Source organism: Ranitomeya imitator, chromosome 1 (genome assembly GCF_032444005.1).
Source record: "Ranitomeya imitator isolate aRanImi1 chromosome 1, aRanImi1.pri, whole genome shotgun sequence".
NCBI lineage: Eukaryota > Metazoa > Chordata > Amphibia > Anura > Dendrobatidae > Ranitomeya > Ranitomeya imitator.
Genome location: NC_091282.1, coordinates 1,174,742,287 through 1,174,814,375, shown reverse-complemented (window position 1 = coordinate 1,174,814,375; position 72,089 = coordinate 1,174,742,287). Strand labels below are relative to the sequence as shown.

Sequence of the window (72,089 nt, the reverse complement as noted above, 5' to 3'; positions counted from 1 at the left end):
AACAGTTGAAGTTGGCCACATGCGGGACCAATTTGCTGCCTATTTTGATTCTGATATTGGACATGTGGCATTGCAAGACAATATTGTGTAAAATTTCCTGTTGGGTTTTGGCCTGTACCAGTTATGTTTTAAATGCTAATAATATTTTTTGTTAATAAAATTCGTGTTTTGCTATCTTGACCGAGTCTCCTATGTATTTCCTCTAAAAACCACTTATGTTGATAGTGGAAAGGTAGTTGACGCCATTACGTCCAGATTCTGTTCTGCAGTATCTATTGGACACAGACTGAAGAGAAGATGAAGGTATAATAAAAAGCAGATCTACACTCAAGTCAGGTGTCAGAAATAATGAATTCATGAGGCAAAAATAACAGCCTCATGAATTCACTATTTCTGACACCTGTCCAGGTGAGTATAGATATGCCTTGTATGACCTACATCGTCTCTTCGGTTTCTGTGAAATAGATTACGTACACTGAAGAAAAAATGGAGGTTATACAAGGCAGCTCTCTACTCACCAGGTCAGGTGTCATATATAATGAATTCATGATGCAGAGTTTTGTGCATCATGAACTCACTATTTATGACACATGACCTGTTGAGTATAGTTCTGCTTTGTATTACCGCAATTTTCTCTTCAGTCTGCGACAAAGATTTATCAGACTAAAGAGATTATGGAGAAAATACAAGTTACCGTATATACTCGAGTATAAGCCGAGGTTTTCAGCCCAAATTTTTGGGCTGAAAGTGCCCCTCTCAGCTTATACTCGAGTCAAGGTGGGTGGCAGGGTCGGCGGGTGAGGGGGTGAGGGCGCTGAGGCATACTTACCTGCTTCCAGCGATCCTGGCGCTCCCCGCCTGTCCCAAGGTCTTCGGTGCTGCAGTTCTTCCACTGTTCAGCGGTCACATGGGACCGCTCATTAGAGAAATGAATAAGTGGCTCCACCTCCCATAGGGGTGGAGCCGCCTATTCATTTCTCTAATCAGCGGTGCCGGTGACCGCTGATAGAGGAAGAAGCTGCGGCACCGAAGACAGCTGTACGGGGGAAGGTGCCGGACGCCGGGACCAGGTAAGTATCGCATAGTTACCTGTCCACGTTCCAGCCGCCGGGCGCCGCTCCATCTTCCCGGCGTCTATCTGCACTGACTGTTCAGGTCAGAGGGCGCGATGATGAATATAGTGTGCGCGGCGGCCTCTGCCTGATCAGTCAGTGCGGAGAGACGCCGGGACCGGACGCTGGGAGCTGCAAGCAAGAAAGGTGAGTATGGCATTTTTTTTTTTATTGCAGCAGCAGCAGCAATGGCACAGATATATGTGGAGCATCTATGGGGAAATATGAATGGTGCAGAGCACTATATGGGGCACAGCTATGGGGAAATATGAACGGTGCAGAGCACTATATGGCACAGCTATGGGGCAATATGAACGGTGCAGAGCACTATGTGGCACAGCTATGGGGAAATATGAACGGTGCAGAGCACTATATGGCAGAGCTATGGGGCAATATGAACGGTGCAGAGCACTATATGGCACAGCTATGGGGAAATATGAACGGTGCAGAGCACTATATGGCAAAGCTATGGGGCAATATGAACGGTGCAGAGCACTATGTGGCACAGCTATGGGGAAATATGAACGGTGCAGAGCACTATATGGCACAGCTATGGGGCAATATGAACGGTGCAGAGCACTATATGGCAGAGCTATGGGGAAATATGAACGGTGCAGAGCACTATATGGCACAGCTATGGGGCAATATGAACGGTGCAGAGCACTATATGGCACAGCTATGGGGAAATATGAACGGTGCAGAGCACTATATGGCACAGCTATGGGGCAATAATGAAGGGTGCAGAGCACTATATGGCACAGCTATGGGGCAATAATGAACGGTGCACAGCACTATATGGCACAGCTATGGGGCAATAATGAACGATGCAGAGCACTATATGGCACAGCTATGGGGCAATAATGAATGGTGCAGAGCACTATATGGGGCACAGCTATGGGGCAAGAATGATCTATTTTTATTTTTGAAATTCACTGGTAAATGCTGCATTTCCACCCTAGGCTTATACTCGAGTCAATAAGTTTTCCCAGTTTTTTGTGGCAAAATTAGGGGGGTCGGCTTGTACTCGGGTCGGCTTATACTCGAGTATATACGGTATATTTTTTTTGCCACCTCATAGCTCTATACCAAACACACACACAAAGCTGCAGTGTTGTACTCAGGGCTGCCACTAGAAATTTCGGGGCCCCATACTGGCAAAATTTTCGGGGCCCCCTTGAGACTCCGCCCAGGCTCCACCCCAGCCCCGCCTCTAGGCTCCACCCCTCGAACTGTCCACAGTCCCACCGCTCTCTCTTGGAAAAACTCCACTTCTCACCTATCACACATTGACAGTTCCCATCACCAGATCACACATATAGCCGGCAGCTTTTGTTTTGGCCAAAAGACTTTTTAAGCCGCCACCATAACACGGTAGACACTTTTGGCCGGGCCTTACTCTACTGTAACCTATTAAATATTTGTTAAAATATGCAATACAATTTAGGTATATTTTTATTTATTTTTCAATTTTTAAAATGACCAATAATATCACAAACAAGGAACAAATACTGCTACACCATGAGCAGATGACATATTACCACCACAGTGATCGAATAATATCACATACAAAGAACAAATACCGCTACACCATGACCAGACCGCATATTACCACCACAGTGATCGAATAATATCACATACAAGGAACAAATACCGCAACACCATGTCCAGACCGCATATTACCACCACAGTGATCGAATAATATCACATACATACAAGGAACAAATACCGCAACACCATGTCCAGACCACATATTACCACCACATAGTGACTGAATACTACAATTCTGATCAGTAATTTAAAAAAAAGCACCATACTATCACCATAAGTGCCATTATACACAGGAAATCTGTACTTAGTATGCAGATAATACAGTGATCCCTAGTGAAATTATACACAGGAGCTCTGTATACAGTGTATAGTGTCAGTGTATAGGTAACACACTGACTCACCAGTGACGTCTCTAGGTGAAGTCCTTCATCTTTCATCCAGCCCAGACCGCCATCACTTCATCCAGCCAGGACTCGTCTCTGCAGGAAATAACACAGTTATCTCGAGCTCTGCTTGTAGAATACATTACTTAATTTTTCCCAACTTCTACATTACACCACATGAAGAAAAAGGCGACATAGTGTCACTCTACAAGGTAACAGGACCACCCCCCCCATTTAAAACCGTGTCTTTAAAAAATAAAATAAATACATCACTGCAGTAATAATATCCCTAAATTAGCCCCTATGGTAATAATATTCCCCATCCTGGCCACCGTGTGTCTCATTCCTGGCGTCAGCCATATGTTCTCCCATCCTGCCCTCATGAGTATCCATTCTGTCCCATATGATCTCCCCATCCTGCCCCATATGATCGCCCCATGTGATCTCTCCATCCTGCCCCATCTGTCTCCATCGTATCCATCCTGCCCCATGATCCTGCACGATCTGTCTCCAATTCTGCCCCCAGTGTCTCCAATCATGCCCCATGTCTCCATTCTGCCCCCTATGTCTCCAACCATGCCCCCATGTCTGAAATCCTGCCACTTGTCTCCAATTATGCCCCATGTCTCCATTCTGCCCCCTATGTCTCCAACCATGCCCCCATGTCCAGCATTCTGCCCCCGGGTCTCACAGTCTGCCCCTGTGTCCAGCATTCTGCCCCCACTGTGTCCAGCTTTCTGCCCCCACTGTGGCCAGCTTTCTGCCCCCACTGTGGCCAGCTTTCTGCCCCCACTGTGGCCAGCTTTCTGCCCCCACTCTGTCCAGCTTTCTGCCCCCCACTCTGTCCAGCTTTCTGCCCCCACTCTGTCCAGCATTCTGCCCCCACTGTGTCTAGCTTTCTGCCCCCACTGTGTCCAGCTTTCTGCCCCCACTGTGTCCAGCTTTCTGCCCCCACTGTGTCCAGCTTTCTGCCCCCACTGTGTCCAGCTTTCTGCCCCCACTGTGTCCAGCTTTCTGCCCCCACTGTGTCCAGCTTTCTGCCCCCACTGTGTCCAGCTTTCTGCCCCCACTGTGTCCAGCATTCTGTCCCCACTGTGTCCAGCATTCTTCCCCCACTGTGTCCAGCTTTCTGCCCCCACTGTGTCCAGCTTTACTGCCCTCCCTGTGTCCAGCTTTCTGCCCCCACTGTGTCCAACATTCTGCCCCCACTGTGTCCAACATTCTGCCCCCACTGTGTCCAACATTCTGCCCCCACTGTGTCCAACATTCTGCCCCCACTGTGTCAAACATTCTGCCCCCACTGTGTCCAGCTTTCTGCCCCCACTCTGTCCAGCTTTCTGCCCCCTCTCTGTCCAGCTTTCTGCCCCCACTCTATCCAGCTTTCTGCCCCCACTCTGTCCAGCTTTCTGCCCCCACTCTGTCCAGCTTTCTGCCCCCACTCTGTCCAGCTTTCTGCCCCCACTCTGTCCAGCATTCTGCCCCCACTGTGTCCAGCTTTCTGCCCCCACTGTGTCCAGCTTTCTGCCCCCACTGTGTCCAGCTTTCTGCCCCCACTGTGTCCAGCTTTCTGCCCCCACTGTGTCCAGCTTTCTGCCCCCACTGTGTCCAGCTTTCTGCCCCCACTGTGTCCAGCTTTCTGCCCCCACTGTGTCCAGCTTTCTGTCCCCACTGTGTCTAGCATTCTGTCCCCACTGTGTCCAGCATTCTGCCCCCACTGTGTCCAACATTCTGCCCCCACTGTGTCCAGCTTTCTGCCCCTACTGTGTCCAGCTTTACTGCCCTCCCTGTGTCCAGCTTTCTGCCCCCACTGTGTCCAACATTCTGCCCCCACTGTGTCCAACATTCTGCTCCCACTGTGTCCAACATTCTGCCCCCACTGTGTCCAACATTCTGCCCCCACTGTGTCCAACATTCTGCCCCCACTGTGTCCAACATTCTGCCCCCACTGTGTCCAACATTCTGCCCCCACTGTGTCCAGCTTTCTGCCCCCACTGTGTCCAGCTTTACTGCCCTCCCTGTGTCCAGCTTTCTGCCCCCACTGTGTCCAACATTCTGCCCCCACTGTGTCCAGCTTTCTGCCCCCACTGTGTCCAGCTTTCTGCCCCCACTGTGTCCAGCTTTCTGCCCCCACTGTGTCCAGCATTCTGCCCCCACTGTGTCCAGCATTCTGCCCCCACTGTGTCCAACATTCTGCCCCCACTGTGTCTAGCTTTCTGCCCCTACTGTGTCCAGCTTTACTGCCCTCCCTTTGTCCAGCTTTCTGCCCCCACTGTGTCCAACATTCTGCCCCCACTGTGTCCAACATTCTGCCCCCACTGTGTCCAGCTTTCTGCCCCCACTGTGTCCAGCTTTACTGCCCTCCCTGTGTCCAGCTTTCTGCCCCCACTGTGTCCAGCTTTCTGCCCCCACTGTGTCCATCTTTCTGCCCCCCTGTGTCCAGCTTTCTGCCCCCACTGTGTCTAGCATTCTGCCCCCACTGTGTCCAGCATTCTGCCACCACTGTGTCCAGCATTCTGCCCCCACTGTGTCCAGCTTTCTGCCCCTACTGTGTCCAGCTTTACTGCCCTCCCTGTGTCCAGCTTTCTGCCCCCACTGTGTCCAACATTCTGCCCCCACTGTGTCCAACATTCTGCCCCCACTGTGTCCAACATTCTGCCCCCACTGTGTCCAACATTCTGCCCCCACTGTGTCCAGCTTTCTGCCCCCACTGTGTCCAGCTTTACTGCCCTCCCTGTGTCCAGCTTTCTGCCCCCACTGTGTCCAACATTCTGCCCCCACTGTGTCCAGCTTTCTGCCCCCACTGTGTCCAGCTTTCTGCCCCCGTGTCCAGCTTTCAGCCCCCACTGTGTCCAGCTTTCTGCCCCCACTGTGTCCAGCTTTCTGCCCCCACTGTGTCCAGCATTCTGCCCCCACTGTGTCCAGCATTCTGCCCCCACTGTGTCCAACATTCTGCCCCCACTGTGTCCAGCTTTCTGCCCCTACTGTGTCCAGCTTTACTGCCCTCCCTGTGTCCAGCTTTCTGCCCCCACTGTGTCCAACATTCTTCCACCACTGTGTCCAACATTCTGCCCCCACTGTGTCCAACATTCTGCCCCCACTGTGTCCAACATTCTGCCCCCACTGTGTCCAGCTTTCTGCCCCCACTGTGTCCAGCTTTACTGCCCTCTCTGTGTCCAGCTTTCTGCCCCCACTGTGTCCAACATTCTGCCCCCACTGTGTCCAGCTTTCTGCCCCCACTGTGTCCAGCATTCTGCCCCCACTGTGTCCAGCATTCTGCCCCCACTCTGTCCAGCTTTCTGCCCCCACTCTGTCCAGCTTTCTGCCCCCACTCTGTCCAGCTTTCTGCCCCCACTGTGTCCAGCTTTCTGCCCCCACTGTGTCCAGCTTTCTGCCCCCACTGTGTCCATCTTTCTGCCCCCCTGTGTCCAGCTTTCTGCCCCCACTGTGTCCAGCTTTCTGCCCCCCTGTGTCCAGCTTTCTGCCCCCACTGTGTCCAGCTTTCTGCCCCCACTGTGTCCAGCTTTCTGCCCCTACTGTGTCCAGCTTTCTGCCCCCACTGTGTCCAGCTTTCTGCCCCCACTGTGTCCAGCTTTCTGCCCCCACTGAGTCCAACAGGACTGGAGTGACAGTTCTCCGTGACTAAGAGCACAGAGCTGCACAACTGCCAGACAGGGGGGAGGAGGAGAGACCTGAATTAGCGCCAGCAGATGCAGCCACCCGAAGCCTCTTCTCACTGGATGTGCAGTCTCCTCACTTCTCCTGCCCTCTGCCTGTGCCTCAGCCCGCCCGACGACAACACACGCCACACTCCTCCAGAATGAGGAAGTGCTCAGTGTGTAACGTGACGTCGGGACCATGATGCACCAGGGCCCGCAAATTAAAGGTATAGTGCCCATTTCTCTCTGCTGGATACATTAACAACGCTGTAGGTGTAACTTTAAATCACCACAGCGTTATGTATCTGGTCTGCGGCAGCTTTAAACAAAATATCCCAGGGGCCCGATGAGCATTAGCAAAGAGAGGGGGGCCCGCCCAGACCGGGCTGCCAGCGTGTGCGGGCCCCCCTTTTTGCTTCAGCTCATCGGGCCCCATACTGTAGTGATAGCTGTAATGCCCTGATGGCGGCCCTGGTTGTACTTAATAACTACTGGACCTATGAGTTGGCAAAAAAATATAGTGTGCGGCGCAGTGTTTTATTAGGCGCACAGTGTGTGTTGCCGGCTGCGAAATACACAAATAACCAAACATTATTGAGGGCAAAAAACATTATTTATTTTTTAACAACAAAAAAAAATTAACTGCGCCAGCTTGGGGTAGAGTGACGGAACTGGGGGGGTGTGTAGCTGTGAGGCCTGGCTAAGTGTGGACGACGCAGGGGTGGCAGGAGAAGGGGCAATTAAAGTAGTGGGGTCTGGGAGTTCGGGGATTGGGCTTGACACATGAGAGACCTGAGACACACTGGAAGGGTGAGACAAACCTGATATTCATGAACAGAAAAAATAGACAAACCTGACATTACAGACACATTGGGAGGTGATGGGGGAGGAATACAGATAGTACGCAGTTTTTTATTTTTTTCCCCTTTTTTGGATCTACATGGTCTGGGGAGCCTCGGTAGGCTCATTTGTTGTGGCCTGGTCGTGGTGGGCGACCTGTCAGGGTCCGGCTGCTGCATTGTTCTTGTAGAGCGTACAGCCATGCCAGAGTCCATTGTGCTCGTAGAACGTACAGCCATGCCAGAGTCCATTGTGCTCGTAGAGTGGAAGGCCATGCCAGAGTCCATTGTGCTCGTAGAGCGAAAGGCCATGCCAGGGTCCTGCTGCCTCGAGGTGGTGGTGGAGCAGAAGGCCATGCCAGGGTCCTGCTGCTGCATGGTGGTGGCAGTGGAGGAGATCCAAGCTGTAGCAGCAGTTGTCATGGTGGTGGTAGTGGGCTGTCCAATAGCACTTGGCATGGTGGTGGTGCTGTAGTGGTGTCCGGCAGTGCTTGGAATGGAGGTGGCCGTGCAGTGGTATGTGTTGTGAATTCTGTTGTTAAGCTCCCTCCTGTGGTCATGAATGGTACTTCGGCTGGTTCTGTCCATGGGCTTCCTCTGGTAGTTGTGAGTGGGGCTGCGGCTTCTGAGGTTCCTTCCACAGCTGACGAGGTTAATTCGTTAGCTGGCTGCTCTATTTAACTCCACCTAGATCTTTGCTCCATGCCACCTGTCAATGTTCCAGTATTGGTCTAGTTCGCTCCTAGATCGTTCTTGTGACCTGTCTTCCCAGCAGAAGCTAAGTTCCTGCTTGTTTTTCTCTGTTTGCTATTTTTTCTGTCCAGCTTGCTATTTTGATTTTTGTCTTGCTTGCTGGAAGCTCTGGGACGCAGAGGGAGCGCCTCCGCACCGTGAGTCGGTGCGGAGGGTCTTTTTGCGCCCTCTGCGTGGTCTTTTTGTAGGTTTTTGTGCTGACCGCAAAGTTACCTTTCCTATACTCTGTCTGTTCAGTAAGTCGGGCCTCACTTTGCTAAATCTATTTCATCTCTGTGTTTGTAATTTTCATCTTTACTCACAGTCATTATATGTGGGGGGCTGACTGTTCCTTTGGGGAATTTCTCTGAGGCAAGGTAGGCTTTATTTTTCTATCTTTAGGGCTAGCTAGTTCCTTAGGCTGTGACGAGGCGCCTAGGGAGCGTCAGGAGCGCTCCACGGCTATTTCTAGTGTGTGTGATAGGATTAGGGATTGCGGTCAGCAGAGTTCCCACGTCTCAGAGCTTGTCCTGTATTATTAGTAACTATCAGGTCATTCCGTGTGCTCTTAACCACCAGGTGCATTGTTGTCCTCACCACCAGGTCATAACAGGTATGCAGCAGAGCTCGGCATTGAGGTCAAGTGTGACAGTGTTGGCACAGGTGGATATGCTGCCACTGTCTGCTGAAAATACCGAATCTGCTGCATAGCCTGCATGTAAGCAGCATTGCAAGCCTGCATGACACTAAGCTGGAAATCAGGAGTAAGGTGTTCCGACGTGCCCTGTTCAATTTGATTAAAAAAATGATGTGCTGACCTCTGGATGTCAGCTTTCACTTGGTCAAGGCTTTTCGTGACCTCCTGGATACATGTATTCATATGGCTACTGGCAGTATCCAGTTGGTCACCCATCGCCTTGAGTCCATCATGAAAGACCGAGCTCAAGTGCAAAAACTTGGGCATGAGTGCAGGGCCGGCTCCAGGTTTTTGAGGGCCCCGGGCGAACGAGTCTCAGGGGGCCCCCCCCAACCCCTCCTTTAACACATTCAAAAAATGGCGAAATTCGGGGGGGGGTGTCACCATTTCATCGCACTTTGGAATTTTTTTTTCCCGTTTTCACAGTATTATATGGGAATATAACGCAGTCAGTCACATCTACAGATCGTACTGCAAAAAGTAAAATAACAAAATGCTAAATCTGGATAGGACCACAGGGGACGGGAAGAAAACGCACCATAAGAAGATGGAAAGGAGACGAGCAATAATAATAATAATATTAATCAAGTCGCCGGGTCTGCAAAGGGTTAAGAAAGGGGGGTGCCCCGGAATCCCCCTGTGATCACGTCACAGCGGCCCCGGAGCCCCCAAAACCATGTCCAGCACATTACACCCGGCCTGGGGGCAGTGCAGCACCCACATAATCACTGGCACTGCACGGAGCTTTCTGACCATCTTGCTCCTGAATGAGCTTTATTAATTTGAGGGCGTCAGGCAGCAGACCCAGCGAGGCTCAGCAGCAGCCAGCCTGCATCCCATATTCCACTCTCCCCTCCCCCCCGCAAAGTGCAGCGTTGGGACGGGACGCGGCCTCACCCACCCCCCTCACCGAAGACGAGTCACTGACTCACTCACTGCTTTGCCGGCCCCCTCGTTGTGGACACAGCAGGAGAGGGTGCACCGACCGTGCACCGTCCTCACTGCAGGCTGCAGCTGCTGCTAGTCTTTTCCTCCTGCTTGGCGCTGCCGGACCTGTCCTCTCCTCATGTCCTGGATGGTGGACGCTGGACGGATAGATTCTGGACTGGAGTGGAAGGCTTCAGCGGCGCCAGGCCAGCGAACGGTCCGACTACGAACGGCTCTCTCTGTCATCTCCTTCTTGCTCTAGGATGACGAGCCCGCCGACCGGATGTAACAGGAGAGGAGATGACCCAGCGACCCGGAAGTGTCTTCTGTATCCATGGTGAGGGCCGGCGGAGGTGAGTATTGCTGGCTGCTATTGTAGCTGCGCAGCGCCAGCGAAACGGCCTCAGAGCTGACTGTGCCCCCTGCAGCAAAGGCGCCGCCAGGCGATGTGGATGTAGTGAGTGACGCTGATGTGTACTACCATAAATGGGCCCCCCCTTCTCGCCAGGGCCCCGGCATTTGCCCGGGTGCGCCGGGTGCTGACGCCGGCCCTGCATGAGTGACCTGTCCGAGGCCCTCTGCCGCTGCCGGGAAGAGCCCAAAAAAAGGGGCAGAGGCAGAGGACTGGCAAAGGGGAACACCTGATGGACCAGCTTCCTGGTCTCCAGTTTGTGTGGCAGGCCCACTCGCTGCAGCGCTGCTGGATGGCTGGCACGGGTCCGTGGCTGTCTTATGAAGGACCGCTCCAGAACCAGGGTCAAGAGTGCTTCTCCATGTGCTGTGAAAAAAGAAGAAAAAAAATTAATACCAAACATTTACAAAACTCCAACTCCTGTGGAATAGAAACATACGGAATATGGCAATACAACACAACCTAATACCCAAAAAAAATACTTACGTTCTCTGGGCAAGGACCGGTCTCAAAAATGCCAGAATGCAGTGGTATTTATATTTTCGGATCCTTGCTCCGGAGCCACTAGGAAGCCGGCTCTCTTGACGAAGGTCCGTGTTGAAGCAATCCTTCATCAAACGCCAACGTGTTTTGACTTTGAACACTGTTGAAAAAAACAAAAAAGAATGTTTAGACAATAAACTTTTGGCCATGATCACACAACTGTGTGTGATGAGAGAAACTCCTGAGAGTTTCTCTCATCACACACAATTGTGTGATCCCGACCAAGGTCACTGCTGCAGCACACCGCATTGCAATACTTACAAAATGCATTTCAAACCCGAGTCGGGGCGTTGTCCCAGTCATCCCACATCGCATTGGCCACCTCATTCCTTAGCCACCGGATCGTCACATTGTCTGAGTGCTGCGGAACCCGGGTGTCCCACAACGGGACTCGCTCAAGGACCAGGGAGATTGAGAGGTTATTTGCAATTAGGTCCTCATCCTGTTCTGGAACCTAAAAAATAAAAAAATACATTAATGTTGAAGAGATTAACATAAGGAAAAGAAAGAAAACAGACAGAAAACTGGCATGAATATTGAAAGTCAAGAAGAAAAAGGTAAAGAAAGAGGAAAGTAAAGAAATGAACATTCAAGAATAGTAAAGTGAGGATTCAATAGTCAGCCAGGTATACTTACACGCTGCCGCCTTGCCACCCGACCGTGAACCCGCTGCTCCTGCTCAGCCTCTGCCATAGTGGAATAATAATAATAAATAATAATAATTTTTATTTATATAGCGCCAACAAATTCCAAAGTGCTCAAAAAAAAGGAAAAAAAAATTGTCACGTGTAGATGTGACAGTGAATACTTACCAATCTGAGGAAGTGAGTACTCACTTCACTGACATGTTCGGCTTGTGTAGGTCCAGGACATTGCTCCTCCTCCTCAGTAGATCATATTCTGATGCATGCAGAAAGAAAAAAATGGCAGAAATTAGGACATATAGAGACAGAACATAGAAAATAAAGGCATTGGCTTTGATATACTCACATTGTTCAGTCTTGTTTCCTCCAAGGTGCTTTCCTCTGTGTGGTCTGCTTCCCAGTCTGCTGTATAGTGACCTGCAAATGCCCACTCCCTCCTTTTATCAGTTTGTATGTGGGGGTGGCTAATCGGTGTCTAGACATGTTTTCCTGTGATACAACGCATGTGTTCACAAACGCAAGCAAACGCATGTGCTTACGAACGCATGCGTTCACATAGACCGCAATGTGTTTTTTTGTCGCATTCCTTCCGCTAACAACCGCATAAGCTTCTAGTCGGCAAATTGACGCCTCTAAAATTACTACATGTAGCGTTTACCGCGCCAAATGCGGCAAAACGCAACCGATCGCAGACACATACGTCCCTAATGTTAAATATAGGAATACACGACGCATGCGAATAATTGCGGAAAAAAACGCTGGCTACACAGCCGCAAATGTGAAACCAGCCTATATGTCAGGTCCCTGACTTCGATGCGGGCTGGAAAGCTGAGCCTGCATCCTTCCAGACTGATGATGGCCGAAATATCCAGCCATCATCTGCCTCTAACAGCTCCACCTGTGGCTGTTAACATGTTAAAAACACACGCTAGCAGGGCAGCACATCCTTCCACTTCCTATCGGTGAGCCCATGAAGTGATTGAGGGGCACAAATTGTTTGCCATGACAGCCGGGGTCTTCTGAAGACCTCCATGCTTGTCATGACGACTCTACTCAGAATGCCAGTGTTTAACTGGTGTTCATAGGAGACTGTGATTTTCGTGATATATAGCAGAGCTGACGTACTGCTATGTACAGTAAAAGCGATCAAACAATCGCAGCTTCAAGTCCCTAAAAGGAACTAACAAATACACTAAAAAGTAAAAAAAGGTTTTTAAAATATATTACAAAAAATACAAAAAGTTCAAATCATCCTCCTGTTGCCCCATTAAAAATAAAGCAGTTGAAAAAAAAATAAAAATACATATTTAATATTGCATTTGTAAATTCAGATTTGTCAAAACATAAAATAAATTAATCCAATTGGTAAATGGTGCAACGAGAGAAGAGTTCAAAATGCCAGAATTACATTTTTTGGCTGCTGCAACACTGCAGTGAAATGCAATAAGAGGCAATGAAAACATCGTATATATACCCCAAAATGGTATCCATAAAAAGGTCAGCTCAGGGTGCAAAAAAAATTTCCTCAAACAGTACAGGTCACGGAAAATGGCGACACCAGCATTTTTTTTTATTTATTCTGTTCACTATACGGTAAACAATATGATTCTACAGGTCAGTACGATTACACAGATATTAAAAAAAAACAAAAAACGTTTAAGTGGTGAATAAAAAAATAGAAAATTTGTACAAAAAAAGCAAACGATCGCTTTTTTTGTACAAATTTCCTAATTTTTTTTTCACCTCTTAAAAAAACAAACAAACAAACACTACACGTTTGATATCTGCGTAATCATACTGACATGCAGAATCATATTGCCAGGTCAGGTTTACCGTATAGTGAACAGAATAAATTAAAACAAAAAATAAAGAATTGAAGAATTGCACTGTTTGGGGGAATTGCAACACTTTTTTTCCTCACTTTCCAGTTCATAACATGATAAGCTGAATGAATGGTGTCATTAAAAAAATATATTTGTCCTGCAAAAATAAATAAAAAAAAGCAAGAACTCATTGCAGGTAGGTGAACAGAACGTTAAAAAAAGTTCTTGTTCTTGGAATAAAAGGGAGGAAAAAAACGGAGAGAAAAAAAAAAGCCAATTTATGAAGGAGCTAAAAAAAAGACTGGCTGTGTTGCCCACAACCAATCACTTTGCAGCTTTCATTTTCTAAACTGATCTGGCAAAAATGAAAGCTGTGCTGTGATTGGTTGCTGTAGGGAACAAAGTTTGTTCTCCTTTTGGACAGTTTTATTAAATCTGCCCCTTCATAATGTTGTGTCTAAACCCATTGTGGCAGTGGCCATTACTGAAAAACTTTCGACGCTGCAGACAATATCCAGACACGAGTCCGCACTATATCGTAGTCTAGATTACTGAGCTTTCCTTATTCCTTTTTCTCTCCTTCCCTCATTACTTGCATGAACTGCGACTAACAGAAATCATATAAACGACAGGAATGTGTTTGGATATAAAAACTAATATTTATGATCGTTTCTGCTCCTTCACACTCATTTTAGATGGTAAAGTTACTTTAGAAATGAAGCGGAAAGTCTTCTTTAATATATTTCGTTGATATTGATTTTACAAATGGCAGAATTTGCCCTTTATATCGTGAGCATTAAAATGAAAGTTAGAAATGGATTCTTAAAGAGAACACAAAGCAGAACCAAGACAAAGGAATCCCGCAAATAGGGGAATGTTATGGAACCCCAGTGCCACCCAGTGGCAGGCACACAACAGACGCGCGGTCTCTGGGTTTAGCTCATGTACGGTATTATGTTGAGATGAAGATTTCTTGGACTTTCCTTTTTTCATATTATACAGCAAGTACATATTCCCTATGTGAAGCAGAAACTGCCGCCGCTGCAGGTCCTGAAAGCCGATGACCAAAACAACGTATGAAAACGTTTTAAGCATGTGTGAAATAAAGGCCGCGAAGTGAGAAAGCTTTAAAAAGAAATGTTAAAGGGGGTATCCGGGACTTTAGTTATTGTTTCCTATGGGGCCAAGAGCTTATCGGCAACCAGTTGCTAACTACTTGCTTGGTGACCATCGCTGCTGGCTCAGGTGGTGACTCTCCCGCTTCCTTTGATCTCATGTCAACAGAGCTGCCCCTTCTGTTCCGGTCTGTTTTGTCAAAGTAGCGTAATGGCCAACATCAAGCTGATTGATAGGTGACTGTCAGGCAGTAGGAGTCGGCTGTCAATCATCATGACATGGACAGTGACATCCCGTTGACAGCAGAGAGGAAGAGAAGCATCTCTGTCAATGAGACATCTCCGAAAGCAGGAGAATCACCAGCAGGACCCATGACCATTCTCAGCCAGCAGAGATCGGCTCTGGGCAGAGCAGGCGGGTAATATGACTTCTTTAATAGTTTATTTTTTATCAATTAACAAAATGCAAAGCGAATAAACTGAAGAGAAATCTAAATCAAACCACTATTTGGTGTGATCATCCTTTGCCTTTCTAAACATCAATTCTTCTAGCCACATTTGCACAGAGTTTTTGAAGGACCTCAGTAGGGAGGTCCTATTGTGCCAGTCAGTTCTTTGTCTTCTGTTCCAAACATCTTAGGCTGGTTTCACACTTGCATTGGGCAGAGCTGCGGAGGGCTGCGGAGTTCGTCTGTTAAGCCCCACCCACTGCCGCACCTCTTCCATTCAGCTCCGCCTACGTCGGCATGCATGCTGCGTACCTATCTTTAACATTGGGTACACAGGCCATGCGAATGTATGCGGATGCCTCAGCATGCGTCATTTTGACGCTGCGCAGACCGCAACAAAATGCAACATGTTGCGTTTGGCGCAGCGTCAAAACGACGCAAGCGGAGGCATCTGCATGCATTTGCATGGCCTGCGTACCCAACGTTAAATGTAGGTACACAGGACGCGTGCCGACGTAGGTGGAGCTGAATGGAAGAAGTGCGGCAGTGGCCGGGGCTTAACGGAGGAACTACGCAGCCCTCCGCAGCTCTGCCCTACGCAAGTGTGAAACCAGCCTTAGAGAACTAACTCCAGATCTTCTGTGGATCTCACTTGCACAAATCCTTCTGTCTCTACCTGTAATCTCAGACAGCTTTAATGATGTTGATATCAGGGCTGAGGAGGCCATATCTTATTTACTCTGAAGAGAGTTCTTAAAGGGGTTGTCTACTCTGCGGACAACCGCTTCTCAATCACGGTATTCCCCAGATTTAAAATAATAAACGTTATACTCCCTTCCGGTGCAGGCGCCACACAGCAATGTCAGCACTTGCTCTACTGAGACTCTCATGATCCTGTCCCTGCAGCCAATTAGCAGTCCTTCAGCTTCCGTTTCACTTCGTTTGGACAAAACTGACACCTGGAAGAAGTGAGCAATGCTGATGCGGCTGCTGACTTTTTCCAAGTGAATACAAACACCGTGTGCACAGCTACAGAGTGGTGCTGAGACTGGGTTCCCAAACCGTCAAATCAAATTACTTTTTCCAAGTGTCTGAAGAAGGCTAGCGTGAATAGGCATTCTTTGCGTCTGGAGGAGAGAAGGTTTTTCCACCAACATAGAAGAGGATTCTTTACTGTTAGGGCAGTGAGAATCTGGAATTGCTTGCCTGAGGAGGTGGTGATGGCGAACTCAGTCGAGGGGTTCAAGAGAGGCCTGGATGTCTTCCTGGAGCAGAACAATATTGTATCATACAATTATTAGGTTCTGTAGAAGGACGTAGATCTGGGGATTTATTATGATGAAATATAGGCTGAACTGGATGGACAAATGTCTTTTTTCGGCCTTACTATGTTACTATGAATAGGCCACTAATTGGCTGCAGGGCTTGTGTGATATGATAATGTAGGCTTGTCATAAGGATCTGTGTCCTTGCCCCCATACTGTAAACATGTCACCCAACTTGGCCCCTATTTTATAGTTCGTGTGCTGTCCATGATTAACATTGTACTGAGTAAGAGAATCTGTGTAATATACACAGTGTGCAGAATTATTAGGCAAGTTGTATTTTAGAGGATTATTTTATTATTGATCAACAACTATGTTCTCAATCAACCCAAAAGACTCATAAATATCAAAGCTGGAGTGCTTTTTTTTATAGGATATCTGTTTGTGCAGAATTATTAGGCAACTTAATAAAAACCAAACATATTCCCATCTCACCTGTTTATTTTCACCAGGTAAACCAATATAACTGCACACAATTTAGAAATAAACATTTCTGACATGCAAAAACAAACCCCCAAAAAATTAGTGACCAATATAGCCACCTTTCTTTATGATGACACTCAACAGCTTTCCATCCATAGATTCTGTCAGTTGCTTGATCTGTTTACGATAAACATTGCGTGCAGCAGCCACCAGAGAATCCAGACACTGTTCCGAGAGGTGTACTGTTTTCCCTCCCTGTAGAGCACAGATTTTATAAGGGACCACAGGTTCTCTATGGGGTTCAGATCAGGTGAACAAGGGTACCTTGTCATTATTTTTTCTTCTTTGAGACCTTTACTGGCCAGCCACGCTGTGGAGTAGTTGAAGGGCATGTGATGGAGCATTGTCCTGCATGAAAATCATGTTTTTCTTGAAAGATACCAACTTCTTCCTGTACCACTGCTTGAAGAAGTTGTCTTCCAGAAGCTGGCAGTAGGTCTGGGAGTTGAGCTTCACTCCATCCTCAATCCTAAAAGGTCCCACAAGTTCATATTTGATGATATCTGCCCATACCAGTATCCACCTCCACCTTGCTGGCATCTGAGTCAGAGTGGAGCTCTCTGCCCTTTACTGATCCAGCCTGTGGCCCATCCATCTGGCCCATCAAGAGTCAATCTCATTTCATCAGTCCATGAAACCTTTGAAAAGTCAGTCTTAAGATATTTCTTGGCCCAGTCTTGACGTTTTATCTTATGTTTCTTGTTCAAATGTGGTCGTTTTTCAGCCTTCCTTACCTTGGCCATGTCCCTGAGTATCGCACACCCTTAGCTTTTTGTTACTCCAGTAACGTTGCAGCTCTGAAATATGGCAAAACTGGTGGCAAATGGCATCTTGGCAGCTTCACGCTTGGATTTTCATCAATTCATGGGCAGTTATTTTGCAAAACACCAAAAAAGAACACATTCAAGAAAAAACACCAAAAACAGGCAAAGATGCTTACCTGTCTAAATAGGCCTCAATACAAATGCACAAGCAGGGTGCAGCGGACCCAAACAAAATAGCTATTTGTGCATTTGCTATTTTGTTTGGGTCCGCTGCACCCTGCTTGTGCATTTGTATTGAGGCCTATTTAGACAGGTAAGCATCTTTGCCTGTTTTTGGTGTTTTTTCTTGAATGTGTTCTTTTTTGGTGTTTTTCATGTTAGAGTAGGACTGGCAATACGTAAGGACCCTTGGCGTGGGTTGCCAGCTTCCATATTATGGCCCTAATATCAACTAATACCTTACATATATTTATATGGTTTTTTTTGCACGTATATTTTTTGCAGGGTGCAGCTGGGCCCAAATTGTTCTGTACACTGTGGCCTCTGTTCACACGGGATGCATTTTAGCACTGGGCAGCCCGCCATAGGTCGTCATTAATAGGCTGTAGCCAGATGCTTTGTATTCCTTGTGTGAACACGCCACATACAGAGTATTTTATCTTAGTGCATTGGTGTACCACACAGCCAAACCCTTATTGAAGGCTGGCTGTTTCATTAGGTATTGCACCTGTGCATTTGCTATTTTGTTTGGGTCCGCTGCACCCTGCTTGTGCATTTGTATTGAGGCCTATTTAGACAGGTAAGCATCTTTGCCTGTTTTTGGTGCAGTTATTTTGCACCTTTTTTGCCCAACACGCTTGTTGCGACCCTATTGGCTATTTGCCATGAAACGCTTGAGTGTTCGGTGATTACGCTTCAAAAGTTTGGCAATTTCAAGGCTGCTGCATCCCTCTGCAAGACATCTCACAATTTTGGACTTTTTAGAGCCCGTCAAATCTCTCTTCTGACCCATTTTGCCAATGGAAAGGATGTTGCCTAATAATTAAGCACACCTTATATAGGGTTTTGATTAGACAACACCCCTCCTCATTACAGAGATGCACATCACCTGATTTACTTAATTGGTAGTTGGCTCTCAAGCCTGAACAGCTTGGAGTAGGACAACATGTATAAAAAGTATCATGTAATCAAAATACAACTTGCCTAATAATTCTGCACACAGTGTACACTGCTCAAAAAATAAAAGTAACACTAAAATTCCACATCCTAGATATCACTGAATGAAATATTCCAGTTGTAAATCTTTATTCATTACATAGTGGAATGTGTTGAGAACAATAAAATCTAAAAATTATCAACGTAAATCAAGACTAATATCCCACGGAGGTCTGGAGTTGGAATAATGCTCAAAATCAAAGTGGAAAATGAAGTTACAGTCTGATCCAACTTCAGTGGAAATGTCTCAAGACATGGAAATGAAGCTCAGTAGTGTGTGTGGCCTCCACGTGCCTGTATGATCTCCCTACAGCGCCTGGGCATGCTCCTGATGAGGCGGCAGATGGTCTCCTGAGGGATCTCCTCCCAGACCTGGACTAAAGCATCTGCCAACTCTTGGACAGTCTGTGGTGCAACGTGACGTTGGTGGATGGTACGAGACATGATGTTCCAGATGTGTTCAATTAGATTCAGGTCTGGGGAACGGGCGGGCCAGTCCATAGCTTCAATGCCTTCATCTTGCAGGAACTGCTGACACACTGCAGCCACATGAGGACTGGCATTGTCCTGAATTAGGAGGAACCCAGGGCTTATTCTACAGTTCGTGTGCTGTCTATGATTAACATTGTACTAAGTAAGAAAATCTGTGTAATATACACTGCTCAAAAAAATAAAGGGAACACTAAAATTCCACATCCTAGATATCACTGAATGAAATATTCCAGTTGTAAATCTTTATTCATTACATAGTGGAATGTGTTGAGAACAATAAAACCTAAAAATGATCAAAGTAAAACAACTAATATCTCACGGAGGTCTGGAGTTGGAATGATGCTCAAAATCAAAGTGGAAAAAACAGCAAAACACGGCAGAGGTTCTTACCTGCCTAGGCCTCCAAACAAATGCACTAACAGGATGCAGTGGACCCATGTGGCTAAAATAGAAACAACACGGGTGCAGCATAACCGATGAGGCAGCCACTCACCAGCTACCAAACTAATGGAGGGGGTGGCTGCTTGGCACATTGCTGCACATAAAAACTTGTATGTGGTGCTGTTCACACAATGGAGATGCACAGCATCCAGGCAGGCCTAGTAGTGACACCTGTGACAGGGTGTACGGCAGAGCAAGGAGGGACAACAGGCCGAGGGATGATTCAACAGATTTATTATCAAGAACGCTGGAACAACACATGCAGGTAGATCTACAGAGTCCACAATTAGTCCAATGGAACAGATTCGGGGGCACCTCCCGATAATCCTCGTGCCAGCTAACAAAGCAATAGTCCACACAAGTCCAAGGGATCCCAAAACAATCCCATGAACGACGATATGTCCTCAGCTCAAGTCTCGCCCTGTTCGCTTCCGCAGTCACAGCAGAGGCAGCCACTCACCAGCTACCAAACTAATGGAGGGGGTGGCTGCTTTAGGACTCATAAGCGTGAGGACCCTTGAGGTGGGTTATGAGCTTGCGTATTTTGGCCAGAATATAAACTAATACCTCACATATTTTTTTATGTGTTTTTTGCACTTTTTTCGGGGTGCAGTTGGGCCCATTTTCTGCTTGTAAACTGTGGTGTCTGTGCACATGGGGTGCATTTGGATAGCGCTGGGCAGGCCCGCCTGATCTAATAGAAGGGTGTCACTACTAGGCCTGCCTGGATGCTGTGCATCTCCATTGTGTGAACAGCGCCACATACAAGTTTTTATGTGCAGCAATGTGCCAAGCAGCCACCCCCTCATTTGGTAGCTGGTGAGTGGCTGCTTCATCGGTTATGCTGCACCTGTGTTGTTTCTATTTTAACCACATGGGTCCACTGCATCCTGTTAGCGCATTTGTTTGGAGGCCTAGGCAGGTAAGAACCTCTGCCGTGTTTTGCTGTTTTTTCTAATTGTTGGAGGATCTTTGAATCCTCTTTTTGTGCTTTTGTTGCTCAAAATCAAAGCGGAAAATGAAGTTACAGGCTGATTCAACTTCAGTGGAAATGCCTCGAAAAGGAAATGATGCTTAGTGTGTATGGCCTCCACATGCCTGTATGACATCCCTGCAATGCCTGGGCATGCTTCTGATGAGGCAGGGGATGGTCTCCTGAGGGATCTGCCCCCTGACGTGTACTAAAGCATCTGACAACTCCTGGGCAGTCTGTGGTTCTGTGGTACCACGTGACATTAGTCGATGGTGCGAGACATGATGTCCCAGATGTGTTCATTCGGATTCAGGTCTGGAGAACGGGCAGGCCAGTCCATAGCTTCAATGCTTTCATCTTGCAGGAACTGCTGACACACTTCAGCCACATGAGGTCTGGCATTGTCCTGCATTAGGAGGAACCCAGGGCCAACCGCACCAGCATATGGTTTCACAAGGGGTCTGAGGATCTCATCTCTGTACCTAATGGCAGTCAGGCTACCTCTGGCAAGCACATGGAGGGCTGTGCGGTCCTCCAAAGAAATGTCACCCCACATCATTACTGACCTACTGCCAAACCGGTCATGCTGAAGGATGTTGCAGGCAACAGATCGCTCTCCACAGCTTCTCCAGACTCTGTCACGTCTGTCACATGTGCTCAGTGTGAACCTGCTATCATCTGTGAAGAGCACAGGGCGCCAGTGGCGCATTTGCCAATCCTGGTGTTCTGTGGCAAATGCCAAGCGTCCTGCACAGTGTTGGGCTGTGAGCACAACCCCCATCTGTGGATGTCGGGCACTCAGACCATCCTCATGGAGTCGGTTTCTAATCGTTTGTGCAGACACATGCACAATTGTGGCCTGCTGGAGGTCATTTTCCAGGGCTCTGGCAGTGCTCCTCCTGTTCCTCCTTGCACAAAGGCTGAGGTAGCGGTCCGGCTACTGGGTTGTTGCCCTCCTACAGCCCCCTCCACATCTCCTGGTGTACTGGCCTGTCTCCTGGTAGTGCCTCCAGCCTCTGGATACTACGCTGACAGACACAGAAAACCTTCTTGCCACAGCTCGCATTGATGTGCCATCCTGGATGTGCTGCACTACCTGAGCAACTTGTGTGGGTTTGAACCTATAAAATAATTTTGCACTCCAGAACTTAAATCAGAAAAAATATTCATTTTATTATGAATTATGAATATTATTACTGATGGTGAATGGCAGCAAAAGAAACAAGACACCAAGATTCTTTGGAGGGCTGAGGAGAGGGGATTGATTTCTTTGGAAGTGAGGGATAATCTTTTGACTAAGGACCCACGTGTTTCAACATTGTGCTTGTTGCCCAAGGTACATAAAAACCTAAAAAATCCCCCAGGGAGACCCATTATATCTGGGGTGGGTAGTCTTACGGAGGGCTTCGGGAAGTATATTGACATGTTTCTTAAGCCACTGGTGGAGACGATCCCCTTGTATACTCGGGACACATCTGATCTTTTGTGGAAAATTGACTCCGTCCACATTGATGAAGACATGTTGTTGGTAACATGTGACGTAGAGTCATTGTACACAAATATACAACACCATGATGGCTTGAAGGCAGTCTCTAATTTTTTGAAAATGACAAATTTTACAAATGAAGAATGTGAGTTTTTGTTGACTTGTTTACTTACAATTTTTTCATTTTTAACGGATCCTTCTACTTGCAGCTCCAGGACACGGCAATCTGGGCAGCGTGTGCGCCCTCATATGCAAATTTGTTCCTGGGGCTGTGGGAGAGGGATCGGTTCACGTCGGATCAGGGTGCGTCGATGGAGTGGGTCATATTTTGGACCCGCTACATCAACAATATATTTCTGATCTGGCGTGTTGAACTTGATGCATTTTTTCAGACACTTAATGGTAATGAGCGTAACATACATCTGTTTTATAATTTCAGCCATCAACAAATTGAATTTTTGGATGTTCTGGTCAAGAGAGACCCTAGTGGTCTTTTGTTTTCCGATGCCTTCCGTAAGGATACAGCGGTTAATTCTGTCCTTCATGCAAGCTCCTCCTATCCACCACATGTAGTTAATGCAGTTCCAGTTGACCAATTTCTCCGCATTAGAAGGATATGTTCAAGCATGGCTGATTTTGAGCCTCAGGCAATGGAAATGAAGGCCCGGTTTTTGGAGAGGGGATATTGTAGGAGGTCCATAAAAAGAGCATATAATCGTGCTAGAAATATGGATCGTTATCAACTCCTGTATTCCATCAACAAAAAAGAACCAACTAATCAGGTAAGATTAGTGACGACATACAATTCTCAATGGAGTAACTATTTGAAATTGTAGAAAAACACTGGCCGATTTTATTGGCGAATCCAATACTAAAACAATACTTGTTTCAGAAACCCTCATTTACAGCCCAGCGTTCGAAGAGTTTGCGGGATATCTTGGTCAGAAGCCATTATGTGCCAAAAGAGCGGCCTCAATTATTTTCTTCTACATTGGGTCAACATCCAAAATCTCCGTGGGGGTGTAAGCCATGCAGTAAATGTGTGGCATGTCCCAACATGGATACAGCAACAGATTTTATATAATCTGATGGACGTACTTTCAAAATTACGCACACCATAACATGTACAACTAGTGCGGTTGTTTACTATGCTTATTGTACATGTCCAAAAGTCTATATAGGTTTAACAACAAGAGCTTTGAAAGTACGTGTTAGGGAGCATGTTAGGGATATTTCGGCCGTCCCAAGAGGAGTGAGTTAAAGCACTTGGTAGGTTAAAGTGCTCACCACACATCTAGATAAGTTCCTTAGGGGGTCTACTTTCCAAAATGGTGTCACTTGTGGGGGTTTTAAATGTTTAGGCACATGAGGGGCTCTCCAAATGCAACATGGCATCCCATCTCAATTCCAGTCAATTTAGCATTGAAAAGTCAAACGGCGCTCCGTCCCTTCTGAGCTCTGCCTTGCACCCAAACAGGGGTTTACCCCCACATATGGGGTATCAGCGTACTCAGAACAAATTGTACAACAACTTTTGGGGTCCATTTTCTCCTGTTTCCCTTGGTAAAATAAAACAAATTGGAGCTGAAGTACATTTTTTGTGAAAAAAAGTTAAATGTTCATTTTTTTTAAAACATTCCAAAAATTCCTGTAAAACACCTGAAGAGTTATTAAACGTCTTGAATGTGGTTTTGAGCACCTTGAGGGGTGCAGTTTTTAGAATGGTGTCACACTTGGTTATTTTCTATCATATAGACCCCTCAAAATGACTTCAAATGAGATGTGGTCCCTAAAAAATATTGGTGTTGTAAAAATGAGAAATTGCTGGTCAACATTTAACCCTTATAACTCCCTAAAAAAAAAAATTTTGGTTCCAAAATTGTGCTGATGTAAAGTAGACATGTGGGAAATGTTACTTATTAATTATTTTGTGTGACATATCTCTGTGATTTAAGGGCATAAAAATTAAAAGTTGGACAATTTTCAAAATTTTTGCCAAATTTCAGTGTTTTTCGCAAATAAACACAAGTTATATCGAAAAAGTTTTACCACTATCATGAAGTACAATATGTCATGAAAAAACTGTCAGAATTGCCAAGATCCGTTGAAGCGTTCCAGAGTTATAACCTCATAAAGGGACAGTGGTCAGAATTGTAAAAATTGGCCCGGTCATTAACGTGCAAACCACCCTTGGGGCTTAAGGGGTTAAACACAATCCAATCTTCCTTGTTCAACACCTCCTGTATCCTTTTCTTAACATCACTCACATTCTGTTGTAGCTTTTTAACTTCTACTTGTAAAAATTCAACATTTAACAGCATTACATCCATGGCATACTTGTTAGATATCATTGTAAACCTGTTGCAAAATGCAGAATTTCCCAAAAATAAATTTGGTCGAATATTAGACCTCAACCCTCTTGGTATTTTACGTTCCTTCAGATACTGTCCCAAAGTTGTCAAATGTAACTGAGAACTCACCAGGCTTAAATGTGGATTTCAAAATACATACGGTTACCTAGGTATATAATCTTGGTTATAAACAGTGTAATAGAGATCCGGTAGTAACAATAAGTTACCTTTTAGACCTAGGGGTACTATATTATTTATTTAATTATGGATATCCCTCATTTTATTGATTTGTTTTTTTAGGTGTCTTTGTGGTCCATCAATATGGAATACTTACCTTGGGATAACATACAAACATGGAGGACGAAAAATGTCTTTAATGTACTTGAAAAACTAATTTATAAATGTAAATTATAAAAAAAGTTTAAAAAAATGTGAATTTTCATTAATGTAGTGGATTTGTGGCCAATAAATAAGAAAATGAGTAAAAGGAACCTTCTGCTCTTGCTATAACTTTTTCAATAATTGAAAAAGCCGGGACTATGATGTAACCGCTTTAAGGGGTCATCAGTTGAGGCATTTTGACCCGGAGGGGTTAATTGCAGCACTGTGACACTTTTTGACTTCCGGGGAGGACCTGAAGGTTTTGTCCGGAATGTCATGGCGGGAATAAACATCATAAAGAGTCCATGTGGCATTATATGTATATATTAGCTATTCCTATTTGGATAACTAAAGAAGAGAGAAGTGTTAGGTTTAGTTTAATAAAAATAACGTATACCACTGTGAAGGGGCGCTGTGGAGGCGCTTTGAATGAGAGGTGTCATGCCACAACAAAGATGGTGCTTTTTAGCGCTTATGCGCATGCACCTGTTAAAAAATGCCACACAGTAGGCGATTGGCCCTTAATCCACTACACAGTGATGACGCGCCCGGACATGCGCAATGAATATTTTAGAACGCTGGGTAGCGTACATGGCGTCCTCCATGAACAACATGTGCCCCGGAGGGTAAAGTGGAAATGTATAACCGATAAAATAGACAGATGGACAGTGAGATGCATTATAAGATGTTAAGGAATCAAATATGTATAAGCACATGAGCGCGTGATATCATCTGAACTGATGCACTTTATATGAACTCTAGTAAAATAGAAATAATCTATAATGCACTTGGATTGTTGTTGATGTTGTTGTTGTTGATGTTGTTGTTGTTGATGTATTGCACTTTTTTGTACTGTACAAGATAATTGGCTGTAATTGAGGATTGTTGAAATGCCTATATGTATGCACTTTGGGGATACACCCACTGCTTGAGAAAGGCTCATTTGGAGCCGAAACGTTGCCCAGACATGTGGGTCTAATAAATCCTGCACAGTTTTCAATGGAGACTATTGTAACTCCCTACTAATCGGCCTCCCTCTTACCAAACTCTCCCCGCTCCAATCTGTCCTGAATGCTGCTGCCAGGATCATATTCCTCACCAACCGTTACACCGATGCCTCTACCTTGTGCCAGTCATTACACTGGTTACCCATCCACTCAAGAATCCAGTACAAAACTACTACCCTCATCCACAAAGCACTCCATGGCTCAGCACCACCCTACATCTCCTCTCTGGTCTCAGTCTACCACCCTACCCGTGCCCTCCGCTCCGCTGATGACCTCAGGTTAGCATCCTCAATAATCAGAACCTCCCACTCCCGTCTCCAAGACTTTACACGTGCTGCGCCGATTCTTTGGAATGCACTACCTAGGATAATACGATTAATCCCCAATCCCCACAGTTTTAAGCGTGCCCTAAAAACTCATTTGTTCAGACTGGCCTACCGCCTCAATGCATTAACCTAACGATCCCTGTGTGGCCTATATTAAAAAAAAAAAAAAAATTAATTAACTGGTTCATGCAGCTTTACATGAACACCCAAGCCTTACACTATGGCTGGTCCGAATAACTATAGCAATTGTTACCATCCACCTCTCGTGTCTCCCCTTTTCCTCATAGTTTGTAAGCTTACGAGCAGGGCCCTCACTCCTCTTGGTATCTGTTTTGAACTGTATTTCTGTTATGCTGTAATGTCTATTGTATGTACAAGTCCCCTCTATAATTTGTAAAGCGCTGCGGAATATGTTGGCGCTATATAAATAAAAATTATTATTATTATTATTATATGGAGATGGAGTGCTGCCTGCTTTTTTGAAGTGTATGGACTTGGGACAATCAGTGGACAGGTTGCCTGGGGGCATTGCACCCGAAGATAAGTAAAGGATTTGTGCTGTTCCTATTTTTATTTTATATATATATATATATATATATATATATATATATATATATATATATACACAGTTATATGAAAAAGTTTGGGCACCCCTATTAATCTTAAGCTTAATGTTTTTTAAAAATTGTTTTTTTTGCAACAGCTATTTCAGTTTCTTATATCTAATAACTGTTGGACACAATAATGTTTCTGCCTTGAAATGAAGTTTATTGTACTAACAGAAAATGTGCAATCTGCATTCAAACAAAATTTGACAGGTGCATAAGTATGGGCACCTCACCAGAAAAGTGACATTAACCCCTTCATGACCTTGGGATTTTTCATTTTTCCGTGTTCGTTTTTCGCTCCCCTCCTTCCTAGAGCCATAACTTTTTTATTTTTCTGTCAATTTGGCCATGTGAGGGCTTATTTTTTGCGGGACGAGTTGTACTTTTGAACGACATCATTGGTTTTAGCATGTCGTGTACTAGAAAACGGGAAAAAAATTCCAAGTGCGGTGAAATTGCAAAAAAAAGTGCAGTCCCATACTTGTTTTTTGTTTGGCTTTTTTGCTAGGTTCACTAAATGCTAAAACTGACCTGCCATTTTGATTCTCCAGGTCAGTACGAGTTCATAGACACCTAACATGACTAGGCTATTTTTTACCTAAGTGGTGAAAAAAATATTCAAAACTTTGCTAAAAAAAAAAAAACAATTGCGCCATTTTCCGATACTCGTAGCGTCTCCATTTTTCATGATCTGGGGTCGGGTGAGGGCTTATTTTTTGTGTGCCGAGATGAGGTTTTTAATGATAGCATTTTGGTGCAGATACATTCTTTTGATCGCCCGTTATTGCATTTTAATGCAATGTTGCGGCGACCAAAAAAAACGTAATTCTGGCGTTTCAAATTTTTTTCTCGCTACGCCGTTTAGTGATTAGGTTAATGCTTTTTTTAATTGATAGATCGGGCGATACCAAATATGTGTAGATTTGATTTTTTTTAATTGATTTATTTTGATTGGGGCGAAAGGGGGGTGATTTAAACTTTTATATTTTTTTTAACTTTTTTTTTTTTTTTTACTTTTGCCATGCTTCAATAGCCAGCACGATTGCCTCTGCTACATAGCAGCGATCTGATGTTCGCTGCTATGTAGCAGAAAATCAGGTGTGCCGTGAGCGCCGACCACAGGGTGGCGCTCACAGCTATCGGCGATCAGTAACCATAGAGGTCTCAAGGACCTCTATGGTTACAATGTACAAGCATCACCGACCTCCGATAATGTGACGGGGGTCGGAAATGCCGTCATTTCCGGCCGCCCGGCCGGATGCTGTAGTTAAATGCCGCTGTCTGTGTTTGACAGCGGCATTTAACTAGTTAATAGCTGCGGGAAGATCGCGATTCTGCCCGCGCCTATTACGGGCACATGTCAGCTGGTCAAAACAGCTGACATGTCCCGGCTTTGATGCGGGCTCACCGCCGAAGCCTGCATCGAAGCGGGGCTTCTGACCTCGGACGTACTATCCCGTCCGAGGTCAGAAAGGGGTTTATATTTAGTAGATCCTCCTTTTGCAAAAATAACAGCCTCCAGTCGCTTCCTGTAGCTTTCAATGAGTTCCTGGATCCTGGATAAAGGTATTTTTGACCATTCCTCTTTACAAAACAATTCCAGTTCAGTTAAGTTTGATGGTCGCCGAGCATGGACAGCCCTCTTCAAATGATCCCACAGATGTTCAATGATATTCAGGTCTGGGGACTGGGATGGCCATTCCAGAACAGTGTAATTGTTCCTCTGCATGAATGCCTGAGTAGATTTGGGGCGGTGTTTTGGATCATTGTCTTGCTGAAAGATCCATCCCCTGCGTAACTTCAACTTTGTCACTGATTCATGAACATTATTGTCAAGAATCTGCTGATTCTGAGAGGAATCCATGCGTCCCTCAACTTTAACAAGATTCCTGGTGCCGGCATTGGCCACACAGCCCCAAAGCATGATGGAACCTCCACCAAATTTTACTGTGGGTAGCAAGTGTTTTTCTTGGAATGCTGTGTTTTTTTGGCCGCCATGCATAACGCCTTTTTGTATGACCAAACAACTCAATCTTGGTTTCATCATTCCACAGGACCTTCTTCCAAAAAGAAATTGGCTTCTCCAAATGTGCTTTTGCATACCTCAGCCGACTCGGTTTGTGGCGTGCTTGCAGAAACGGCTTTTTTCGCATCACTCTCCCATACAGCTTCTCCTTGTGCAAAGTGCGTTGTATAGTTGACCGATGCACAGTGACACCATCTGCAGCAAGTTGATGCTGCAGCTCTCGGGAGGTGGTCTGAGGATTATCCTTGACTGATCTCACCATTCTTCTTCTCATTCTTCTTCACAATAACAGTAATTTTGACCAGGGGTGCCCAAACATTTAGTATATGATTTACGGTGGCATGTAAAAGTTTAAGCACCCCTGGTCAAAATTACTGTTATTGTGAACAGTTTAGCAAGTTGAAGATGAAATGATGTCTACAAGGCCTAAAGTTAAATATTACACATTTCCTTTGTATTTTAGGCAAAAAAAATTTTTTTTTTATATACCGTATATACTCGAGTATAAGCCAAGAATTTCAGTCCATTTTTTTAGGCTGAAATTGCCCCTCTCGGCTAATACTCGAGTCATACCCAGGGGTCCACAGGGGAGGTGGAGTGGCAGCTGTCTAAGCATACTCACCTGCTCCTAGTGCGGTCCCTGGTTCCCCGACGCCGGCAGCTTCTTCCTGTAGTGAGCGGTCACATGGTACCACTCATTACAGTAATGAATCTATATTCCCATAGGGGTGGAGCCGCATATTCATTACTGTAATGAGCGGTACCATGTGACCGCTCACTACAGGAAGAAGTTGCCGGGGAAGCAGGGACCGTGCCGGGAGCAGGTGAGTATAAGCAGTGCTCTATATTCACCTGCTCCCCGTTCCACTGTCGCCAGCCGCCGCTGCTGCGTCTTCTGCATCCTCTGCACGGACTCTCAGGTCAGAGGGCGTGATGACGCGATTAGTGTGCGCGCCGCCCTCTGCCTGAGCAGTCAGTGCAGTGGGCGGGTAATCTAGCGGCGGTGGAACGCGGAGCAGGTGAATATAGAGCACTGCTTATACTCACCTGCTCCCGACATAGTCCCGGCTTCCCCGGCAGCTTCTTCCTGTAGTGAGCGGTCACATGGGCGCCTCCCCTATGGGAATATAGATTACTGTAATGAGTGGTACCATGTGACCGCTCACTACAGGAAGAAGCTGCCGGCGTCGGGGAAGCAGGGACCACGCTAGGAGCAGGTGAGTATGCTTAGACAGCTGCCACTCCACCTCCCCTGCGGACCCCTGGGTATGACTAGAGTATAAGCCGAGAGGGGCAATTTCAGCCTAAAAAAATGGGCTGAAATTCTCGGCTTATACTCTAGTATATACAAAAAAATTTTTTGCCTAAAATACAAAGGAAATGTGTAATATTTAACTTTAGGCCTTGTAGACATCATTTCATCTTCAACTTGCTAAACTGTTCACAATAACAGTAATTTTGACCAGGTGTGCCCAAACTTTTACATGCCACCGTAAATCATATACTAAATAACGGCATGCAATGTCTATCAGCGGCTTCTAAGGCCAGCAGTAAACTGTCGTATATTAAAAGAGGCATGGACTCACAGGACGGGGATGTAAAACTACCAAAATACAAAGTGTTATTGTGACGCCATCTGGAATATGCAGTTTCTGGGCACCAGTTCATAGAAAATATGTCCTGGAGATAGAAAAGGTACAAAGATCAACAAAACTGATAAGAGGCATGAAGGATATTGTTTATGAGGAGAGATTAAAATAATTAAATTTAGTCTTGAGAAGAGCTAAGAGGGTGAGGGGGGAGATGATTAATTTCTACATGTACACAAATGGTCCATTAAATGAAAAAAAAAAAAAAAAAAAAAGTTTGATGAAAGGTTGTTTCATGTAAAACCCATATCAAAATACAAGAGGGCACTCGCCACATCTGGAGAAAGAATGATTTAATTTCCAAAAAAATACATTTCAAAAACCTGACCGGCACATCCAACATAGACTAAGTGTGAACAGGTGCTGAACCTAGAGTCGCCAACTCGTATATAGTTAAGTAAATAAGGCAGCACACTGCAGCGCTGAAACATGCAAACTTGAAACACGAAATTTGAACTGCATTACTGCACTAGAAATATGAAAAATGAGAGCATTTAGCGCATAAAAATGGCCAATTTTATGTGTACCTGGTAGCCACTTTACGGCATCTCTCTTATACCAGGTCCTACACTTGCCTTACCTCGCTGAGAATAAACGTCTCCATCTGAATGGGTACATGTGAAACCTCTTCCTAGACTAAAATTCTCTCTCTCTGTGGAGGGGTAATGGACCTGCTGTAATTAAAACACCTGTGGCTAGGAGGCGGAGTGCACGATCAGAAGGCTAGAGAATACATTTCAAAAACCTGACCTGCACATCCAAACATAGACTAAGTGTGAACAGGTGCTGAACCCAGAGTCGCCAACTCGTATATAGTTAAGTAAATAAGGCAGCACACTGCAGCGCTGAAACATGCAAACTTGAAACACGAAATTAGTCTAGGAAGAGGTTTCACATGTACCCATTCAGATGGAGACGTTTATTCTCAGCGAGGTAAGGCAAGTGTAGGACCTGGTATAAGAGAGATGCCGTAAAATGGCTACCAGGTACACATAAAATTGGCCATTTTTATGCGCTAAACGCTCTCATTTTTCATATTTCTAGTGCAGTAATGCAGTTCAAATTTCGTGTTTCAAGTTTGCATGTTTCAGCGCTGCAGTGTGCTGCCTTATTTACTTAATTTCCAAAAGAGACATAAGAACCAGTAATCTGTGGAATCGTCTACCTCAAGAGCTGGTCACAGCAGGGACAGTTGATGGTTTCAAAAAGGGCTCTGATTTTTAGAAGAAAATACCATAAAATACTTATGTAAAATTCTTTCTGAATATTTGGTCTAGCAGGTCGACAATTGGAATCAGGAGAGCCTTTAGGGGCAGACAGGATGATGCATTGTGGTTGTGCATATGCCCCTTCCATTTGCATTTTCCTATCCATCAGAAGAACTTGATAAAGAAGTTGAAATAAAGACAACTATATGTGGAAATGAACTAGATTTGGATTCCAAGAGTGCTAATTTTAATATCAGGCAAGAAAATTTTCATAAAGGATTTTACAGCCATTCTGATCTGGATTTTCAAAGTACCGTATATACTCGAGTATAAGCCGAGATTTTCAGCCCAAATTTTTGGGCTGAAAGTGCCCCTCTCGGCTTATACTCGAGTCACGGTCTGTGGCAGGGTCGGCGGGTGAAGGGGAGAGGGCGCTGAGGCATACTTACCTAGTCCTGGCGCTCCTGACGCTCCCCCTGCCTGTCACACTGTCTCCGGGTGCCGCAGCTCTTCCTGTCAGCGGTCACGTGGGACCGCTCATTAGAGAACTGAATATGGACTCCACTCCCATAGGGGTGGAGCCACATTCATTCCTCTGAGCAGTGCCAGTGACCGCTGACAGGAAGAGCTGCGGCACCCGGGGACAGTGTGACAGGCAGGGGCAGTGTCAGGAGCGGCAGGACTAGGTGAGTATTTTATATTCACCTGTCCCCGTTCCACACGCCGGGCGTCGCTCCATCTTCCCGGAACGAGACGCCGGGAGCTGCAATCAAGAGAGGCGAGTATGGCTTTTTTTCTTTATTATTATTGCAGCAGCAGCAGCAATGGCACAGCTTTATAAGGAGCATATATGGGGCAATAATGAACGGTGCAGAGCACTATATGGCACAGCTTTCTATGGTACATCTATGGGGCCATAATGAACGGTATGGAGCATCTATTTTTATTTTTGAAATTCACCGGTAGCTGCTGCATTTTCCACCCTAGGCTTATACTCGAGTCAATAAGTTTTCACAGTTTTTTGTGGCAAAATCAGGGGGGTCGGCTTATACTCGGGTCGGCTTATACTCGAGTATATATGGTAATTAAACCAGCAACATATGGTCCAAGATCTATTTAATTACGTGTGCAGATTTTATGGTTCAGATGCATTGTGGAAATAAAAACCGTTCAATGAATCTCATCCCCTGTACTGTCTATACATACTGTACTGTACTGTACTGTAACATACTTAGGCAGTTAACTGGTTAATGCAGCTTTACATGAACACCCGAGCCTTACACTATGGCCGGTCCGAATAACTAAAGCAATTGTTACCATCCACCTCTCGTGTCTCCCCTTTTCCTCATAGTTTGTAAGCTTGCAAGCAGGGTCCTCATTCCTCCTGGTATCTGTTTTGAACTGTATTTCTGTTATGCTGTAATGTCTATTGTCTGTACAAGTCCCCTCTATAATTTGTAAAGCGCTGCGGAATATGTTGGCGCTATATAAATAAAAATTATTATTATTATCCCCAAGGATTCTTCATTACAGCAGCCCAACCGAATATCTTTTCTTTGTCCACATGGGTCATCTAGGACATCCTATTGTAATAATGCTCCCATCCTAGCCCCAATCTTGTAGTAATGTCCCCCCTCCTGTAGTAATATCCCCATTCTGGTCCTCTTCTTGTAGTAATGTCCCCATCCTGGTCCCCTATCTTGTAGTAAAGTATATATAGTTAAAGGGGTTGACTCAAATAGAGTTGAGCAAATTTTTCAAAATTCGGTTACGATTATGATCGGCAGAGAATATTGTTTTTGCACTATTCGACAAACGTCATTGGAGTCAGTGTGAGTAAGAACGACCGAATATGGTCGGAATCTAAATCAATCATCAAACAAATTCGGCATTAATAGGGTTCCAATATGGCAAATTCAGATTTGGCGACCGATTCCAAACATATTCGCTCAACTCTACTCATGACCTATAAAAGCACATGGACGCTCAATAAGCCAGAACAGAGAGCTGCTTTTTATCCCTTTCTTGCAGGCTTAGACGTCTAGCGGGTCCGTGGTTACCACTGTATCGTTACAGCACTGGCATCGTTGGCATGAATCCAACCATGGAAATATTCTGCATGGAGTTTGTATGTTCTCCAGAGTTTGCACGGGTTTACTCAGTTTCTTCCCAGACTCTCTTGAAAAGGTGCTTGCGTCAAGACACAGACCACAGTGATCGTGGTAGTCTCTGATAAGAGAACCACATTAAGCAAATCAGCAATTAGGAAAGTGGGATCTTGCTTCCGGGTTCACCTTAATAAAAAATAAATCCAGAAATAGTAATAGAAAACACACAATTCCTAAAACTGTGATGTATTATAAATTGTATCATTTTGGTTTTTAATTCACTATCACATGAGATCTATAGCGTTATCAGAAATATATAATCCACAGACAGGTTAAAAAAAAATTGTAACTGCACTTAAGGAAATAGTGGAGAAAATAGGATGGAACCGTAAAGAAATGATCAGTTTACAGATCAAAGATTCTCCAGGCCGTCATTACAGCTGGGCAGGAACAAGCTCAGTTTTCCCCTTTTCGGTGATCACTTGTATAAGACTGCCAGATTTGGGCCGGTTAGTCCCAGCGGTCCATTTAAAAAACGTCCTACAAGAGTAAAAATAAAAAAATAATTAGCACGTGACAAAAATCAATAGCAGTTATTCAACAAATTGCATCATATGTGTATCCAGCAAGTGACAATTATAGACTGTAGGTCTTCTGCTTCAAGAATATTGCAAAATCATGGATTTTAAGGAAAGTAGAAAAATATAAGGGTATATGCACACGATGTCTACCACATCAAGAGCGTGAAAAACATATCAGAAAACACTCAAGAATGAATAAATTAATTTCTATGTAAAAACAACTTCACATTTTCAGGCTTTTGAACGTCTAGTAACCACTTCAGATTTCTAAAAAGGCCAACCGGTTAAAAGTAGTGACTTCCATCCTTCTGGAATTTTCTGCTTGGAAGCCGCTCTGTACTTTACAATACAAATCAACAGGAAAGCTTCAAAAACATGCCCGGACGTCCTTTGGAGCATTTCGCCATTTTTTTTTTAAACAGCATTTTCTTCATTATTCAATGGAGTCATAAAAAAAATAAAAAAAAAAAAAGTAGGAATTAGTCCTACCAGTAATTATATTTCCAGGAGTCCATCATGACAGAACGACAGGGGGTAAGCCTTCTTTCTCTCTAGGAACAGGAGACACACGGGTGGTTAAAAGACCCCTCCTACCAACCCTCAGTGTTTTACCAATCGCCACACGAGGATGGATGCAAGTTAACATTTGTGTGATAAAATTCAGTAAAATTAACTTCACATAAGTACAAGGAATTCAAAGGAGGGAATGGAAGGTTGCGGTCATGATGGATTCCTGAAATATAATTATCGGTAGGACTAATTCCTACTTTTCCAGGATGTCCCTCATGACAGCACAACAGGAGAAATGCCAAATTAAATGGATTTTAGGATGAGACCACTGCATGAAGGACTTTCCTTCCATAGGCTAACTGTTGACCTGATAATATGCCCAGCTTGTAGTGTTTACAGAAGATTCTTAAACTAGAACAGGTTGCTGCTCTACAGATCTGGTCCACAGAGGCTCCTGCCCTCTCGGCCCAAGAAATTGTCCGAGTGGACTGTGCCTTATTGTCCTCCAGACGATTTTCCCTTCTGATTCATATGCCAGGGAAATGGTGGAAGTGATCCACCTGGCTAAAGTCGCTTTTGAGGTCTTCTTGCCTTTGTTCCTGCCTGACAACTGAATAAATGTTTGAGCCTGGTCTCCAGGGTTCCATAGCTTCAACATAATGTATAGCCAGCTTCCTTATGTCCAGTGCATGGAACAATCTCTCCTTCTCATTCCTTGAGTGCTGACAGTAGGAAGGTGGAATGATCTCCTGGTTTAGGTTTGTATTGGAAGAAACAATGGGTCAAGTTTGAGTACTATCCAAGCTGCTAGAATGCAAAGATAGAGATCCCTCACTGATGAGGCCTGGATCTCTTCCACGATCTTTGCCAAAGTGACTACTAGGCATATTGTCTTCATATAAAGCATGGAAAACCTGAGGCTCAAAGGGAGACATACATAAAGCACCCAGTACTAAATTTAGATCCCACTGTGGTACAGACTTCCTAATCGTAGGTCTAAGTCTGGTGATCACTTTAGAAAACCTAGCAATCTAGGGATGGTTTGCTAGCGGGTAGGCTAAAAAAGGTACTTATGGTTCAGATCAGAACTTTAAGCATGCTAAGTCTTAACACCTTTTTCAAATCCTGGCTGTAGAAGTTCTAGAATCTTGGTAGTGTCAAACTGGGAAGGGTCCCCCATGAATTCTCTGACATTATCATTATTATACATTTTATAGCGCCATTTATTCCATGGCGCTTTACATGTGGCAAAACTTAATATTTTAGAATAAATAGCTGACGTAACTAGTTTCCTGCATTGCTGTAACAACTCAATCCATCAAACCTTTAGAGATTAAGATCTGCCTCTCAGGATCCAAGTTGTCAGGGTATATCCTGATGTATGAGGGGACCCTTTGACAGAAGGACTTGCATCTCTGGAAGGGGAAGTGGATCCTCTAGAGCCATGTGGTTTAATATGGGAAACAAACTTCTTTGGCCAGAAGAGGGAGATCAGATTACTGTAGCTCGATTTTCCTAGATTTTCATCAAGACCCTTGGGATTAATGGAAAAGCATATCATAGATTTCCGTTCCAGCTTTTGAAACAGGGCATCCACACTCTCCGGATTGTCTTCTGGATTTATGGAAAATAAATATGTCACTTTCGTATTTTTCCGAGTTGCGAACAGGGGGCACTCCAAGCTGGGTCAGCTGATGAAATACATTCGTGTTTAACTCCCATTCAGAGGCCCATACGATCTTCCTGCTGAGATTCTACACATTTGTTTTGGGAGCCCTGCAAGTAGACCGCTGAAATAAAAAGGATGGTCTTCTCCGTCCACTGAAATATTTGTCAAGCTAGGGCCCACAGAAGATGACCTTCCTGGCCTCCCTCATACCGGACAAAGGAAACTGCTGTGATTTTGTCGGATAGGATCTTTAGTAGTGATGAGCAGGTGACCTCATATTTTTTAGTGTTCAGAGATTTAGTTTTCATCGCCGCAGCTGAATAATTTACATCTGTTAGCCATGATAAGTACATGTGGGGTTTGCCTGGTTGCTAGGGAAACCCCACATGTAATCAATCTGGCTAAGAGATGTAAATCATTCAGCTGCAGTGAGGAAAACAATCTCCGAGCACTAAAAAAAATAAAAAATACTCGGAGGTCACCTGAGCGTGCTCGGGAAATCTTGAGCAACGAGTATATTCACTCATCACTAATCTTTACATGTTGACCCGTGAGACTGTCCTGGTATCTGGTACGTAGCGCTCTGTTTCCGATTTACTGAATTCTTATAATGAGTAGAAAGGATATTCTGAGACGGGAGTAGAGGAGTACAAATACTTTCCGCGTGTCTAGTTTTAAATTGGACTTCTTCCAATTGATGAATCACCCTAGATTTCTTAGAGTGAGGATAGTTTCAGTGAGATGCTGATTGAGATTAGTCAAAGAGTCCGCCACCAAGAAAAGATTGTCCAAGTATGGGACAAAATCATCCCTTTCTATCTCACGAAAGCCACCATCTCCATCATTATTTTTGTAAAAAATACGAGGTGCCAAAGACAAGCTGGACAGTAGGCACTGGAAGTGGTGGATTATTCCCTGATACTCCAATGCAAACCTCAGGAATTGTTGACAAGGGGGGTGGATGGCAACATGATATGCCTCTTTTAGATCTAATATGCACATTACTGAGTCCCTCTATATTAACGGGAAAGTTGATTTTATAGTCTCCATTTTGTACGTCCTGTACATGACCCACTGATTTAGGGCCTTCAGGTTTATAATGGTACATTATTTTCCTGAAGGTTTCTTTATGGAGAACAGAGTTGAATAGCACCCTGACCAATTTCTAAGTAGGATACTGGAATGACTGCTCTGGACTATCAGATTCCTGGTATCTCCTGGAGTTTTGAAATTGAGGTATGGCGAGGGGAAACTTTTGGAGGGGGGTGTGGGGGCCTGGGTAAATTTTAATCTGTAACCTTCCCCTTCAATAATCATGTCCTTTATATGTTCTTCACTGGGAACACGGTTTGTGGGTTCTCAGTCCTCCAAACATCCCGTCCTGTATCGAGTACGCCACCCAAGTTTCTTCAATCCTCATGGTACTCCGCACTGCATTTAACAAATCATTAGTGTCCTCAGATAATATTTCTTTCCTCGAAGGGGATCTGGGGTGTAACCTCTGTCTTCTAGGTCCTGATCAGAGTAATAAGAACACGTTTCCTGCTCTGAAGATTCCACCATCTCCCGTATATCGTAACCTTTTTGTGATGGGATGTGCTCTGAAATGTCTGAGGGGGTACAAGACTGGAAACAGTGCTCTGTACTTCCTCCCTGATCCTTGGATCGCATGTGGGTCATAAATGAAGTTTGTAACTCTTTAAGGACTTTCATTATACATTCCACACAATTGCTTTCTGTGTCTCTTGCAGTTTGGTGTTACGTGCCGGACATTTATAAAACTTACAATGCCCCAAAATTGTTCGGACGGTGTCTGAGCATGTGGGATCAGCATCCGTGGTCAGACTGTGCACAGCAATTACCTCTCCAACCACGCTTTTATAGGGTCTTAACTTGTCGCACGTGCATAGTATGCTCATCGGCCATAATTCCTTGCATTCCACACTGGAATGTACGCTTTGTCATCCCTTTCCCGTGTTCCCCTTGAAACAGGAAGTGACTTCCACTCTGGAACGAACACACACATACATGCGGCAGAATCCTCTGGAAACCAGAAATACGTTCCACCTTGGAACACATGTGTCACTGGATGTGCGCCCAGGGGATGGAGAGTGATGCTGAGAGCCCTCCACAGTGGGATGCAGCAAAACCAGGAGCCACTTCCTGTTCTACTAAGCTGGCTGAGGAACCCATACCCAGTGAGGTATCAAGCTGGAGTCTCTTCATAGAAGGAAGGGAAGAGCTGGATCCCCTACGATTCCCCTGAGCTCCCAAAGAACATCTTCTCCTGTGTCTGTCCTGCTAGGGAAAGGAAAAACACCAAGGGTGAGATGGAGAGGTGATAGGGTGGGCTTTTAACCTCTCGTGTGTTTCCTGTCCCTAGATGATGAGAAGGACTACCTCCTATCGTGCCGTCATGAGGGACGCCCTGGAGAAAAAAAACACTATGGAAATAAAACTCAAAAAAACACATGGAAAAACGATCCAAAAAAAAAAAAAAAGTTGATTGGCAAAACAGTCACAACAACCTTAGAAACTGACAGTAAAATAAGACACTTGAGGGGGGGAAAAAAAAAAAAAAAAAAAAAACCACGGCAGAGTTCAAACTTTCCTGAACAGTCTTCTGCTTTAGCTGGATTTATTCACTTTAGTTCAACAAACATTAGAATAGATTGTGGATGCCATGGCGCAGTTCCAAGGTTCTGAAACAGCAGAAATCCTTCCACAAGTGAAAATTAAGTAAAATTACAACTCTCAGGTAATTTAGAGTGCAGAGCTTTTTTGGACAAGCAGGTGGTGCCAAAAAGATTTAAAAAAAACTCTATGAAAACATTGTTTTAACTCCCCCAATCTTTCTTTTTCACACAGGTAGCAAAAGAAAATAAACCCAAAAATTCTATAATTCAATTCCTCCTGAGTGCGCAGATGCTCCCATTTGTGGTCAGCAACTACAGCTTGGCCACATGTCCCAGCTTGGAAAGGAAGGCGCACTATTTGGCTTTTGGCTGAAATAGACTATGGACGCCATGTCACATTTCAGGTGTCAAAACTAGCAAAAAAACCCTATATCAGATCATTTTGGAAACCACACTCCTTAAGGAATTCATCTAGGGATCAAATGAGCATTGTGAACCCATATGTGCAGTGTGCTTCCCAGAATTTTACAATGCTGGGTCATGAAAATAAAAAACTAAATTATTCCCACTATGAAGTTAAGTCCCAAATTTTTCATAAGGGATAATACGAGAAAATGGACCCTTACAATTAACATTTCCAATATGAGGCAATACCCAGCATGTGATCAGAAACAACTGCATAATGCATAAGGTGGGACTTAGAAAGGAAGTATTGCCATTTGACTTTTGTAGCAGAAATTTGGAAGTAATAGTTGGGGGGGGGGGGGTGCAAGAAAAGAAGAACAGCAGAAAACTCCTAAAAAAGGGACCCAATTTCAGAAACTAAATCCGCCATGGAATTGTAGAGGATGCCATGAGCATTTTTGTCCCACAAGGCATGTTTGAGAAAATAGTGCACAAATTTTGGATATTGCAGTGTGCCATTTTAGTGAGCAATACATAGTGCAAAGAACAGAAATTGATAATAAAATCTAAATATTTGATCCCCCCCAAGCAGCTGAAATTTGCTCTACGTTCACTGCAGTATAAGATAACACATAGTACACATTTACGGCCACTAGCAATGTTTGGAGCAGTTGTGTTCTGCCGATATATTGCTGAACTCCTTCTGCTGCCAGAGCAGTTGTCAGTTGATTGGTGGGCGTCTAATGTCAGACCCCAAATATCCCATACTGATGACCCATCCGGATTGATCAATCATTAGATCCCAGAGAACACCTCTAGGCCAGGGTCACAGAAAGTATGGAAAAATCAGTCCGAGTCTCCCTGCCGAGAGTCGCACAAGTGTCCTCCGTATGGTCATCCATTTGTAATGTGTTTGCAATGCGATTTTCTCGTATCTTTATATCCGTATGACATGAGTATGGCTTTACATTTCTCATAGCTTTTCCCCATTGAATTTAATGGCTCAGTGGGCTAAAATGAGGTTTAGGTGTGCGCATTTGTCACAAGCTAGACGAATGGTCCGTGTGGTGTGCGATTTTTTTCTCTCGCACCCATAGGCGTGCATTGGCAAGTCTCAGACAATATACGAGTACAAATCGCAGCATGCTATGATTTTACACGCACGTAGAATATGCCTGAGTGAAAACGGTGATATGAGCGATCCCATACATTAACAATGGTCCGAGTGCTATGCGACGTTTTCTTGTACAGAACTCTTCCGTATTCTACGCTAGCGTGACCCCGGCCTCAAGTTGGTTCTCCCCTCTGCTCTCTAGCAATGTTACAGGGCTTCGAAGGGGAGGCCTTTTTGCTTTGGGTTTTTTTTTTTTTAAACGTGGAATACCTGATAACACATTCAATTAAGGGATTGTTTTTTTGAAGGATGGTTTTTTTGGTTTGTTTTAGTTTGCCAGGCATCTTGTAAATTTTAAAATTTCAATTTTTGGAGAAAATTCTCTTTTTCACACTAAAAATACTTTAGAAAAAAATGTATTTGTTTTTGCATCACCATATTCTGTGAGTTATGACTTATTTCCTGAATTTTGGGTGGAATGATTTTATTTTGTCTTTTAAACAAGGAGTCTCAAACTGAGCTGGGAAAATGGGCCGCACTAATGTCCTCCCATCCTGATCCCCATCTTGCAGAAATGTCCCCCATCCTGCAGAAATGTCCCCCATCCTGGTGCCCATTTTGCAGTAATGTCCCCCTTCCTGCAATAATGTTGCCATCCTGGTCCCCTTCTTGTAGTAACGTCCTCCATCCTGGTCCCCTTCTTGTAGTAGCGTCCTCCATCCTGGTCCCCTTCTTCTAGTAGCGTCCCCCATCCTGGTCCCCTTCTTCTAGTAGCGTCCCCCACCCTGGTCCCCTTCTTCTAGTAGCGTCCCCCACCCTGGTCCCCTTCTTCTAGTAGCGTCCTCCATCCTGGTCCCCTTCTTGTAGTAGCGTCCCCCATCCTGGTCCCCTTCTTGTAGTAGCGTCCCCCACCCTGGTCTTCTTGTAGTAGCGTCCCCCATCCTGGTCCCCTTCTTGTAGTAGCGTCCCCCATCCTGGTCCCCTTCTTGTAGTAGCGTCCCCCATCCTGGTCCCCTTCTTGTAGTAGCGTCCCCCATCCTGGTCCCCTTCTTGTAGTAGCGTCCTCCATCCTGGTCCCCTTCTTGTAGTAGCGTCCTCCATCCTGGTCCCCTTCTTGTAGTAGCGTCCCCCATCCTGGTCTTCTTGTAGTAGCGTCCCCCATCCTGGTCCCCTTCTTGTAGTAGCGTCCCCCATCCTGGTCCCCTTCTTGTAGTAGCGTCCCCCACCCTGGTCTTCTTGTAGTAGCGTCCCCCATCCTGGTCCCCTTCTTGTAGTAGCGTCCCCGATCCTGGTCCCCTTCTTGTAGTAGCGTCCCCCATCCTGGTCCCCTTCTTGTAGTAGCGTCCTCCATCCTGGTCCCCTTCTTGTAGTAGCGTCCTCCATCCTGGTCCCCTTCTTGTAGTAGCGTCCCCCATCCTGGTCTTCTTGTAGTAGCGTCCCCCATCCTGGTCCCCTTCTTGTAGTAGCGTCCCCCATCCTGGTCCCCTTCTTGTAGTAGCGTCCCCCATCCTGGTCCCCTTCTTGTAGTAGCGTCCTCCATACTGGTTCCATTTTTTACATACAGAAAAAATAAAAATCTTCGCTCCTGCCCTCGTTCGCTCAGCGTACAGCATCCTGTTCCTCATCCACAGCTGAGAATCACAGATACGTCATGGGTGGCGGCGAGTGAGACGCAGATGTCAGCGGCTGGTCTCCAATATGCCCGTGGCTGGTATAGGTATTGCCGTGCAGACAGACTGGACGCAATGGTCTGAGGAGCTGGAGGGACAGCACAATGGAGTCCAGGGGGTGGTTTACAACACAAGGGCAGCGTGTTTGAAACCACTGTCACTATCCACAGAGTGGTAAAAAGTGATAAGAAAAGTATTATTTGAGTCAGTATGACCACTGCGATAATATTTATGGAGCCTTAATGTTCTGCTATATTTGCACACTAAAATGTATTTATTTATTTTTTTTAAATAAAGTTAGATGACCGTCGTATGAGGGCTCCTTTTTTGTGGAATGAGGTTAATTTCAGTAATACCATTTTATTTTTCTTGTTTTCTCTTTTGATAACATTTTGTTCAATATTTAGCATAATAAAAAAAAGCTATATTTTGCGGTGCTTACTGTAAAGATGAAAAATTGGACATTTTTATAGATTGAGATATTTTGAACATTGCGCTACCACTTGTGTACTTTTAGTTTCACAAAAATAATGTTTTTCTTACTTTGCAAAATATTTTTTCATTACTTTTTTTTATTTTATTCATTTTATTGGGCTTTATTTTTCCCCACTTAGTCTCAGTACGAAATTGCCCTTTACTAATATGATCGTTCGTTTAATACTATTAAGTAGAGCTGTACTACGTTACATAAACCTTGTCATGAGGAGCATTGCACAGCGAATAAGCTTCCTTACCGTGGCATGCCAGAGCCAGCATGGCACTCTCCACAAGGTAAACAGTTACTCCTGAAGGTACCTTCACACGATTTCGTTAACGATATCGTTGCAACGTCACGCTTTTTGTGACGTAGCAACGATCCCGCTAACGATATCTTTATGTGTGACAGCGACCAACTATCAGGCCCCTGCTGGGAGATCGTTGGTCGTGGGGAATGATCAGGACCTTTTTTGGTCGCTGATCACCCCGCTGTCATCGCTAGATCGGCGTGTGTGACGCCGATCTAGCGATGTGTTCACCTGTAACCAGGGTAAACATCGGGTTACGAAGTGCAGGGCCGCGCTTAGTAACCTGATATTTCCCCCTGTCTTTCACTAGGGGGACTTGTCAGGGAGTCACAAAAACACTGAACTTTAGGAAGGCAAAGTTTGACCAGCTTAGAGATGCTCTTAATCTGGTAGACTGGGACAATATCCTCAGAAATAAGAATACAGATAATAAATGGAAAATGTTTAAGAACATCCTATATAGGCAGTGTAAGCGGTTTATACCTTGTGGGAATAAAAGGACTAGAAATAGGAAAAACCCAATGTGGCTAAACAAAGAAGTAAGACAGGCAATTAACAGTAAAAAGAAAACATTTGCACTACTAAAGCAGGATGGCACCATTAAAGCTCTAAAAAACTATAGGGAGAAAAATACTTTATCTAAAAAACTAATTAAAGCTGCCAAAAAGGAAACAGAGAAGCACATTGCTAAGGAGAGTAAAACTAATCCCAAACTGTTCTTCAACTATATCAATAGTAAAAGAATAAAAACTGAAAATGTAGGCCCCTTAAAAAATAGTGAGGAAAGAATGGTTGTAGATGACGAGGAAAAAGCTAACATATTAAACACCTTCTTCTCCACGGTATTCACGGTGGAAAATGAAATGCTAGGTGAAATCCCAAGAAACAATGAAAACCCTATATTAAGGGTCACCAATCTAACCCAAGAAGAGGTGCGAAACCGGCTAAATAAGATTAAAATAGATAAATCTCCGGGTCCGGATGGCATACACCCACGAGTACTAAGAGAACTAAGTAATGTAATAGATAAACCATTATTTCTTATTTTTAGGGACTCTATAGTGACAGGGTCTGTTCCGCAGGACTGGCGCATAGCAAATGTGGTGCCAATATTCAAAAAGGGCTCTAAAAGTGAACCTGGAAATTATAGGCCAGTAAGTCTAACCTCTATTGTTGGTAAAATATTTGAAGGGTTTCTGAGGGATGTTATTCTGGATTATCTCAATGAGAATAACTGTTTAACTCCATATCAGCATGGGTTTATGAGAAATCGCTCCTGTCAAACCAATCTAATCAGTTTTTATGAAGAGGTAAGCTATAGGCTGGACCACGGTGAGTCATTGGACGTGGTATATCTCGATTTTTCCAAAGCGTTTGATACCGTGCCGCACAAGAGGTTGGTACACAAAATGAGAATGCTTGGTCTGGGGGAAAATGTGTGTAAATGGGTTAGTAACTGGCTTAGTGATAGAAAGCAGAGGGTGGTTATAAATGGTATAGTCTCTAACTGGGTCGCTGTGACCAGTGGGGTACCGCAGGGGTCAGTATTGGGACCTGTTCTCTTCAACATATTCATTAATGATCTGGTAGAAGGTTTACACAGTAAAATATCGATATTTGCAGATGATACAAAACTATGTAAAGCAGTTAATACAAGAGAAGATAGTATTCTGCTACAGATGGATCTGTATAAGTTGGAAACTTGGGCTGAAAGGTGGCAGATGAGGTTTAACAATGATAAATGTAAGGTTATACACATGGGAAGAAGGAATCAATATCACCATTACACACTGAACGGGAAACCACTGGGTAAATCTGACAGGGAGAAGGACTTGGGGATCCTAGTTAATGATAAACTTACCTGGAGCAGCCAATGCCAGGCAGCAGCTGCCAAGGCAAACAGGATCATGGGGTGCATTAAAAGAGGTCTGGATACACATGATGAGAGCATTATACTGCCTCTGTACAAATCCCTAGTTAGACCGCACATGGAGTACTGTGTCCAGTTTTGGGCACCGGTGCTCAGGAAGGATATAATGGAACTAGAGAGAGTACAAAGGAGGGCAACAAAATTAATAAAGGGGATGGGAAAACTACAATACCCAGATAGATTAGCGAAATTAGGATTATTTAGTCTAGAAAAAAGACGACTGAGGGGCGATCTAATAACCATGTATAAGTATATAAGGGGACAATACAAATATCTCGCTGAGGATCTGTTTATACCAAGGAAGGTGACGGGCACAAGGGGGCATTCTTTGCGTCTGGAGGAGAGAAGGTTTTTCCACCAACATAGAAGAGGATTCTTTACTGTTAGGGCAGTGAGAATCTGGAATTGCTTGCCTGAGGAGGTGGTGATGGCGAACTCAGTCGAGCGGTTCAAGAGAAGCCTGGATGTCCTCCTGGAGCAGAACAATATTGTATCATACAATTATTAGGTTCTGTAGAAGGACGTAGATCTGGGGATTTATTATGATGGAATATAGGCTGAACTGGATGGACAAATGTCTTTTTTCGGCCTTACTAACTATGTTACTATGTTACTATGTTACTATGTTACTATGTTACTATGTTACTATGTTACTATGTTACTATGTTACTATGTTACTATGTTACTATGTTACTATGTTACTATGTTACTATGTTACTATGTTACTATGTTACTATGTTACCCTGGTTACCATTGTAAAAGTAAAAAAAAAAAAAAAAAAACTACATACTCACATTCTGATGTCTGTCACGTCCCCCGGCGTCAGCTTCCCTGCACTGTGTCAGCGTCGGCCGTAAAGCAGAGCACAGCGGTGACGTCACCGCTCTGCTTTACAGCCGGCGCTTACACAGTGCAGGGAAGCTGATGGCGGGGGACGTGACAGACATCGGAGTGTGAGTATGTAGTGTTTTTTTTCTTTCTACTTTTACAATGGTAACCAGGGTAAATATCGGGTTACTAAGCGCGGCCTTGCACTTCGCAACCCGACGTTTACCCTGGTAACCCGGGGACTTCGGCATCGTTGAAGACAGTTTCAACGATGCCGAAGTTGTTCCCCTGATCGTTGGTCGCTGGAGAGAGCTGTCTGTGTGACAGCTCCCCAGCGAGCACACAACGACTTACCAACGATCACAGCCAGGTCGTATCGCTGGTCGTGATCGTTGGTAAATCGTTTAGTGTAACGGTACCTTTAGACCTCAGTCCAAAGCCACTCGCCTAGCTAAATCAGTTTTCATACTTTGCACTGATGAGGGACAATACCCCAAAACACTGTCTGCAAATTTACTTTCTGATTTGGTTCTTATCCTAAATCATATTGCAAGACTCCTTAAAGGTGGCGCTACAGAGTTCAAGTCCACTTCCTCTTTGAAGAGGCAATTTGCATATTAAGTTTCTCAGATGAGCATTGCACGGCCTATAAGCCTCCTTCCCTTGACATGCCAGAGCCGGTTTGTCACTCTCCACAAGGAGAAACGTTACCACTGCCAAGAAGAGTGTTAGCCCCTCCTTGATCGTGTTGCACGCACATGTTCGATCATGTTTTTCAGATAGAATACGTATCCATTCTATTCAATGGTGATATTCACATGACAGTTTTCCTCCAGTATCATGGATATAAAGCGCCAATACATGTCTATGAAAAACATGGACACCATCCATGTGTTGTAAGTGTGCTGTCCATACTTAATATTGCAACGAATAGGAGAAACTTCAAAACGTATTCATCAGTGAAACACACAGATGTTACACTGATGACACAGATACCATTTTTCACATCCATTACCCACGGACCTGTGAAAAAGACCTTTGAGATCGCAGTAGAGGAAGTGTTAAGTGTACACAGATTTGAACAATGAAGAGGGCATGTACAGCCTTAGGCCTGTTTCACATGTCCTGATATTTTCGGTATCAAAAAACAGTACGGGAGAGTTTAGTGCAGTGTGCAACATCAGTACCACACCTGCTGGCACCAAGAAAGCAGCAGTATACTTAGCGCTGTTCCCTGGCGCCAGGTTCTGTAGACTGCACTCATCATTCTCCCCTGATCTGGCAGAGATCAACGTGAGCAGGGGAGATATATGCAACTGATAACAGCAAGAGCAGGTGGCAGCTCATGGGACTACTATTCCCATCAGCCTACACCTGCTGCCACTAATAACAGAGAGAGCAGGGGGCGGCTGATGGGAGTATTCATCAGACACCACTTGCGTAATACATGAATAAATGAAAAATCCAGCATGGGATCCCCTGAATTTTTGATAACCAGCCAGGTAAAACCAACAGCTGCGTGCTGCAACCCTCAGCTGTCAGCATTAGCAAAGCTGGGGTTTAAGAATAGAGGGGTACCCATGCATTTGAAGAAAAAAAAAACGACATTGGGTCCCCCTACAATCTTGACAACCAGCCTTGCTAAAGCAGACAGCTGTGGGATGGTCTTCTCAGTTTGGTAAGGAGCCATAGAAATTGATACCCCCCCCCCCCACCCAAGCCTACTGCCCCCAGAAAAGGCGCCTCTATTAGTTGCTAATTCTGACACTTTGACCTACTCTTTCCACTTGCCCTGTGGCAGTGAGGTAATATTTGTGAGGTCACCATTGTATTGTCAAACGACATCAAGCCCACGGCCTAGTAATGGAGGGGCATCTATAAGACACCTATCTATTACTAATCCTATAGTTATATGGTAAATAAGCACAAAGCCAGAATAAAGTCCTGTATTTGAAATAAAACACAACAACACTTTTTTCCACTTTTAATTTCAAAATAAAAAACACACACACACACACACACACACACGTTCTGGACTTTCTGCTCCGACCACCGATGTCACAGCAGGATCCAGATCGCTGCTGCGTGTCAAACACAACGATATCGCTAGCCGGGACACTGCAACGCCGCGGATCGCTAGCGATATCGTTGTTAAGTTGGCCAGTGTGACGGTACCTTAAGAAAAGGACACACAAATATAAACAAAGTGTGCCTTATGCATGCAGCCCCTTCCGGACTTGTATATCAAAAAACCATGCTCAGACTGTATCAATCAGACCTTACGAGAAGAAAGGGTAATGACACCAACAGATGTTAGAGCCATAATTCGAGAAGAAATTCAGGCTTTGGGTCAGTCCAGCGGTACAAGTGGGCAAACACTGAGTAGATCCTTTTCCCCAATGGCCAGTTCAGATTCAGATTAAGTTCAGGGTAGATCCTCTGATTTTCCAAAGTCTCAGTCAAGTTCATCAGAATATGAAGGTGGTCTCTGCCTTCCTGATAGTAGTATATATAATTTAATTAAATCCATCATAAATACAACAGGGTGCCCTGACAAAAGGATCTAAATCCGCACAGGACAAAGTTCGCAGGACTGGCACAGAAAAAACGTAGAACCTTTCCGGTAATTTCTACTATAAAAGAACTGATCAAAAAGGAGTGGGATAAACAGAACCTACGGGAGTTTGTACCATCATCCTCCAAAAGGTGTTATCCCTTTAGTGATGAAGAGCTAACTACCTGGTCTAAGGTCCCCAAAGAAGAAGCCGCTGTAGCATCCTCATCAGAACAATTGGTGCTACCAGTGGAGGATGCGGGAGTCTCACCGGATCCTCTGGATTGTAAGGCAGAAAACATGCTTAAAAGATCGTGGGAGGCCAACATGGGGCATTCAAACCAGCCATTTCTAGTACATGTACTGCAAGGTCATTACTAGTTTGGGTGGATCAATTGGAAGAACAGATTAGAGGCAAAGTAACCAGAGAAAATTCTGCCTACAATCCCACTAATTAAAGAGGCTGTGGCACTTCTGGCGGATGCATGGGCAGATTCCCTGCGTTTAGCAGCTAGGTGAGCCGGCTTCGTAAACACAGCCCGGCGAGCACTCTGGTTAAAAAGCTGGAAGGGGGACGCACAGTCAAAAGCAAAACTTTGTGCAAATCCGTGCCAGGGTGAGTTCCTGGGAGGGAGGGAGGGGAAGGGAGGAAGGAAGGAAGGAAGGAAGGAAGGAAGGAAGGAAGGAAGGAAGGAAGGAAGGAAGGAAGGAAGGGAGGGGAGGAAGGAAGGAAGGAAGGAAGGAAGGAAGGGGAGGAAGGAAAGAAGGAAGGAAGGAAGGAAGGGAGGGAGGGAGGGAGGAAGGAAGGAAGGAAGGAAGGAAGGAAGGAAGGATTCCCTAATCAGTCTCTTCCTTCCTACAGGAGAGCATTTAGAAGACGACCTTTTAATAGGAGTAAAGCATTTGAACCCCAGAGAGTTCGTTGGGAAACAAAAGACAAAGCAGAAAGGTACCTTGTTTAGTGGATCTTTTGCAGCAAAGCGCAGTAAGTACCGTTAATCCTCAGGTTGGCAGTAGGCTAAAAAATTTGTTTCAGAAATGGACATATAACATCAAACAAGTGGATCCTTGACCTAATAAGTTTTGGGTTAAAACTGGAATTTGTACGAATTCCCCAGGATTCATTTATAGTAACATCTCCTAGAGGGCCAGAACAACAGGAGGCTCTTGAATTAGAGGTCTTGTCCTTACAATCCAAGAAAGTTTTGGTAGAAGTTCCCAAAGATCAGGAAGGAAGGGGATTTTATTCCCCTTTATTCCTGGTCACCAAACCTGATGGTTCATTCCAAACCATTATAAATCTAAAAAAAAATTAAATACTTTTTTATATAATCGTACCTTTAAAATGGAGTCCATCAGTTCTACTATTAAACTTCTATTTCCAAGAAGTCTGATGGCAGGAATAGACTTGAAAGATGCCTATTACCATCTTCCCATACACTCCAAGCACCAACGGTACCTGAGAGTGGCAATCAACCTGGCAGGCCAGATCCCTCATTTCCAATATACAGCAATGCCCTTTGGTCTTTCGATGGCTCCTTGTGTATTCACAAAAGTAATGCTAGGGGTGATGGCGTACCTACGTCAACAGGATACGCTAATTGTACCCTTCCTAGATTTTCTAGTAGTGGGAAGATCTGTCTCTCATTGTGAAGATCATCTATCTAATACGATTTCATCCTTACAGGAGTTAGGATGGACCGTCAATTTCAAAAAAATCCAGACTGGTTCCGGAAACTCTCCAGTCCTTCCTAGGACAACATCTGGACTCCGTAAGTCAGAGGACTTCTTCCAGAGTCCAAAAGATTTACTATAATATCAAAAGTTAGTTTAGCAAGGAAGAACCCCAAGAGGTCACTAAGGGAGTCCATATCCCTGCTGGTATCTCTCACCTCATGTAATTCCAGCAGTTCTATGGGCCCAATATCATGTCAGGGCCTTACAACATGAAATTTTATATGCTCAGGAAATCTCGCAGGTGCATCTAGTGAGAAAGATAACCCTTTCCCACAATGTATTAGAATCTTTGGCCTGGTGGCTAGATAGAGACCACCTTACCAGAGGAGTACCCTGGTTAATAGAACCGTCCAGAATAATCACCACGGACGCTACTCCTTCCGGATGGGGTGCCCATATGGGGGACAGCCTAGCACAGGATTGCTGGAGTTCTGGAGAATCATCTTATACTTCTAATAGGAAAGAATTAAAAGCGGTCGATCATGCTTTGAAACCTTTTCTTCCAGATTCAGGGAACCCATGTAAGAATCTTATCGGACAATTCTACCACAGTGGCATATGTAAACCGTCAAGTTGGAACGCGATCGGAAACTAATGACGATAACAGCAGATATTTCTCAGTTGGCAGAAACCCATCTATTATCCCCAACAGCCCTTCATATCAGAGGAGAGGAAAACACAAAAGCACTTTCTCAGTCGAAGCATGCTGCACTAGGGAGAATGGACTCATCATATATTCAAAAAGATAGTGGAATTATGGGGTCTTCCACAAATAGTCCTATTCGCTAGCAGGGAGAACAGACAAGTACAAAGGTTTGCATCCCTTAACAAAATAGATCGTCCGGACATGCTGGACTCTTCAGTTTCCATGGAAGTTTGACCTAGCATATGCTTTTCCTCCGATGACGCTAATCCCGCTGGTGCTCAGGAAAAAGCAAGGGTAATCCCTATTGCACCCTTTTGGCCGAAGAGACAGTGGTTCTCTTGTCTCCGAGCCATGTCAGTATGCGACCCTTGGATTCTTCCACCAGACCCGAAGCTGCTCTCTCAAGGCCCATTCTTCCACCCTCAGGTGAAGGGACTGCACTTGACAGCGTGGAACTTGAGAGGGAAGAATCTACTACATTAATATATAACAGGGTGTGGAGAAAATTTCTAATCTTTCATACGGAACCTTTTATTAAACAAGTTCCAATCTTAGCCATTCTAGAATTTTTACAGAAATGTTGAGAACTTGGTTTATCCGTAAGCACTTTAAAGGTCCAGATTTCAGCCTTGGGGGCTCTTTATGGGTGTAATATAGCAGGAGATAGATGGGTCACAAGACTCATTAAGGCGTGTTAGCGAAGTAACCCGGTCCACATTTCACGTTTGCCACCATGGGATTTGAATCTAGTCCTTGAGGCATTGACTAGTTCCCAGTTTGAGCCACTAGAATCTATCTCCTTAAATAACATGTCGTATAAGGTAGCTCTACTGGTAGCCTTGACATCAGCCAGAAGTGTCAGTGACATCCAGGCCCTCTCCATAGACCCGCCTTTCTTGTTAGTATTCCATGACCGGATAATTCTCAAACCAGACCCCTCATACCTCCCTAAAGTCGCATATAGTTATCATAGGTCACAGGAGATATTTCTTCCTTCCTTCTTCGATATTCCCTCGGGTCCGGAAAAAGAGAAGTTTATACTTTAGATGTAAAGAGAGCCGTCCTGACTTATATAGAGAGAACTCGGGCCTGGAGGCAGAGTAGGGCTTTGTTTGTGTCCTTTCAGGGCCACAGAAAAGGACGCGGGGTGACAAAAGCTACCTTATCCCGGTGGATCAGAGAAGCTATCTGCCTGGCTTATTCATCAAAGGGCGAAATTCCTCCAGAAGAAATAAAGGCACATTCTACACGGGCCATGGCATCATGTTAGGCTGAAAAAGCAGACGTGCCAATCGATTTAATATGTAAGGCCGCAACCTGGTCAACGCCTTCCACTTTCTACAACCACTATAGACTTGATCTATCCACATCTTCTGACTTGGCTTTTGGTAGAGCTGTCCTTAGCACAGTAATCCCACCCAGGTGACGGTTCTTTGAAAGTCTCATGTGGGTGCTGTCGCCAAGGGTAAAAAGCCAGATTACTTACCGGTAATGCTCTTTTAGAGAGTCCACGACAGCACCCACTCACTTCCCTCCCTATTCATATGCATTTTCTGACACTCGCTAATGACTTGATGTATAAAGCATTTTAAGTTATTAGCATCATCTGATATGAATTAAACTAACACTTTGCGGTTCCTCTCGTACTCTGAAAACCAAACTGGGAGGAGAAGGGGACTGCCTCCTTTTATTCTGTAGGTTTCCTGTTCCTATGGGCGGATCTCCTCTCTCATGTGGGTGCTGTCTTGGACTCTCTAAAAGAGCATTACCAGTAAGTGATCCGGCTTTTTTGAATTACACCATATTGTACTGGAAAAAAAAAACTAAGTGAAGAGAAATGGAGGAAAAAAAAGAAAGAAGAAAAATAAATAAATAAATGCAATTCTGATATTGTTTTTAGGGAGTAGCATTTGTGTTGTACATTGTGGGAAAAAAACTACCTTACAATATGTTAATCAGCACAATTAGAGCGATAAAAAAACAAAAAAAAAAAACTGGACATGTATTGGTATTTAAAATTATATATATATATATATATATATATATATATATATATATATATATATATATATATATATATATATATATATATATATATATATATATATATATATATATATATATATATATATATATATATATAATTAGTTGCATGGCCAGATTCCAAGACACAATGTTTTTAATTTCCATCGATGATGCTGTCTTATGGCTTACTTTTTGCAGGATGAGATTAGATTTTTAATCGATGCATTTTGGGATAGATATGATGTTTTGATCGCTTGTTACAGCATTTTTGTGCATTGCAGTGACAAAAAAAAAAAAAAAAGCTGTGGCGTTTGATTTTTTTTTTGTTTATAGTTTCTACCGATCGGGTTAATTATCTTTATATTTTAACAGATTGGACTTTTCTGAATAAGGCAGTACAATTTTTTTTATTTTTTTTGAAAAGGGAACTATTTGAACTTTTGTTTTACTTTATTAGTTCCCTTAGGGGACTTTAGGCTGCAATCATCTGGTCGCTAGAGCTATACACAGCATCGCTGCATATAGTAAAAATCAGGGTCTCCTTTGAAGCCCAAGCACAGGCTAGGTTTCAAGGGAGCTCCGTAATGACAATCAAGTGAGTCTTCAGCAGACTCCCGACTGTCATAGCAAGCCATGGGTGACCCACAATCACGTCATGGGAGCATCGATGAGCCCATGGAATGACGAGGCCCCACATCGGTGATTGTTAAATGCGGCAGTTTGACGGCGGCATTTTACAGGTTAGCAATTGCGGACGGAGAACTACTCCACGCGTGATGGTTAGAGGCGACTGGCTGCAACACAGCCATGACCTGCCAAGTATGAGCCTGCTCCATATACCGGCGTCAGACATGACAGCGTTTGTCGTAAAGGGGTTACTTATTTAAAAAAAAAAAAAAAAAAAAAAAACAACATTGTTTTATTCACATCTTTTCACTTTTAAACGTTATATGAGCACATTCCCAATTTTGTCAAAATTTCATAATCATGACAAATCTAAAAATCAGATTTGTGAAAATCCCCTCTCCCCACATTGCAGAACAGGCAGGAGCTTTGTTAAACCGAAGGAGAGCAAAATAATAATACCCCATCAGATATTGTACTCACTCCGCAATAAAGTCTAATGACGTCCAGGACGTGAAGTCGGCATCAGGCATGGAGGCCCTGTTTGCTGGTGTATCCAAGGTAACGCTGCCATGGAGGAGATAAGGTTTATTAAAAACCACACACAGTACATCTAAGTACAGACTTGTAATATTAACCCTTCCTGGCACTAGGATACAGGTTTTAAATACACAGTTTTGGTGTCTGTGTATAGCTATATAAAAGAACACAGCAGCACATGTGCATGAAACTAGGCCATGTGAAAACACAGACAAATATTCAATATAGATTATACGTCTCAAAAATATTTTCACACAAATTTTCAAAAAATTATTTTTTCATAAAACTTACAGTAATAGATAAAATGAAGGTTCTTCGCGCATAAATTGGCCAATTCATGTGTGCCCATCAACCACAGCAAGGTGATCTCCCTCTGATGGGTCCTACTCTACCGTACATGCCACTTTTGGGCCATTTGGTTGATGGGTACAGATGAATTGGCCAATTTATGCACTAAGAACCTTCATTACATCTATTACTGTAAGTTTTTTGAAAAATTTTGAAAAAATTTGTGACTATTTTTGAGAAGCATAATCTATATTGAATATTTATCTGTGTTTTCACATGGCCTAGATTCATGCACATGTGCTGCTGTGTTCTTTTTTAACTATATGATGCAGTTTTGCTGCGTGCACGTGTTCACATTAGGAGTGCTGGTTGGTTATTTCTCTCTCTATATCTTTACACACCAAAAGTTTGGACACCTTCTCATTTTAAGATTTTTATATATTTTGAGCATCCTACATGGTTAGTACCTAGTACTTCTGAGAATATCACAGCTTGTAAACACTTTGCAGCCAGCCAAGAGTCTTTCAGTTTTTGTTTGAGAGATTTTCATAAATTTTCCTTGGAAAATTCTTCCAGTTCTGAGAGATTCCTTGGTCATTTTGCATGCACTGCTATTCTGAAGTCTAGCAACAGATTTTCAATGATGTTCAAATCAGAGGACTGAGGGTCATTGTAAAACCTTCAGCCTGCACCTTTGAGGTCATCTATTGTGGATTTTGACGTGTGTTTAGGATCGTTTTCTATTTGTAGAAGCCATCCACTATTCCACTTCAGCTTTTTTTTTTTTCTTCTTTACAGATGGTGTTATAAAACTTCATCAAATTCTTGATGCAAACATTGAATCCATTCTTCCATCTACCCGTGAAATGTTCTCCGTGCCATTGGCTGCAACACAACCCCAAAGCATGATTGATCCACCCCCATGCTTACTGGTTGGAATGAGGTTCTTTTTCTGAAAGTCTGTGCTTTTTTCTGCACACAGGACTTTTTTCAAAATTGCATCAGGCTTAGTTAGATTTTCCTTTGCATACTTCTGATGTTGAATTCTAATGGTGAGGACGCAGGAGAGGTTTTCTTCTGATGACTCTTCCATGAAGGCTATTTTTGTGCAGGTGTCTCTGAACAGTAGTATAATGTATCACAACTCCAGAGTCTGCTACATCTTTCTGAAGGTCTTTTGCAGTCAAGTGGGGGTTGTTATTTGCGTTTACTGAAATTTAGCTTGATGACGTGGCTTTTCCTAACAATGATAGTGAACAAGGCATAACCCTAACTGGCTAATTAAGGTCTGAAACCTTGGTCAAAGTTATCGGCGCACACAAATCTCCAAGGGTGCCCAAACTTTTGCAGAGACCCACTTTCCTTTTTGTAATTTTTAAAATGTTAAAAATGAGATTATATTATATGTTCACAACAGTAATTTTGACTAGGGGTGCCCAAATTTTTACTTACCACTTTGTATATAATTTAAAATATATTATATATAATACATATTAAATAGTGGCACACCAATGGTCGTGACAACATTTTTAATATACATCGGGCCTCATCAAAACAGTCTAGCAGTGAAACTGTCTTAGTTGCCCAAAGCACCAAGTGAGCTTTAACCGATTGAAATTGATAGATCCAAATGTTTGGGGGGTTTTCAACAAACAACCACAGTGTGTCCGTAAAGTCACGGTGCACTTTTATAGTTTACATTTTGGCACCCTTTCTCTGGCCCAATCATATCAGACCTGTTTATGAGGAGAGATAACAAGAACTAATCAAACAAACTCATTTAAGCTGTTGCTGAGCCCCCATTTAGATTAACCCCTGATAAACTGTACTCTGATCAATACACTGCCAGGTCTGTGACATCATGCAACCACAAGCTTATGCCATCGTTTGGATGCGTGTATGGCAAAAAAAAAAATGGAGCCCACAAACTGCACTGAATAGGTATGACACTGGGAGAGTTTCTCTTTTTTTTTTTTTTTATTTGGAGTATATTTCAAATTTTTATCATTTTTTGTTGCTTTCCAGTGACCGGTCAAAAGTGCACCATGACTTTACAGACACACTGTATATAATCAAGAGCTCAATTTAAACCAATTCGCACAAATGGGCATACCAGAATGTCCGCACTGGGGCTGCATGGGCTAGTACAAATCATTGCAGTTTGACAGCAGCATCTAAAATGGAATAGTCGCCGGTGCCAATGCTATAATCAGCCGGCCAGTATGGGTTGCCAACACAGACAAGGGCCTGCTGAAGGGCCCCAGGGCTGCCAATGCGGTCCCTGTGAAGCTTTGCCACAGGTTGATCTACACAGGAGAACATGATTTATATAATATCTCTAAAAAAAAAAAAAAAAAAAAAAAGGAAACAAAACAGGTTTTTCAGTCACCTCACTTCCCTAAAAAAATACAATAAAACGCATAAAAAAATAAAAAAAAATTATATATAATTTTTTTTTGCATCAATAAAACAAATAAAACAGACTTTTTGCCTTTAAAAAAAAGAAGCCCACACAGCTTCATCAACAGGAAAATAAAGAGAATGAGAATCCGCAAGTCTCAAGCACATTTTCCTTTTTTCCCCTAGCGGATTTGAAGCTGTATGTCATTTGTTTGCAGGGTTTTTCACCAATTTTAATGAATGGGAAAAGAAACATCAAAAGCACATGTAAAAAAAATTGTGTAAAAAAAACTGTACATATTATATGTTGCGTTTTTCCTGCAAATATATCCGCTTTTGAAGCAAATTTGCAGAAGATTTTTCTGCTACAAATACTGAACATGTGCACATACCCCTATGGCTATTTTTATTAGAAGGAAGGATAAAATAAAGTTATGGCTGTTGAAAAGAACAAGAAAAAAAAATGGAAATATGAAAATTGCAGTTATAGGTTGTTTTGGGCAACACAGACAGTGTTACTGCGGACAGCTTTGATGGCAGCCTGCACTGGAGCGTTTCTGGGTATTTATTGGGATGTTTTTCTGCACTGTATTCATACACTTCATGCCATGCAGGGTCATTACTTGCATTGTAAAGCACGTCTGCCATTATAATAGGTAGATTAAATGTACAATCAGGTTGGCCATCTTCAGATCCGCTGAGTGTTTGTTCTGTCTCACAATCAATATACTCGAGCCCCACAGACAATGTGGAGAGGCTCCTCGCCATTTACTTCACGTATCAGGAACATATTCACATAAAATCAATATCAGACAAAGCAAGAAGCAACTTACGGCAAGATGGCTACAGCGGCAGAATTCACCGGCAACCCGCTCTTCTCCCCACCGAGGCTCTGGCACAGCTGATGTACTGCGGCTTTTGCCATTCCATAGGCAATCATTCCTAAAAAAAAAAAAAGACAATCATGAAAGTTGCCATTTCCTCTACAAACGTGAGAAAAGACTTGTGATTTTGTTCGGATGTCATCCATTTCTGCACTGCTTTGTTCTCTGCCATGCCCGCTTGTGAAGCTGCAGGCTTTGAGCTCAGTGGGCCTTCTCTGTGAAGCAGGGGAGGTCTCTTCTTCCTCTCCCTTTGTTCCAGCCTGTGACTTTCAAATCACGCAACTGTGTTTTTCAAAGAGAAAATGTGTCGAGGGATTCTGCGCCAAAGAAACCAACGCGATACGTATGGTTAATACCAACCCGCTCTGACCATAGCTGCCTCAGTGCCAACGAGTAGGTTAACGGTGGAGCAATATACCAATAACAGATCAGACTACACTAAAGGTTTGTTACGAAGATGTAATGTGATGCAGATCGGTCTGCACAGGGGCTGTATACATAAAAAACAAAAAAACAAAAACAAAACAAAAAAAAAAACAGCTTCAGAGGTGCCACTTCGATTTGTTCTGCTCCGGTCCAGTGTAGAGTCTGGTCTTCTGTGGTAACCAGGCCAAAGTAGTCCACTTCTGTGGCAGCATCCCATGCCTCATGATGTTAAAGGAAAAGATTCAGAGCCACGGACATTAAAATCTTCTTTGATACATATTAAAAATTTCAAAGCATCCATATTGGCAAAGAAGAGTAAAAACCACCAACATCATGACGTGCATTGTGCTGGGAAGTGTCGCAGTGCCCAGTAAGTGAAGCGATGCCAGACCAAGTGTGCCACCGCAGAAGTGAAGACCACATAGGACCAGACTGGATGACAAACAAGGGCAGCAGGAATATAATTTATTTTACTACATGGGCAACAAATCACGTAACAATCATACCTTTTTTGTTTTGCTTTTTAGTCACTACCAAGAATATTGTAATTAGATATCTTTTCGTCTTATGAAATTTGCTTTAATTAGACCAATCAAGCCTGCGGCGGAGATTGCCCAACCTGTGTGTAATACATGCTGTCTCCTAAAATGAGACGCACATGTCCCGTAGACACCAGAGACATTCCGGAGGGCCCCGGATGTGGTTACCCGGATGAGACGATGTGACATTATGTATGATACATAACAGACACACATGGCCCTGCCATTATTGGGTTTCCTCTCCTTTATTCTAGTCTTGCACACGTTTCCAACTACAATAAGTCCATGCAACTTCGTCAAGCAGAAAAATCAGACTGTTTCAGGGCAAAGGGCTAAATCTATCAGGAGGCAAAGGTCTCTTTACTCAGGACAAGGACACATTCACTATGTAAGTGGAGAAATGGTGAAATCCGATCTACAGAGACTACATGTAGGCCAGGTCCTCACGGGGAGGTAATCTAGAGATGGTAATGGGTGTTACTACACCCCAATGAGTAGAAATAAACAGCAAATTAAAGATAGTCGTATGCCAACAAAACCTAATTTTTCTTCAAAATCTCTAACATATAAAATTAAATTGACAAAAGTACTGGGACACCTGCATATTACATCTACAGGAACTTTAAAGACGGTCCATAGTAAATCCATAGTCTGAAAGGTGGCAGATGAGGTTTAACAATGATAAATGTAAGGTTATACACATGGGAAGAAGGAATCAATATCACCATTACACACTGAACGGGAAACCACTGGGTAAATCTGACAGGGAGAAGGACTTGGGGATCCTAGTTAATGATAAACTTACCTGGAGCAGCCAGTGCCAGGCAGCAGCTGCCAAGGCAAACAGGATCATGGGGTGCATTAAAAGAGGTCTGGATAAACATGATGAGAGCATTATACTGCCTCTGTACAAATCCCTAGTTAGACCGCACATGGAGTACTGTGTCCAGTTTTGGACACCGGTGCTCAGGAAGGATATAATGGAACTAGAGAGAGTACAAAGGAGGGCAACAAAATTAATAAAGGGGATGGGAGAACTACAATACCCAGATAGATTAGCGAAATTAGGATTATTTAGTCTAGAAAAAAGACGACTGAGGGGCGATCTAATAACCATGTATAAGTATATAAGGGGACAATACAAATCTCGCTGAGGATCTGTTTATACCAAGGAAGGTGACGGGCACAAGGGGGCATTCTTTGCGTCTGGAGGAGAGAAGGTTTTTCCACCAACATAGAAGAGGATTCTTTACTGTTAGGGCAGTGAGAATCTGGAATTGCTTGCCTGAGGAGGTGGTGATGGCGAACTCAGTCGAGGGGTTCAAGAGAGGCCTGGATTTCTTCCTGGAGCAGAACAATATTGTATCATACAATTAGGTTCTGTAGAAGGACGTAGATCTGGGGATTTATTATGATGGAATATAGGCTGAACTGGATGGACAAATGTCTTTTTTCGGCCTTACTAACTATGTTACTAGGCATTGGTTGCCCTTTGCAGATCATACAGCCATTGCTCTTCTGGGAACATTTTCTACAAGATTTTGGAGGTGTCTGTAGAGATATCTGCCCAATCATCCAGAAGAACATTTTGTGAGGCTCAATCTCCATTCTAGTTCATCCCAAGGACCAAGGGTGAGGTTCTCCTACATCAAACTCCCCCCAACCATGTCTTTATGGATCTTGCTTTGTGCTCTGGGAACAGTCATGGGGAACACAAATGGGCCTTCCCCAAACAGTTTCCACAAAGTTGGAAGCTACAATTGTCAAAAATGCAAAGCTGAAGGATTAAGACTACCCTTCCCTGGAAGTAAGGGGCATATGCGGATCCCTGAAAAACAACCCCCATAACATTATCCCTCCACCACCAAGCTTTACAGCTGGCACAATGCAGTCGACGGGTAACATTTTCCTGGTCTCCAAGCCCAGACTTGTCCAGCAGACAGATGTCACTACACAACACACGTTTCCTCCAGAGTATAAAGGTGGCAGCTTTACACCACTCCATCTGATGCAAAGCATTGCGCTTGATGATGTAAGGCATCATACCTCCGCTGTACTACAGAGCGCCGCTGACTGTCTGTCCGCAGTCTCCAACATCATGTCCGCTCTCTATCTGAAACTCAACCTCCCCAAAACTGAACTTCTGCTCCCGCCATCTAACCTCCCTAAATCTGACATTTCCCTCTCCGTGGGTGGCACCATAATAACACCCCGGCAGCAGGCACGCTGTCTGGGTGTTATGTTTGACTACGATCTCTCCTGCACCTCCCATATACAATCTCTTGCCCGCTCGTGCCGCTACACCTAAAGAACATCTCTAGAATCCACTTTTCTCACCATGGAAACAAAAACCCTCACTGTCGCCCTGATCCACTCCCGCCTGGACTACTGCAACGCGCTATTAATTGGCCTCCCCCTCACTCGACTTTTCCCTCTCCAGTCTATCCATAATGCAGCAGCCAGGGTCGTCTATCTAGCTAATCGTTACTCAAACGCGTCCGCTCTTCGCCAGTCATTACACTGGCTGCCCATCCATTATAGAATCCATTTCAAAGTACTTGTTCTCACCCACAAAGCTCTCCACAATGCAGCACCCCCTTACATCTCCTCCCTCATTTCTGTCTATCGGCCTAACCAACCACTGCGCTCTGCAAATGACTTTCGACTAACCTCTGCACTAATCTGTACCTCCCACTCCCGACTCCAAGACTTCTCCCGCGCTGCACCAATCCTCTGGAATGCTCTACCCTAAGAAATTAGGACCATCCACAATTTGCATAGTTTTAGGCACTCGCTCAAAACACATTTGTTCAGAGCAGCCTACCACGTTCACTAATCAAACTCATTTTATGTTTGTATGTGTGTTGCCCATTCACTATCTCCATCTACCCCCCACCCCCTGAAGATGGCTGGACCATCATTGTAAATACATCATTGTAAATACACACCTGTACTTTGTATCTCCCCCACCTCATTGTAGATTGTAAGCTCTCACGAGCAGGGTCGTCTTATTTCGCTTTAATTATTGTATTGTTAACGTTGTTACTTATGACTTGCGTTTGAAACTGTTAAACTGTAAAGCGCTGCAGAATATGTTGGCGCTATATAAATAAAGATTATTATTATCATACAGCTGCTCAGCCACATAGGCTCCCAGTGAAGGCATAGTTTGTGCTGATGGTAATGCCGATGAGGTTTGGATTCTGCAGTTATGGAGTCAGCAGAGTGTTGGCGAGCTCCGCTCCTGAGCACTCGGTGACCCTGCTCTAATGGTACATGGTCGCCACTTCGGAGCAGAGTTACTGCCGCTTCTTCCACTTCTTAATATTATCATTCACATGTGATGGGGAAGATGTAGGAGGGAAGGAAGTAATGATCGGACTTGTTACCCCGGTGGTTCCTTATACAGGACCGCGCTGGTATCGATGCGCTCAGAAGTCATCCTGTCACATCATATTCCGCAGCACTTTAATAATAATAATTTTTATTTATATAGCGCCAACATATTCCGCAGCGCTTTACAAATTATAGAGGGGACTTGTACAGACAATAGACATTACAGCATAACAGAAATACAGTTCAAAACAGATACCAGGAGGAGTGAGGGCCCTGCTCGCAGCACTTTACTGAAATTACCTCTGTACCTACTGGGGCATAATCCAAATCCCCCATCAGTATGTCTGCAGTATGGGAGGAAACCAGAATACCCAGAGGAAACCCATGCAATGACGGGGAGAACATTGCACTGCATTCTTGCAGATATTCTCCTTGGCGGATTTCAATCCAGGACCTCAGCAATGCAAAGCAATAGTGCTAACCACTGAGCCACTGGCCCAACTAACTCATTAGTAAACCAAGAGGCCAGATGTTAAACAACGGGGGAAATTAATAGTCAAATTCAATGATTAACATGTGTGTCCCCATACTTTTCTCCGTAGAATATATGTTTATTCATACGCCATGCCGTTTATGTATTTTTTCCCATGGGCAATATCGGTCTTTACCTGGAGTCGCGGACAGTCCAGCATTCGCCCCGGATAATGTGAGCAGGCCGCCCTCTTTCAGGTGTTTTGTAGCCAGGTGACTTGAAATGGTTGATGTCCACACACTCTGTTTCCACATGAGATCACAATTCTTATAAAAAGCTGAAAAATTAAGAAAACAGAAGCAAAGGGAATCATTCAGTAGGTTTTTGCTAGGTGCTCTGAGAACAGCGAACTGTAGAGACGCAGACCCTGATTCCAGCGATCTGTCACTTACTGGGTTGCATGCAGCAGTTTTGATAGAATCCCCGTATTCTCTGCTGTAGAATATCTAAGAATGCAGAGCTCTGTATAACCCCGCCCACACCTCTGATTGGCAGCCTCCTGTGGACATTGTCAGCAAGCTGCCAATCAGTGGTAGGGTTACACAGATCAGCTGGACTGCTGTGCATGTGACCCCTAGTCCTGTGGTGATATGCTTCTGCTGATAAAACACGGATTGTATTAAAACTACAGCAAATAGCCCAGTAAGTGACACATCGTTGGTTCTGCAACAACATTGGTGGTCCGTGGCAGCTGAGATGGAGCCCTGCGAGGTGCCTCCTGACAGAACCCCCTGCACTACATCAGCATTGTGACACGTCTCCCTACCAGCAGCCACAACCCACTGGACCGGGCTCCTGCAAATCAGCTCACTTATTCCTAGCTGTAGCCTATAGTGGACGCAGCAGCCAGATCATCGACGGTCCTGACGTCATCATTTGGGGTCCAGCAGACACCATTATAGCTGGGCTACCCACCATCAATCTTTTAAGAAAGCTGGAAAATCTCTTTAAATCAATGACGTATCCAAATCAATAGAGAGAAGAAAAAAAAAAGTAAGAATACTTTGCCTTTTACAGATTAATAGAGCAAATACACATGGGTTATCGATCTTGCTAACTAATGATTAACTACTGAAGACCGGGATCTGTGCAGCAACGTCCAGGCAATATTCAGGCTTTCAACAGTATAATACACCGCACATTTACTATCAACTGACTCAATTTACATCTAATATCAACCTTAACACAATATATACTGGCTACATTGAGTGATCAGAAATAAGATATTTTTTCTTTTTTCAGTAAAATTGAAATAGACAATTTTTTTTTTTTTAAACCTTGTGTGGTTTCAAGGACGTCAAAGAAAAACCCAAATAGCTCACATCTGGATCTTATGAAACAATTCGCATAAACTGGTACCAGGCGCACATGTGGTTAAAGAGCTGACTCACTCTGAATTGTAGATTTTGTAATACATTCTCAATGGCAACACCGGTATTGTCCCTTCATGTCGCATAAGACATAAGGAAACGGCTAGATCCCCGAAAATTGGAGGAAAACATGTTACATTATCTAGTACTAGGACAGGACAACAAACCGACTAAAGGCCAGTTCCAAAGTCTGATTTCAGGACTGGCCGCAGGTCTCCTAACCTGAACACCCCCAATGCTGACCTCTGACCACCAGCAGTGCAGAACAGGGATCTCTGCAGCCCTGACTTGGTGGCGTGTCGGTGACTTCTGGACTGGCCGCAGATCTCCGAACCTGAACACCCCCAATGCTGACCTCTGACCACCAGCAGTGCAGAACAGGGATCTCTGCAGCCCTGACTTGGTGGCGTGTCGGTGACTTCTGGACTGGCCGCAGATCTCCGAACCTGAACACCCCCAATGCTGACCTCTGACCACCAGCAGTGCAGAACAGGGCTCTCTGCAGCCCTGACTTGGTGGCGTTTCGGTGACTTCTGGACTGGCCGCAGATCTCCTAACCTGAACACCCCCAATGCTGACCTCTGACCACTAGCAGTGCAGAACAGGGATCTCTGCAGCCCTGACTTGGTGGCGTTTCGGTGACTTCTGGACTGGCCGCAGATCTCCTAACCTGAACACGGACCTAATGAAGACCTGACCACCAGCAGTGCAGAACAGGGATCTCTGCAGCCCTGACTTGGTGGCGTGTCGGTGACTTCTGGACTGGCCGCAGATCTCCTAACCTGAACACCCCCAATGCTGACCTCTGACCACCAGCAGTGCAGAACAGGGACCTCTGTAGGCCAGACTTGGTGGCGTGTCGGTGACTTCTGGACTGGCAGGTCTCCTAACCTGATCACCGACAATGCTGACCTCTGACCACTAGCAGTGCAGAACAGGGATCTCTGCAGCCCTGACTTGGTGGCGTGTCGGTGCCCGTGCTCACCATCCATTCAGTGACTATGAGAGTGCGGAAATAGAGAGCGCGGTACTTGGCTTTCTCTAGCAGTCTAATAGACTAGGACTAGAGAGAAGGTTGAGCATGGGCACCTCCACTATTCAAGACAGAGGTCTGCAGAGTCACAGGTCTATATTAGAGGCTTGTATGGACTGGAAACGCGTGGAGAATAGAATCAATCAATGCAGATTTATCTCCACCTGCAGCGCAACATTTATACTTGGATCCCTCCATTGTAAACATCACCAAGTTGTGAAAACTAGTACGGGCAACATGGAAACCCTCCATACTGAAACCCCAGTTCCTTACATTTTGCCTTTGCAGATCCTCCTGCCCAGCCTCCAGCTACACACAAGATGGCATCCACCTTCTGTCCCCCGAGGAGCTGATCCACCGCGGAGCTGACCTGATGGAAGGATGGGCGAAAGGAAGAAGAAATGGTGAATGTCGGCTCGTGACAGAACAAGTCACATCACAACTACCACTGATTAATGGTCACTCACAACACAGGTCACACATTATACAGAAATTACAATCATCTGCATTACCAGCAGACAAATATTCAAAGTCCGAGGACCCCCGAGACCCCCGATCATTCCTGCAATCCTCCTGCCTTTGATCCAACAAAGATTCGAAAGATTATCACAAGCGCCACCATCTACCGTAATTAGGAAACACATGTCCTCTCCTGACAGTGTGGCCCTCTCATTGTCACTGGAAATTAACCCTTTCACTGTATTGTTTGTGCTTTTTTTTTTTCTTTCCCTCCTTCCAAGAACTAACTTTTTTTATTTTACTGCTGACAATGGTGTGGGGGGGGGGGGATTTTATTTAATTATTATTTTGGGACGTGCTGTGGTTTTGAAATCCACATTCATCATACCATACAATGTTACGAAAATATTAAAAAAATTTAAACTCAAGAAAAGGCAAAAAATGGAAATAAAATATAATGCAATTTTGCCATGTTTTTTAGTTTTCAACAGCATTCATTGGGCAGGGTCTATGCTACACAGACTGTTTACTGGCACACACGGGGGGGGGGGGGGGGGGTGCTGCATCATCTTTTTCGGAGATCCACAGCTCATTATTTTTTGGTTGATGGGCCTTGGTGAGGGCTTATTTTTGAGTGGCCAGCAGGGCTTTTTCATAGACGCCATTTTGGGCTGTGAACAGTAATGTGTTCATCACTTTCTATTGCATTCTTTTCTTGGCAACATTCTCAAACTTAAAGGGAATCTGTCACCCCAAAATTCACCTATAAGCTAAGCCCACCACCATCAGGGGCTTATGTATAGCATTCTGTAATGTTGTAGATAAGCCCCCGATGTAACCTGAAAGAGGAGAAAAAGAGGTTAGATTACACTCACCCAGGGGCGGTCCTGGTGCAGTCCGGTCAGATGGGCGTCGTGGTCCGGGTCCGATGCCTCCTATCTTCATGCGATGACGTCCTCTTTGCTTCCTGCTGCGGCTCCTACACAGGCGTACTTTATCTGCCCTGTTGAGGCAGTACTTTCCTCTGCCCTCAACAGGGCAAATCGATACGCCTGCGCCGGAAGACAAGAAGAGGACGTCATCGTATAAAGATGGGAGGCGCCGCACCCGGACCACGACGCCCATCTGACCGGACTGCACCAGGACCGCCCCTGGGTGAGTATAATCTAACCTCTTTCTTATCTTGCAGGATACATCGGGGCTTATCTACAGCATTACAGAATGCTATACATAAGCCCCTGATGGTGGTGGCCTTAGCTTGTAGGTGAATTTTGGGGGTGACAGGTTCCCTTTAAATTCTGAAGTTCTGATTTTTTTTCTCTGTTGCAGTTTACCATGTAGTACAATTTATTTTTAGAATTGTATAGATTAGACTCACTGATGAGACGATACCAGATGTTCATTTTTATTTTTTTTCAATTATTATTAATGATCTGGGAAAATAGGAGCAATTCAAATTTCTATAATTTAATGTTTCAGTTTTTTTTTGTTTGTGTTTTAAAACACATTTGGCAACCTATGTTTTCCCAGCAAATCTATCATCTGATGGATATGAGTGCTGGAACGGTCACATGACACGAAGTACTCCTCCTCCTCCCATCCCCTCTTAATATATTGCAGCCATCATACTATATAGCACTGTGTAATTACAATTGCTCATTTTGCCCTTCTACCCAGATAATTCTTCTCTTTTCTATTAGATCAATAGCATCACGTGATTAATAACTGACTAGCCGAATCCTTCTAAGCTCTATGTGGAGACAGGAGGTCAATTTTTCCTGTATGAGTTATGGGTCAGTGAAAACGTCCCTGGCAGGGTGAGGAGGAAGCACCTGGGTCAGGACATAAAGAGGGGAATGATAAATGCAGGGATAAGAGACTTCACCTATTTACATAGAGCAAAGAAAAGATTAGAATTACCAGGGTAGAAAGGCAAAATGAGCAATTGTAAGTTCACAGTGCTATATAATGTGATGGCTGCAATACATGAAGAGGATAAAAGCTTTGATGGGAGGAGGAAGAGGAGGAGGAGGGTTTCTTTAAATATCATTGACAGAAATTGACAGCGCCATTTAACTGATTAAACAGCCACGATCGGAGCTAGCTCTGGTCACTGCTGTTAGTAGGCAGGTGCTGACTGTAAAACACAGCCTGCACCCAACATGTAACATACATGAACATCACATGTAATAAAAAGGGACAGTTTCAGCAAGTCTTTTCGCTAACTGATGCCAGCACTTCGGTCAGCTGTAGAAACCCCCGACAATCATCAGATGACTGGCAGTGACTGAAGGGGTTTGGCCAGGTTTAGAATAATCTCTTAGTGACCCAACACCCACCCCCCCCCCCAGATCCCAGATGGCTGAGCCTAACGCACTGATCACACAATACTAGTAAAGAAAGCAGATCTCCAACACCCAACATGTGCGGTCTATAAAAGAGGAACGTGCCCGAAGTATCCAACCGCACGAGACATGAGAGCCACATACAGGGACTGGAGCACTCGGCAGCACTTCTCCCTTACAGTGATTGCATCTGACCTTTGATAGGAAATGAAATCAATCAGAGCACGTCTGTCCTATCTCCTGACCGCGGCTGTCACTGCACACATCAGCCCACATCCAGTAACCCGGGGCTGTGCAGCCGGCCGCCCGCTGACTCACCTCTTCTGCTTGCTCCGAGAAAGAATCAGACGGTTTGACAACAACGTTGGCATTTGCGGCTGCATTTTCTGTTACATCTATGGATGCCACCCACTGCAGGAATAAAGGGGAGAAAGCAGAGTCAATATTATAAAAGGGATACCGGCATCAACATATAGGCAGATAGAGTCTCCGCTGTGCCTCATGTCCTGCTCTATGGAATAAGTTTACAGCAGAGCCCGGCAGGTCCCCCCGCGGCGCGCCAGAGCCCGGCAGGTCCCCCCGCGGCGCGCCAGAGCCCGGCAGGTCCCCCCGCGGCGCGCCAGAGCCCGGCAGGTCCCCCCGCGGCGCGCCAGAGCCCGGCAGGTCCCCCCGCGGCGCGCCAGAGCCCGGCAGGTCCCCCCGCGGCGCGCCAGAGCCCGGCAGGTCCCCCCGCGGCGCGCCAGAGCCCGGCAGGTCCCCCCGCGGCGCGCCAGAGCCCGGCAGGTCCCCCCACAGTGCAGCAAAACTTGTAATATAGAAAAAAATATATACTTTTTTTTCCCTAAATACAGGACTGCCTTTTGCCATCATCTAAGTGCAATACATGAAATGCAGCCTCAGCTCTGCTACACAAGCTTCTGTGCTGGGACTTCTGCACACAGGTGACCACTGTACCTGCCCAGCCGCACCGCACTAACCCTATAATGCAGAGGGCGCAGGACACCATACAGCCACTTACCCAGTCCCTGGACATGAAGTAGTCCACGCACCGGGAGCCCAGGGCGCCTCTGCCCCCGTACACCAGCACGCGCCGAGCCTCACTAGCGGCAGCCATCTGCACAATGCACGGAGAGGAAAGCGGCGCAGCGCCACGGACCGGCTACAAGAGGTAGGCGCTGAGCCCGCCTCCCCCTGACGTCACCAGCCCTGCTGTCAAACACGGGCTCAGCTAAGGGGGCCTGGCTGTGACGTCGCGCGTTGTGATTGGACGCTGCGGGCAGCTGCTCTGCCTGGTAGAGTGGTCACATGACCTGTGATAGTCCATGATCTGTCACAGTGGCCGCAGCACAGAGCGCCCGGTGACCGCTGCTCTGCATAGATGCCGCCGCTTCTCCTCTAGGAGGGTTGGTGCCAGACTTGCAGAATATTAAACACCGAAACCTTAATGAATAATCTAATAACGGCATCATGCGGAATAACGTGCACAGAGAATCTATCCCAGAGAATATGGAGAGAGAAGAATAAAGTGATGATGTCAAACATAAACGTAACTATAAATGACACTGAGCATAAAAAATACTTAATAGCGCTCAAGGAATGTCCCAGGGCAGCAGTTGGATGAGCCCCAAGATGAGTACATACCCTCAGGGGTTAACGAGACACCTACATGGGGCACAGAGCGATGAGCTGGAGACATATCAGACCCATCATCTCCATTCACACTGTCACAGTATGTCAAGATGTACAGCCTACAGCAGTAAGGTGTATCCATTCGTGTGGCGGCCATTGTTGCTGTGATTTTGTGTGGGTGGAGACCCCAGACTGTCTGCCCTGCTAGTGCATGGCCGCGGTGGTGGTGGTTGCCGCACAGCTCTGCTCCGTTAGGGCGGTAGGACCCACTACGAGGTTCGCCATGACGTGGCTGTGGGCTTTATACAGTCTGATCAGAATGTTAAGCTAAGAACCTCATGTTCAGTTCTATATATTTTTGCCGAGAGGCATTAGATCATTGTCTGATTTTTGGAGGTGCTGTCCTTTGTCTTTTTTCACCATTCATTAATAATCAAATGTGCACAATGACGTGTCATTCAGCAATCACAAGGTAGTCATGAAACAGAAAGTACAGTCATGTAACAGGGAGATACTGTACAAATAGTGCAGAGTGTTACTAGCCAATACTCAATCCCAGAGGCCATGGTGTAAGTAGGTCTGTAGCAAAGATCAACAAAGCAATGTGCTTACTGCACCTCGACGCGCGTTTCACCCTCTGAATTCGGCTTCAGGAAAATGGCCGCCGCGATGTCCATCTGCGCACACGCGGCATCCCGCAGCCATTTTCCTGAAGCCCCAGGAAGCAGGAGACTCCGTCTGCGCACACGCGGCCTCAGGAAGATGGCCGCGCCCACCGAGAAACCGCTGAATAGCGGCGAGCGCGCTCTTTTTCTACAGCTGTGCAGTGCATTCGGCACTTGTGCATGCGAGAAGCACCACGCCACCAATGGGAACATAAGCAAGATGTGGGGGAGAAACAGCGCTGTGACCACGCCCATCCGACCTGACCAGCCTGATTGACAGGCGAAAAAGGACACTTTTGTAAGGTATTTCAGCAGCATAGGTAGGGAATCAGGGGACAAAAAATACCCTATTGTAAAGCACAGCTCAGGCCCTATTTAACGGTATTTTTATCTCCTACTGAAAAAACGTGGTGACAGGTTCCCTTTAAGGCTCTGCACTTAAAATAACGCGAGATGGAATATTATAGAAAAGACCTGAAACTAATAAATTCATTGAGACCATATGGTGTGGCTATGTTTAGAGTAACATTCCAACTTGTTTCCATTTGAAGGAGTTTCCGCTTAGGTCACCACCTCTAACTCCTAAATAGGCATGGTCGATACCCCGTACTCTCAGACCCTTCAGGTTACAGTTATGATGCTCACAAAAATGTCTGGGAATACTTAAGTATTAACAAAGTTCTGGCACTTCCCTGCATTTATTATATCCCTAATATGCTCCTGTACACGTACCTTCAAGGCCCTGGTAGTCATTCCTATGTAAATTACATTATATGGACATGTGTCAGGGTATATAATAGCTTCTGTATCGCAGATAACATGATGGAATATTTTAAAGGTTTTGTTCCCTGCAGAATTAACAAAGTCTATACTTTTTGGAATATACACTGCTCATAAAAAGGGAACACTAAAATAGCACATCCCAGATTTCACCGAATGAAATATTTCAGTTGCAAATCTTATTTCATTATATAGTGGAATGCGAGAATGAGAACAATAAAAAATAAAAGTGATCAATGTAAATCCAAACTAATATCCCACGGAGGTCTGGATTTGGAATGATGCTCAAAATCAAAGTGCAAAATAAAATTACAGGCTGATCCAACTTCAGTCGAAATGCCTCAAGACAAGGAAATGATGCTCAGTGGTGTGTGTGGCCTCCACGTGCTTGTATGACCTCCCTACAACGTCTGGGCATGATACTGATGAGGTGGCAGTTGTTCTCCTGAGGGATCTCCTCCCAGACCTGGACTAAAGCATCCGCCAACTCCTGCACAGTCTGTGGTGCAATGTGGCGTTGGTGGATGGAACAAGACATGATGTCCCAGATGTTCTCGATTGGATTCAGGCTAGATAACAGGCGGACCAGTCCATAGCTTCAATGCCTTCATCTTGCAGGAATTGCTGACACACTCCAGCCACATGAGGTCTGGCACTGTCCTGCATTAGGAGGAACCCAGGGCCAACCGCACCAGCACATGATCTCACAAGGGGTCTGAGGATCTTATCTCGGTACCTAATGGCAGTCAGGCTACCTCTGGCGAGCACATGGAGGGCTGAGCAGCCCTTGAAAGAAATGCCACACCACACCATTACTGACCCACTGCCAAACCGGTCATGCTGAGAATGTTGCAGGCAGCAGATCGCTCTCCATGGTGTCTCCAGATTGTCACGTCTGTCACATGTGCTCAGAGTGACACTGGTTATATCATTCAGTAAGAAAGTCCTAGCTGGGCACTCCATCAATAAAAAGGCAATCAGTCCTATTCTGGTTTGCCACTTAAAGGGATTGCCCAGTCCAAATCGATAAGTCTGCAGTCACTCTGTGTGACTCATCAGAACTCTCCAGTATTAAATCTTTATTAGTATCAAAACAGGGAAAAGGGCAAATAGGGTTAAAAAGATTACTAAAAATATCTACAGCATCCCAAAAACACCTAAGACAGGCATGTTACAGATGACCAATATCCATATCAAATATTTTTCACAGTAATGTCCATAAATATATGCAATCATTGGTGATAGGCACCCCAGAGTATAAATACATCATAATCAGTACTAGTACCTTAGAAGATTGCAAGAATACAATCACTGCAGTGTGCCCGTCCACCCCGACGCACGTTTCGGTCAGAGACCTTTCTCAAGGGGCGAAAACAATATGCTGGAATCACGAGTATAAATACATACAGGCCGGAAATACAAGTCC

At 44.6% G+C, this 72,089-nt stretch overlaps 1 protein-coding gene across 1 annotated transcript; it reads right to left on the bottom strand.

The window, feature by feature from the left end:
• Window positions 1-33,953: 33,953 nt before the first annotated feature.
• On the bottom strand, window positions 33,954-68,766 carry QDPR (quinoid dihydropteridine reductase). Its single transcript, XM_069744697.1, has 7 exons — window positions 68,608-68,766; window positions 67,908-68,000; window positions 65,059-65,155; window positions 62,519-62,659; window positions 57,499-57,607; window positions 53,921-54,004; window positions 33,954-34,263 (listed from the first exon to the last, which is right to left on the bottom strand). The coding sequence occupies exons 1-7, from the start codon at window positions 68,701-68,703 to the stop codon at window positions 34,158-34,160; spliced, it is 726 nt and encodes a 241-aa protein (XP_069600798.1). The 5' UTR covers window positions 68,704-68,766; the 3' UTR covers window positions 33,954-34,157.
• Window positions 68,767-72,089: the final 3,323 nt, after the last annotated feature.

Excerpts from the sequence above, each read along its gene's own strand:
- QDPR (XM_069744697.1), bottom strand. The coding sequence starts at position 68,703 with ATGGCTGCCGCTAGTGAGGCTCGGCGCGTGCTGGTGTACGGGGGCAGA. Across the intron at positions 68,001-68,607 it reads ACTTCATGTCCAGGGACTGG|TGGGTGGCATCCATAGATGT; the intron begins GTAAGTGGCTGT and ends TTATTCCTGCAG. Across the intron at positions 65,156-67,907 it reads TCTCGGAGCAAGCAGAAGAG|GTCAGCTCCGCGGTGGATCA; the intron begins GTGAGTCAGCGG and ends TCCTTCCATCAG.